Consider the following 72,089-nt stretch of genomic DNA (forward strand, 5'->3'; position numbering starts at 1 on the left):
AGCTGATCCTGATCCTGATGTCCAGCAGCTGTTCATGCAGGTGTAGACCAGCACCGTCCCAAACTCCAGCTCGGCCTCACCACCACCCGTCCTCCTCAGCAGACTGACCAGAGCCGGCATCAGCTGCAGCTCGAAGGTCCTGGTTCCTCCACAGGAGGCGCACGGCGTCCTCCTCGTCGCCGTCGCCACGTCGACCGGCGGCTCGGAGACGAAGAGCGGCCTCCCGCCGCGACAGTAGCGCAGGATCTGCCGAGGACAGAGCGAGATCTTCTTCATGAACCTGGAGAAGACGGCGTCTCCGTGTCTGGCTCTCGTCTTCTCGTACTTCTCCTCCCCCCCTCCTCCTCCTCCGTCCTCCAGCTCTCCCACCTCCACGCCCTCCCTCCTCTCGTACTCCTTCAGCAGCCGCTGGGCGTGCCGCAGGTCGCCGTCGTCTTCCTCTCCGCACAGATCCGACTCGTCCACCACGCTGATGAAGAACGCCCGGAGGACGGGCACCTCCTCCTCCTCCTCCTCCTCCTCCTCCTCCTCCTCCTCCAGACGGAGATCCTGAAGCTGGCTGCTGACGTCGACCTCATCGGCTGCTGAGGAGACAAAATAAATGAGTGAAACGAAGTTCACCTGACAGAAACTGTGACAAATTTAGTTAATTATCAGAACAGATTTATGGGAAAGAGCTTTGATTTTTACTTTTACTACTAATATAAAGAACTATAAATATATATAAATATATATATATATATAAATATATATATATATATATATATATATATATATATATATAAATATATATAAATATATATATATATAAATATATATATATATATATATATATAAAAATATATATATATATATATATATATATATATATATATATATATATATATATATATATATATACTCACATATATACACTCACATGCAGCTTTAAGTACATGTTATTAACATATATGGAGTATTCATATCGCTCACCTTCTGTCTCAGGAGCTGCTGCCTCCTCAGGAACCCGAGTGTCCTTCACACCTCCTCCCCATCCCTCCTCCTCCTCCTCCTCCTCCTCCTCCTCCTCCATCACCCCCCAGTCATCAGCGGCGTCACACCAGTCAGTGGCCGACAGAGGAGCCTGCTGAGCCGGGTCGGGTCTGCTGGATGTCTCCTCCTCCTCCTCCTCCTCCTCCTCCTCCGGACACTGAGACCGCAGCACCTTCCAACAGTCCGACCTGCCGCTGCACTCGGCTCCCGTGCACGCGAACACGTGGAGGTTTCGGTGGTAGCGCGAGGCCCCCAGAGGGCAGTACACCTGCACCACGTGCGCTAGCGGGGCTCCGCAGCGGCCGCAGCGGGGAGACCGGCGGGAGGTGCCCGGAGACCAGTCCGGACGACCGCCGACTTTGTTGGTCAGAAAGGAGCACGCGTGTCGTTTAGAGTCGATCTCTACGTCACACAGACCGATCAGAGTTAACTCCTCAGCGCGTGACGCCATCTCTCTCACATGTTGGGGGAAAAAAAACACCGACCGGAAGTCAAAGTCTGTGGTCCGTTACCAAAATATGATCGTCAGCTGGGTGACCGTTTACGGTGTAAAACGATCTATCTGTTGATTTAGTAGAAGCTATTAGCTACACATACAACATAATACATGACTATATAAACGCAGCAAGGTGGTAAAATGTGAGGTTTACTGATTTAATTCGTGACATTTTTTAGCTAAATTGAGAAAAGTCCATACCGGAAGTCCACATTCGAGGTAAGGGGGGGGAAGAACAGTGATGTCATATCCGTTGAAGTGATTTTGCCTTCAAAATAAAAAAAGACAAATATGTATGTCGAGCTACTTTTTTTGTAGTTAAGCTTATTTAAATAACTCAGTTCCGGAGCTACAATGTTACAAAGTGATTTATTGTAAAAGAATAAAGCAACACACGTCAAATAAACACTTTAGTTAAATAATACAATAATAAAAGTGTCCTACTGCTTATGAAGTTCATTATGTACATTCACGTGTGTACATGCACTAATAGACACTAACATGCACGCTCACATGCACTAATAGACACTAAAATGCACACTCACATGCACTAATAGACACTAACATGCACGCTCACATGCACTAATAGACACTAAAATGCACACTCACATGCACTAATAGACACTAACATGCACGCTCACATGCACTAATAGACACTAAAATGCACACTCACATGCACTAATAGACACTAACGTGTACTAAAAGGCACACTCACATGCACTAATAGACACTGTCGTGCACTAAACGGCACGCTCAGGTACTTGACTTACTTAATTACGTACTTACACTGTACAGCACAACACATTACCGATACAATCGAATGCATGAATACTCAACAAAAGTATGAGATATGTAAAGACTATGCTGAGAGAAAGCTCAGGCAGCTGTTGTGTTCAGTCTTTAAACATTAAAGTCACTTTAAACAGACGTGACGTTCAGAAACATAAGCATCACAATAAACGTCTGCTCTGTGTGACGGAGTAACTGAACATTAATGAACATTTCACGGCAGCTTATCTATTATCTATTATATATTATATATTATATATTATTGTCTGCTGGCAAACTGTGTTTTTAAATCTTCCCTCAAAATCCATTTTTATAGATGTGCTGTCCTGCTCAGCCCTTCTCTCTTTATTCGGTTCATTCCATTCACTATGGCGGCTCCTTTTACGGCTTTGTTTCTCGATATTTGTCGTAGTATTACTTTACTTTATTCGTTTTATTCTTCTGTATTGTTATTTTTATGGTTTTCCATAAACCGACTTTACCGTTTTATCTCCTTTCCCTTGAAACTTCTTGTTTAGAAGGTGCTGTAGACAAACTCAATTGTTTTATTTGAGTTTTTACTGTGACATGGAGTCAGTGAAGCGGAGCAGACTGTTTACAAAGAACCTCTCAGACTTTAATGCAGCTGAGGAACATCACTGTTAATGTACAGGATTCATATGTAGGATTAATGTACAGGATTCATATGTAGGATTAATGTACAGGATTCATATGTAGGATTAATGTACAGGATTCATATGTAGGATTAATGTACAGGATTCATATGTAGGATTAATGTATAGGATTAATGTACAGGATTCATATGTAGGATTAATGTACAGGATTCATATGTAGGATTAATGTATAGGATTAATGTACAGGATTCATATGTAGGATTAATGTACAGGATTCATATGTAGGATTAATGTACAGGATTCATATGTAGGATTAATGTACAGGATTCATATGTAGGATTAATGTACAGGATTCATATGTAGGATTAATGTATAGGATTAATGTACAGGATTCATATGTAGGATTAATGTACAGGATTCATATGTAGGATTAAAGTACAGGATTCATATGTAGGATTAATGTACAGGATTCATATGTAGGATTAATGTATAGGATTAATGTACAGGATTCATATGTAGGATTAATGTACAGGATTCATATGTAGGATTAATGTATAGGATTAATGTACAGGATTCATATGTAGGATTAATGTACAGGATTCATATGTAGGATTAATGTACAGGATTCATATGTAGGATTAATGTACAGGATTCATATGTAGGATTAATGTATAGGATTAATGTACAGGATTCATATGTAGGATTAATGTACAGGATTCATATGTAGGGTTAAAGTACAGGATTCATATGTAGGGTTAGTGTACTGGATTCATATGTAGGATTAATATACAGGATTCATATGTAGGGTTAAAGTACAGGATTCATATGTAGGGTTAGTGTACTGGATTCATATGTAGGATTAATATACAGGATTCATATGTAGGGTTAAAGTACAGGATTCATATGTAGGATTAATGTACAGGATTCATATGTAGGATTAATATACAGGATTCATATGTAGGATTAATGTACAGGATTCATATGTAGGATTAATGTACAGGATTCATATGTAGGATTAATGTACAGGATTTATGTGTAGGATTAATATACAGGATTCATATGTAGGATTAATGTACAGGATTCATATGTAGGATTAATATACAGGATTCATATGTAGGATTAATATACAGGATTCATATGTAGGATTAATGTACAGGATTCATATGTAGGATTAATGTACAGGATTCATATGTAGGATTAATATACAGGATTCATATGTAGGATTAATGTACAGGATTCATATGTAGGGTTAATGTACAGGATTCATATGTAGGATTAATGTACAGGATTCATATGTAGGATTAATATATAGGATTCATATGTAGGATTAATGTACAGGATTCATATGTAGGATTAATGTACAGGATTCATATGTAGGGTTAATGTATAGGGTTACTATATAGGGTTACTATATAGGATTAATATATAGGATTAATGTATAGGATTAATGTATAGGGTTAATATATAGGGTTACTATATAGGATTAATATATAGGATTAATGTATAGGGTTACTATATAGATTAATGTATAGGATTAATATATAGGATTAATGTATAGGATTAATGTATAGGGTTACTATATAGGATTAATGTATAGGATTAATGTATAGGGTTACTATATAGGATTAATGTATAGGATTAATGTATAGGGTTACTATATAGGATTAATGTATAGGATTAATGTATAGGGTTACTATATAGGATTAATGTATAGGATTAATGTATAGGGTTACTATATAGGATTAATGTATAGGATTAATGTATAGGGTTACTATATAGGATTAATGTATAGGATTAATGTATAGGGTTACTATATAGGATTAATGTATAGGAATAATGTATCAGCGTCAAACTTAACTGACTGTACTTTTGAACTAAACACAACTAGAATCAAAAGCTATCAAGAGTTCAAACTTGTCCTGAATGTTTCGTCCTACGCAGCAGATTAGTTTCATAAAGTTGTTTCACCACATAAACTCTTCAAAACAGAACTTTTAAATTGATCTCTCTGCGTCGTCTGTGATGACGGATTATCAATATGTTATTGATCAGCTGAGCTTCAACTGTTAATAGAGTTTTGTTTTCTACCCTGCAGGTGTTTTTTAATGTTTGTGTTGATGCTTCCAAAATAAAAGAATAGAACATTTAATTATTTATGTTTTTAACTGAGTCTTTTTATTTGTGTTCATTTTGTATAATCCAATATTCCATCTTTTTTGTCATCTATTTAAAAAACGTACTAAACACGTGTTCACAGTGACAGTTTGTCAGAAATATATCAGGTATTTGAAGGTGGATTAATGAATTATAATAATACGCTATTATGATCTATGAAGTGTTTATGCTTCAGTTGATTGTGTTTATTAGTATGTTATTGTTGGAATAACTTTTGCAAGAAAAGTCTCTTTTCAAACGTTCCTACTGTTTTGACTGGTTTTTTTTTACTGTTTTTACTGTGTTTTTTTTTACTGTTTTTACTGGTTGTTTGTTTTACTGGTTGTTTTTACTGTTTTGACAGTTTTTGTGTTTTTACTGTTTTTGACTGTTTTGACTGTTTTTACAGTTTTGACTTTTACTGTTTTTTGTGTTTTGACTGTTTTCTGTGTTTTTTAGTGTTTTGACAGTTTTTTGTGTTTTTTTTTTTTTTACAGTTTTTACTGTTTTGACTTTTACTGTTTGACTTTTACTGTTTTGACTGTTTTTGACTGTTTTGACTGTTTTGACTGTTTTGACTGTTTTTGATTGTTTTGACTGTTTTGACTGTTACTGTTTTTACAGTTTTTTTGTGTTTTGACTGTTTTTTTTTTGTGTTTGACTGTTTTGTTTTGTTTTTTACAGTTTTTGACTGTTTTGACTGGTTTGACTTTTTTGACTTTTACTGTTTTTGACTGTTTCGGCTGTTTTGACTGTTACTGTTTTTACAGTTTTTTGTGTTTTGACTGTTTTTTAGTGTTGTGACTATATTTTGTATTATTTAATTTTTTTTTACAGTTTTTTAGTGTTTTTTATTGTTTTTAGTGGGGTTTTTTTTAGTGTTTTTAGTGTTTTGACTGTTTTTGACTGTTTTGACTGTTTTGACTTTTACTGTTTTGACTGTTTTTTTTTGTTTTTGTTTTTACAGTTTTTACTGTATTTACAGTTTTTTTGTGTTTTGTGTTTTTTAGTGTTTTGACTATTTTGACTTTTTTTTTTTTTTTTTTACTGTTTTGACTGTTTGTTTGTTTTTTTACAGTTTTTACTGTATTTACAGTTTTTTAGCGTTTTGACTGTTTTTTGTGTTTTTTTGTGTTTTGACTATTTTGACTATTTTTTTTTTTTTTTTTTTACAGTTTTTTAGTGGTTTGACTGTTTTGACTGTTTTTACCGGTTTTTTTTTTTTTTTTACCGGTTTTACTGTCTTTTGTTTTTTGCAGGCTTCAGAGTTTCATCTCTTGTAGTTTACAAATTGTATAAATACGTTTGCATTTTCTTTTACCTGTATGTTCTTTCTGCTGGATTTTAACATTTGGGATGCAGGTATAGTGCAACACTCACGTTCCCATATTATCTATATTAAAATAATAACTGTATGTGTTCCTCTGGATTACACTGAGAAAAGTGAAAAACATGACTTCACTGTAAAGAAGACTTTTTAAAACTATACTACGACTTTATTCGACTGTACGTCTACTGCAACAGCGTCCTGTACGGCTCCTCCACCAACATCATCAACTCAGTACAGAACTTCCAGGTCTGCTCTCCCACCAGAGACCACATCCCCCCAGTCCTTCAGAACCTCCACCGGCTCTTCATACAGCAGAGAATCAGCGTTCTTCTCATCACTTACAATTTTAGTTTTTACCACGAAAAGTGCCTTTGAGAACCTTTTAAAGCGCGATACAAATAAAATGTATTCTCTCTTTTCGACATACTTTGACTTTTTATATGACATTTCATGACACACTATAATCTTACTTCTTATGAAATAATATACTATTTCTTTTTGACATACTATACTTGAACTCTTCCTATGGGTCATCATGAAGGTGAATAAATGTCCTCCGGCCAGCAGGGGGCAGTCACACTTCACTTTGGTTTCCTGAGTGACGTTTTTCTCTTTCAGCGTCACACAGACGCTCCATGTTATGATTTCTGATTACTGTGATTATTATTAGAGACGTCTCCTGTTGTATCTCAAACAATCATAAAACCACAGAACGTTCGGTACAAAGTGTCTTTATATCAGATTTAACATCAATGAACACATTGAACCAGCACAACACCAGTGGTGGAATGTAACTGAGTACATTTACTCAAGTACTGAATAAATATGAACTCATGCTACTTGTACTTTACTTGAGTATTTCCATGTTCTGCTACTTTCTACTTCTCCTCCTGAGGTACATATTGTACTTTTTTATTGTACTACACCTCAGAGGTACATAATGTATTTTTTACTGTACTACATCTCAGAGGTACATAATGTACTTTTTACTGTACTACACCTCAGAGGTACATAATGTACTTTTTACTGTACTACACCTCAGAGGTACATATTGTACTTTTTACTGTACTACACCTCAGAGGTACATAATTTACTTTTTACTGTACTACACCTCAGAGGTACATATTGTACTTTTTACTGGACTACACCTCAGAGGTACATATGGTACTTTTTACTCTACTACATCTCAGAGGTACATATTGTACTTTTTACTCTACTACATCTCAGAGGTACATATTGTACTTTTTTATTGTACTACACCTCAGAGGTACATATTGTACTTTATACTGTACTACACCTCAGAGGTACATATTGTACTTTTTACTGTACTACACCTCAGAGGTACATAATTTACTTTTTACTGTACTACACCTCAGAGGTACATATTGTACTTTTTACTGGACTACACCTCAGAGGTACATATGGTACTTTTTACTCTACTACATCTCAGAGGTACATATTGTACTTTTTACTCTACTACATCTCAGAGGTACATATTGTACTTTTTACTCTACTACACCTCAGAGGTACATATTGTACTTTTTACTGTACTACACCTCAGAGGTACATATGGTACTTTTTACTCTACTACATCTCAGAGGTACATATTGTACTTTTTACTGTACTGCACCTCAGAGGTACATATTGTACTTTTTACTGTACTGCACCTCAGAGATACATATTGTACTTTTTACTCTACTACACCTCAGAGGTACATATTGTACTCTTTACTGTACTACACCTCAGAGGTACATATGGTACTTCCTCCTCAGCTGTATTTGTGTGTTGGTTGTCTGATTGGAGTGCTTCACGTCTCTGTATGATGGACGTCAGTGTTTGAGGTCGTGGAGGCTTCAGGTTGGAATGTTCCTGCGCTCACTGACGAGGAACCTTCCCCGACCAGCGAGTCCAGACCTCTGCAGGTTTATCAGACTCCAGGTAGCAAACTTCAGAGGTGCAAACGGTGAAGGTGGAGGATCACGGACTCCTGGATCCGCGTTAGTCGGGGAGACTAGAGGCGAGCCGGAGAGTTCAGACATGAAACGGTCCATAAAACGCAGTTTGTTGTCTGGGATTCTAGCCTGACGGGGGGGGGCAGCGAGTGTTTGAAGTACTCTGAGGACATTTAGACACAAGTATTCTCTAAAGCAGCACAGAGACACAGGCTGAATACATGCGGGGTTATTTCACAGAGAACGTTTGCTTGCAGCTGAACTGACCCAGTTCTGTGAACGTGGTTCTGTTTGACAAAGTGAAGCTTATCTTTAAGCTTTAATTAAATGACTCAAAGGATTATAATATATATATATATATATATATATATATATATATATATATATATATATATATATATATATATATATATATATATATATGTATATATGTAAAGAATCCACAGTGTGACGTTAGAATGAAGTTTGTCCTTGTGTTAACAATATTCATCTGCTTTGAGGAAAGAGTTTTAAAAAGTAGTTTCAAAGTTTCAGCACAGAATATTCTACACTGTTTTATATTATAGAGACAAACATGTACACAGATGTGTACAGACACACATAAATACACGAGACGATAAGGAAGGTAAATATTACAAAATGTCCAGACATTGACCCGTGCATGAAAACAATATATTCACATAATAAGAGTAAAATCTGAAGTTTTAGAAACACTAGAAATAATGTATAAGAACAAAACACTGAGAACAAAATCTTTTAGAGAAGAAGAGGAACAGAGAGATTCCAGATGTGGAGGAGTGTTGTACTACCAGTACTCATAGAAGTATATTCAGTAGTAATACTACCATATGACTCAGTAGAGATAGTAGTAGTCCTACTGTAGACCGAAGTATAGTAGTATATATATATATATAGTATATATGAAACGTGTCCGCCGACACATCTGTTAATCCCTCCATCACCCTCCACAGAGAGCCTGTTGTTGCCCCGGTGCTGGAGGTAGCCCGGGCCGACCCGGGCCGACCCGGGTCGGCCCGGGTCGTGTCGTTGTAATTCATAGCGCCGTCCGTCTCTCAGCGGGACTCTGAGTCTTTATGTTGTTTAATTGGTTTCTGCGGCGCTCGGCGGCCATGTTGACTTCACTTCTGAGAAGAACCGACGGTGACACTGTTCACACCCAGAGAGAGGTTCACTCCGTCAGCAGCGGGTCAGCTAAGTGGACGAGCCGGGTTTAGTTATTACCCGGTGATCAATATGAATAATTCAAAGCTCTGGATTTTAACATCCTACAACCCGTAGTACTTCTGATTAAAATGATAATACTTCTACAAAGCTTCGTCCATTAAAGACCCAAAACCCTTTATAGGTGTTTAAAGAACTGTAAAGAGGCTCCGATGACATCATTAAGAATAACTAACAGACCATCTTCTCTCTGATGGTCTCTGTACTGATGGAGGTCTGATAGAGGACCAGGACTACACTGAGACTGGTCCATATAGAGGACCAGGACTACACTGAGACTGATTCATATGGAGGATCAGGACTACACTGAGACTGGTTCATGTAGAGGATCAGGACTACACTGAGACTGGTTCATGTAGAGGATCAGGACTAAACTGAGACTGGTTCATGTAGAGGATCAGGACTACACTGAGACTGGTTCATGTAGAGGATCACGACTACACTGAGACTGGTTCATGTAGAGGATCAGGACTACACTGAGACTGGTTCATGTAGAGGATCAGGACTACACTGAGACCGGTTCATATAGAGGATCAGGACTACACTGAGACCGGTTCATATAGAGGATCAGGACTACACTGAGACCGGTTCATATGGAGGATCAGGACTACACTGAGACCGGTTCATGTAGAGGATCAGGACTACACTGAGACCGGTTCATATAGAGGATCAGGACTACACTGAGACCGGTTCATATAGAGGATCAGGACTACACTGAGACCGGTTCATGTAGAGGATCAGGACTACACTGAGACCGGTTCATGTAGAGGATCAGGACTACACTGAGACCGGTTCATGTAGAGGATCAGGACTACACTGAGACCGGTTCATGTAGAGGATCAGGACTACACTGAGACCGGTTCATGTAGAGGATCAGGACTACACTGAGACCGGTTCATGTAGAGGATCAGGACTACACTGAGACCGGTTCATGTAGAGGATCAGGACTACACTGAGACCGGTTCATGTAGAGGATCAGGACTACACTGAGACCGGTTCATATAGAGGATCAGGACTACACTGAGACCGGTTCATATAGAGGATCAGGACTACACTGAGACCGGTTCATGTAGAGGATCAGGACTACACTGAGACTGGTTCATGTAGAGGATCAGGACTACACTGAGACTGGTTCATGTTGAGGATCAGGACTACATTGAGACCGGTTCATGTAGAGGATCAGGACTACACTGAGACTGGTTCATGTAGAGAATCAGGACTAAACTGAGACTGGTTCATGTAGAGGATCAGGACTACACTGAGACTGGTTCATGTAGAGGATCAGGACTACACTGAGACCGGTTCATGTAGAGGATCAGGACTACACTGAGACCGGTTCATATAGAGGATCAGGACTAAACTGAGACCGGTTCATATAGAGGATCAGGACTACACTGAGACCGGTTCATGTAGAGGATCAGGACTACACTGAGACCGGTTCATGTAGAGGATCAGGACTACACTGAGACCGGTTCATGTAGAGGATCAGGACTACACTGAGACCGGTTCACAACAGTACTACTAGTACTCTTTTGAGCTACTTGTACTTTATATACTTTTGCTTCTTTATACTTCTACTTTACGACGTCTCACAGATTACTAATAGAAAAATGTAATCAACAAAACAATGACATCATCCAATAATAGTGATGAACACATTAATGAATCAAAGACTAAAATACTAAAATACAACGTGTATAATTCTGCATGAGTACTTTCTTTACCTCTAATTAAATGCAAATACTTTTACTACTAAGTAGAGTTTTAAATGCCGCTACATACAACAGAGTACTTTGTACTGTGGTACTGCGTACTTCTCGGTCAATACTCCGACCCTGAGCTCTCTCAACATGAATTAAAACCAGTAAACATCTCCACAGTAGAAACAGCAGCATGAAATACATCAAACGCGTTTAACAGTAAATCAATAGAAACTCATTTTCAGATGAGGAAGATTCTGACGGTAAAAGCCCGTTTTTTAAACTTCTAACAAATCCAACAAAGTGCTGCTTACTTTTGAACTCCTCCAGCGACCTCCAGCTTTACTCCTCTTCCTCATCCCTCCTCATCCTCCGGAGGGCTCGGCTGAGGGGCCCGGGGCCAAACACACTTCCTCTGTGTGTGTGTGTGTGTGTGTGTGTGTGTGTGTGTGTCTCACTTGTCAGATGATGGTAGATATCAGAATCCATAATGAAGACGGAGGATGCCTCCCAGAGGACGAGTCGGGTTCAAGAGCCGCTGACCTGCATCTCTAAGCAGCAGCTCGGCCGCTGAGCGATGACACTTCATGAATTGGTAATCTCTGAGGGGGCCGGGGGGCCAGGGGGCGGGGGGGCCGGGGGGGCCAGGGGGGGCCCCACGGGGAAACTCTGAAGCCCGGGAACAAACAAACACAAAGTCTCCTTCTGGCAGACAGACAACATGTGGTCCATTACTTGTGATAAATCACATCCATTTATGAAGAAAGGTCTTTGAAAATGATTCTGTTTATTTCTGCTTGAGATAATTATTATTATTACTATTGTATGTTGAAGGTGGAGTGATTCTCTGTGTCCCCAGGGGGTCCTGATGGGGGTTCTGTGGTAATACGGGGTACAGAAGTCATAGCAAACAGGCGTCAACCTCCGGTTCTTTAAGTGAAGTCAAAGCTTCATGTGTCAAACCTGCATTCTCTCTAGTGTCCACCAGGGGGCGACTCCTCTGGTTGTATAGAAGTCTAATCTAAAATGACTCTACTTCTCTCTTGATTTATTCCCTCAGTAAACATTGTAAACATGAGTTTATGGTCTCAATCTCTAGTTTACAGTCTTCTTCAATACAGCATGATGTTCATTTAGTACATTATGCTCCATTTAGAGTCAAACACACCATAAAGAGGGGATGATTTAGGGGCGGGGCTACACAGTGATTGACAGGTCTCTACCAGAGACGTATACGGCGTCTCTACGTCACTCCTCCTCAGTCCAGATGTGGTCACTTCCTGTTCACTGGTTGCAACAAAAACCCAAGATGGCGACGACCTAAACGTCGAACTCTTCGGCTTCAAGACGTCAGTCACGACGACTACGTCCACTTCTTCCTGTGTTTGTTTGACAAACAGCTGTGTTCGGATCGAGCCCCTTTTGTTCTCCACACGGACTGTTTACCTGCACTCAGCCAAAGCCTGCTCACACGTGATTGGTCAATACTACTTCTGAGCTCAAAATCGTGTCTTATTTAAAGAGATCAACCTTCAAACCGCGGTGGAGGCAGACCAGCAAACGCATTGTGTTTGTAGATCGTCTTCTTCTCTACATTCACTCTCGTCGTGTGAGGAAAAGGCTGGGCGTTAAAGCGTTGGACTGCAGCCACTGTACCATTTAAGTGTGGGGTCTTTCTCTTGCACATGTCATTCATTAATCATCATCAGACGGGGGGGAGTCACATTCTCCTGACGGCGTAGAGAGGAGGTCAAAATGACTCCTCATCTATAGGACCCCGAGGCGCTCCTCCCCACAGCGAGGGGAGACAAATGAGAGTAACTTGGCCTTTTTATTCCCCAGACAGTTTGCTCAAGGGCAGCAGCAGCTCAGAGACACCTTGGATGTGATCAGGGCTGTTTCATGGTGAGGAGGAGGAGGAGGAGGAGGAGGAGGAGGAGGAGGAGGAGGAGGAGAGGACTGAACCGCCGTACAAACTGGAAACATCACTTCACCTGTAAATGTCAGATTGTCCCATTCAGGAAACAAATACCGAACATTTGTGAGCCGCTCATAATATATATCTTCATGAAGCTAAGATGTGTATTTCATTATCTCCCTGTGATATTATATTATAACTCATGAAGGCTGTAAGAAGCCTTTATGTGATTAGAGGAGATTCTAGACGAGCTGAAGTGGATCTGTGGATGGTCAGACCTCACTGTGGTGCTATTACTAGAGGCTGTGATGTCCACTGAGGGGCAGTGCTTCTCTCTTTCACTTGCTTTATTCAACCAGACGGTGAAATCTGAAGACAATCAACTTTAACTTCTGTCACAAAAAAAAAAAAAAAAAACTTTATCGCATAACTTCTAAATCTAAATATTCGATTTTTCAACACAACTTTGACATTATTCAAGGAGAGCTCATCAGTTGTTTTCACTGTCGGGAGCAGGATGTGATCCGCTGGAGAAAGAATTGGCCGCGGTGCCGTCTGAGGAGCTCACGGGATGAAACGCATCAAAGCAGCTCAGAATGAGCCGGAAGCTCACGCAGCGACCACGCGGCGCTTTAATCTCTCTAATTCACTCGGTTACATCATCCCACCGCTGCTGCCGGGTGTGGGAACCTCTCGACCTCCTCCTTAACTCAGCTGTGGTAAACTGGAAGCGCAGGCGTTTTGCAACCCGTTCTTATTTCAAGGCCGTCAAATAACGACGCTTTTCACGCACCTCGGCATCATCTTTAGCGTTGCTACAATGTAAACCTTGTTGCATCAATGTTAGAGAAATTGCTGCAGGAGGCTGGGCAACAGGCGACGTATCCTCATGCAAGTCGCTCCTCATTTTTCGTGCGTTTTCCTACAAAAGTCCAGCAACACGTGTCAACTTCAGCTTGTGACATGAATACAGTCTTTTCAAAATAAACTTCTGTCCTCACAGGAAACAACTTTGTTCGGTTTGGGGAAAGATCGTCGTTTGGGTTAAATCTCCTGGCTGAAAGATCACTGTTTGTTGGACCCATCCACCTCCCCGCCCTGTGTGCGCTTTTGTTGTCTTCATACTTCCATCGTTCATCATTACTTGGACAACAGACGGCGTACATACAAATTACGCCGCATTATTTTTCGTAGGTATTGCTACAAGACCAGCCTGCAGTGAAGTCATTTCAAGCCAAACCACAAAGCTAACGTAACGTAACGTAACGTAACGTAAGTAAAGTAATGTAAAGTAATGTAAAGTAATGTAAAGTAACGTAAAGTAGCGTAACGTAAAGTAGCATAACGTAAAGTAGCGTAACGTAAAGTAGCGTAACGTAAAGTAGCGTAACGTAAAGTAGCGTAACGTAAAGTAGCGTAACGTAAAGTAACGTAAAGTAGCGTAACGTAAAGTAGCGTAACGTAAAGTAGCGTAACGTAAAGTAGCGTAACGTAAAGTAGCGTAACGTAAAGTAGCGTAACGTAAAGTAACGTAAAGTAGCGTAACGCAAAGTAATGTAAAGTAATGTAAAGTAGCATAACGTAAAATAGCGTAACGTAAAGTTACGTAAAGTAACGTAAAGTAGCGTAATGCAAAGTAATGTAAAGTAATGTAAAGTAGCGTAACGCAAAGTAATGTAAAGTAACGTAACGTAAAGGGCTGCGACAAAGCGGTTTATGACAAATTGGGAAAAGGACGGGTTGTCGTTTGTTAAACTGTATGTTCATCAGAAGTTAGCCAAAGCTTGTTGATATCATATTTAGGGTTCAAGATTTTGGCCAAAGAACTTCAAAAGGATGCGACTCAGCAATAAACTAGACCAAAGTCAACCATCAGGCCAATCATCACAAAAGTTGCCAGAAGAGTATGAAACATACCACGAGAGTTTCATTTAAATAAATCACTCGGAGTGCATCGCAAAATCAGAAACTGGAAACAGGTCATGAATGTTACGTCACAATGACTCAACAACACTTTCAGACAAGAACACCGGTCTCCTGGTTGAAAGTCCTACTCCCCCTCCCGACCACCAGACGTCTTCCTCACTGTTTATACTTCGTCACCAGCGTTACATATTGTTTAATGTGTGTGTCCACCTAATTCACCTTCATTTGCATTGTTTCTTTGGTGCCAACACAACCACCACATACATGCCCCGTTAAGAAGTCGTGGTCATTTCACAGATAGTCATAAAGGTGGATCTTCTTTACAGAAGAATTGTGGAATATCTGTGAAGAAGGCCACTGAGACCGGATTCTACCACTTCAGAAGCAGCACAGAGACCAGAATGACATAAAGTGAAGTCAGGCTGGAGCAGCTCTCACTGATCCGACACCACTTAAACTGTTTGTTTTACTGTCTCACAGACTCACACATGAATCCACCATGTTTACTCTCTCTGGTAGAAGCACTGAACCTGAAGACGAGGCCAGCTGAGGAGAAGAAGAAGTGGTCTAAATGTTTTCAATCATTTCCAGTCAGAGACCTCCTGGAGGAAACACAATTATAAAACTTCAATCGTTAAGAACTGAACAAAAACTTTGTGCGACACGCAACTCGTGATAACGTATTGTTCTAATCTTGCTTGGGTTTTTGGTAATTTAAGGGTCTTCTTAAATCTGCTGTGTCAGCCTGAATAATCGGCTTTAATTAGTAAAGAGTGGAAATCTTCTCTTTATTGTAGCTGATGGTTTGTTAAGTTGCTTTTGTTTTTTAAGCATTTCTTAAGTGCTAAGCAATTATTGTAACCATTAAGAAGGTAATGACATCGCACTGCAATTTAAAACAGCAGCAGCGTCACCCTTCAGAGGAGGGAGAGTTCATCTGATCCGGACCTCTGAACACCCTCACCCTGACACCCAACTAATGAGTCACTGCAGAGAGCTGCTCATCCGAGAACACTGAAGCTCTGTCTGGCTGACGTGGCACCAGGATGAAGTAAATAATGAAGCACACGTTCATTTACTTAAAAAGAAAAGGACATTTTAAAACAGTATTAATGCCTCGTTCAAGCCGTCAGTCGCTGGTACACCTCGGCTGAGGATGACGTTCTGAAGGCTCTGCTTTATTTCGAGGTAAATACAGATACAGTAGATCTGTACATTCATCGCTGACATCACACAGGCTGGGTTGTTTGTTCTCTTTTGTTCCCGTTACTCGTGTCGGGTCGGGTTCGGGTCAGGCAGCCTTTGTTTCAGATGTGATTTATTGAAACATTTCTTCCTCTGACCTTCTGCATTTATGTAAGTCAAGTTTTACAAGCTATGAAATATCCACTGGAGAGCGAGGAGAGAGCAGAACCAGGAGGGTTCAGGTCGGTACACAGTCTGAAAGGTGCGGGATGGTTCTTAGACCTGACTAGAATTAAAATATGTCACCGAGGTCTGCGGACAGAATTCACTTCATGATGCCAATTTTTTTTCCCGGTTTCAAAGCATCTGTCTTTGTTCTTCCGGTTTAACGTTGCAGACAATGAATTATATTTCAGCAGCTACACTGATCACATGGTTCTACAACAACACACCCATCAGTGACTGGAGGGACCACATGTGACCATGAACTGGAATCACATGCGAGGACATTTTGAATTACTTTGTAGTGTCTCCACTATGAAGAACTACAAAAGTACCAAAGTATATCAGTACACCTGCTGGTTGGACTCGGAAATGGTTTCCGTCTCGCCTGAAAAATCTTTAAAACTTAATAACAGCTTTTTATTTTAAGCTTAAAAACTTTTTTGGCAAGTGAAGGACGATAAAGCTGGCGGAGGATGAGTCTAACAAACACAGGACTTGCAGTAGAACGCTGTTCGTGTCCCAAAGCGTACCTGGGTTTCTTTTGGAAGTCACGTTGTTCTCTGTACTTGTGTTACGTTGTTGATGTACGTACTTTACGTAGCTCACCACGATGTCTTTCCTAAATCTAAGCTGCTGCCGTTACCGTCGTTTGGTTCTCTAAACTTAACCTGCGACTCTTCCACTTTAACAACGAGGCATTAAGTGAAACGACAACATTGCCGTTTCACAACATCAACCTTATCAAACTTATAAATGACACGTGAGACGGCTAAAATGTGTTCCGACACGAAGGGAAAAGGTCGGGAAATGTTGCGCTACCTACAGGCCTTCCCATGAGATTGGGTTGTCAAATACGTGTGTTATGCAATTCGGTTGACGTCAACTTCTTTCTAATTTCAAAGCAGCAGGAAAAGGACGATTTATCCACCAACGGTGACGGAGCCGCCATGCAAGGCGGACGTCTATGTTACAGAAACGCCAACCCAATGATGGGCGGTGACCCGCTCCACAGCTGCATCGACCAGTTCTTACAGACTTTATATCACGTAAATATTCGTGGAATTGAGCCGCTGCCCTCTGGACGCATTAATTAAGACAATGTGCTTCTTTTGACGTCAGCAGGTTCTGAGTCGGAGTCGGACAAAGCATCGAGTTTCCTCCCGGGTCGGCCTGAGGCGACCTCGGACCAGTGGAGGTTAATTCACATCGCTCTCCTACACGCATCGGCCGAGCTCTGTTTAATATCTATTACAGGGTGCTGGATCAAACACATTCAGCCGACAGGGCTCCGGGGCTCAGCTATTCACAGGACTGACCCCCGCACGGAGCTGCCATTAGCATAATTGCATTTCAAACTGGTCAAGACTGCGTCTGAGAGGAGCAATCAAATAGTCAAATGAGCCGTGGAGTGTTTAGAGACGGCTCCTGAGATCTCATTAGGGATCCAGAATGGTGCAGGGCAGTAATGGGGGCGAACTGCTGTAAAATGCATGACCATGTGACATTGATACGGGGATAAATCTACGATCGGCTTGATTCATTCTCTCCAATGACACGCGAGCAGCCATCATATGTTGCTTTAGAAGGTATCTTCAGACTAATCGGGGCAGACAAAAGGCTGTCACATTAATATTGATTAAGGGAGATGATGCATCGGTGAAAAAAGGGCCGCATCGGCAATACGAGAATCAGAATGAGGTGGCTTGTCCTTGAGCATGAACGTCATATTGACGTGTGGTTTGAATTTATGATCTCATTATCTGAGAATTCATCGCTCGGACAGAAGTAGAAGAAGATTTAACGCGCAGAACGGATGCAGCGAGACAACAAGTCTCCGTCGGGGACGGGCGATAAATTATGAATAAAACCTAATTCCCTCTTTATCATTAAAGGATTTATGAATCCATGAATGAGTTGGACCTTCATCAGGCTTCTGTTCTCTAGCGTCAGATGGAGAGTTTCAACGATAACGCATCAGATTTAAAATCATAGTCATTTTTGAATTAAGGGATATTTGATTTTAAAAGAATTGTTGCTGGGAAGTTAATTAAGTGAAATTTAGCAAACGGTGACAAAATGTCCTGGTCTGTCGTTAACTAGCGTTAGCACGTCTATGCTACGCTAGCTGCTGAAGGTATACTGAATGTATTTTAATGTATATTGATGATTGTAACAGTGATGTGGTGCTTCACTTTTACACTTTAGCTTCTATCTTTTTGTTTTAGTTAGCTAGCTAGCTAGCATGACAAGCTAACAGCCATGTTGGTGGCGCACTTTGTGAGAGACGTAGTTTTCACAAAACTAAACGATACTACGACAAATTTGTGATGAACTGATGAGACTTTCTTGACGTGAAAAATTATATTTGAAATATAAAAACATCATTTGTGTAATTCGTGCCCCGTTTTAAACACATTTATTGTTCATATGTTTTCTGGAATGAGGTCTTCAGGGTCTGTGAATGTTCACAGTGCTGCTGCTTTAACGCGTCAGAAAGCTAAACGCTGTACTCGTGCATGTGATTGAAAGAAGTTAGGATTTATTCAGAACTATGATGAGTCATTAATGTAGCTGCTGTGGTCGTCCATCATGTTATCATTTCATATTTAATGAGCTCTTTCTCCTGAATGAAGGGAGCCAATGAAGATGCTTGGATTTAAAAACAACAAACAAACAGACAAACAGACAAACATGTCAGCAGGTCTGCTCACTGACTGAAGCTCAGCTCTAACATGCTCACGTCTACACCTCACCACGGCAACGCCGGTATCCTAGCAGCTGCAGCGCTATAGTTGGCACGGTAACGGAGCTCTGCGACACACACACACACACACACACACACACACACACACACACACACACACACACACACACACAGGCACTGATGAATCTTTCTAGCTCTCAACATGTAAAGTAGAAGAGATGTTCAAACGCAATATTTAGATGTTTCAGTCAGAATACTTTCATTAATTCAACAGAGTGTGTGTGTGTGTGTGTGTGTGTGAGTGGGGGTGTGTGTGAGTGGGGGTGTGTGTGTGTGTGAGTGGGGGTGTGTGTGTGTGGTGTGTGTGTGTGTGTGTGTGTGTGTGTGACACAGCTGTTCATCAGCGTCTCTCTAAAGACAAACACTTGATGGAGATCAGGAGTCAGCTGCTGTTTTCATCTTTTGTGATTTTCTCTAATTAAGACGTCTGATAACCTGTTGAGGGCTAAACGCTCGCTTCTCCTCTCAGAGCCTTTAATGACACACACACACACACACACACACAGGTGACAGCATCACAAACTAAAGCTCAGTGAAGAGAGATTTTTATTTTTAGATAATGACATTTGTTTTTGGCTCGTCACACTGACAAATAACTGAATCCTGAAGAGCAAGAGATCACTAACATGAGGGCTGAGGTCTGACAGCAACAGAAATGAAAGGAACATGAATCCATGAAGAGGAACATGAATCCATGAAGAGGAACATGAATCCATGAAGAGGAACATGAATCCGTGAAGAGGAACATGAATCCGTGAAGAGGAACATGAATCCGTGAAGAAGAACATGAATCCGTGAAGAGGAACATGAATCCATGAAGAGGAACATGAATCCGTGAAGAGGAACATGAATCCATGAAGAGGAACATGAATCCATGAAGAGGAACATGAATCCATGAAGAGGAACATGAATCCATGAAGAAGAACGTGAATCCATGAAGAGGAACGTGAATCCATGAAGAGGAACATGAATCCATGAAGAGGAACATGAATCCATGAAGAAGAACATGAATCCATGAAGAGGAACATGAATCCATGAAGAGGAACGTAGTTTTCTAGAAATGTTTTCAGGATCTAAAGGTGCAGCTGGAGCGTGAAGACGTCTCCAGTCTCCGGTTTGTGAAGTTAAAGTTGTTCATGTCACTGGTAACAACTATAAAAAAACAATAAATCAGTTTAGACAACAATAGTTTCAACAGTTTAGATACAATATCTCATGACTCATCGTTTGGCTAACCCAAACAGTTTGGTTTGAAAGTTCTCCAACGAGCTCAGTTCAGCTGAGATGACACGAACAGTTATAGAAAGAAAACGATGATGGTTTCATCCCTCCTCTTCCTCCCTCCTCTTCCTCCTTCATCCCTCCTCTTCCTCCCTCCTCTTCCTCCTTCATCCCTCCTCTTCCTCCCTCCTCTTCCTCCTTCATCCCTCCTCTTCCTCCTCCTCTTCCTCCTTCATCCCTCCTCTTCCTCCCTCCTCTTCCTCCTTCATCCCTCCTCTTCCTCCGTGTCCAGCGGTCCTCTGTTTGCCGGTAGAGACGCTTTGATTCGCTGCCAACGATCCGGAGGCCAGATGATGTGAGAAGCTCGACCGTGAAGCAGCCCCACAGACACCTGGGTAAAAATAAATAAAATAAATAAATGACTGTAATAACTGAGGGTCAGAGCTGCAGGTTCTGAATATGAAAAGAAACACCTTGTGATCCACGTTCTTCATGTAGAGGAGCAGACATTGAATTGGTTAATAATAAGGAGGGTTAGACAGCTTGTCTCTTTATTACAGTATCATTTATCATTCATCTTCCATATTGTTATGTAGTTTGGGCTAAAAATGTTGTCCTCCAGAAACGTTTTGGGATTACAACCCGATCAGAGTCACACATCTACTGTTTATGACATCAATATTTCTCAAATATGTGTTTTTATTTATGAGATACTTTCAGGTGAAGGAATATTCCAGATCATTTAAATCAAATTCACAGGTTCACTCTTACTCAACTCGTCTTCTTCACATCTTCATCCTCCTAAATTACTGACTAGCAGAGGTCAACTTCTGATAAGCTTTAGAGGAACCAAAATATGAATGACTTTTCCCACCGAGCAAAAAATGTTTCAAAAGATGCTTAAAATACAATTTGAATCCTCTTGAACCCTTTGTTTGAGGCCTCTACATACCCATACTAAAAAGAGTGTATCTGTGCAACCACAAGGTCTATTTGAATAATGTTGGTGTTATAATAAAGGGAGCACTTGTGAGATTTCTTCAGATGTGTAAATATCAATATATATATTACTGGTTAAAAGTAAATGAAGATGGCACACAGTGCAAATTGAAAAGTTTCAGGTTCACCTAAAAAATAGAAAAAAGCATTTTCAGGATGATTATTTCTTTGTAATGATGCAGCTGAAGGTTTAAACATCTCCCAGATCATAACACAATATGTGAACAGTCTCTCTGCAAAGTCTGACTTTGATAAAGTGAAGCAGAACAGAATTAGAGAGGTTTTAGTACACAGAGTTCAGGCGAGGTCTACAAAATGGTCATTTTTGCACCATGTGTTCCATTTTAATTTTCTCATGTACCAAACTATATATTTCATTAATAAATATCTATTTATTTAAAAGACAATTTAAGTTATGTAATTGAAGAAAGATTGAGAAAATGTCTGTTGGCAATATTAAACTCTAATAAGTCAACAAAGTGAAACAAGAATATTAAACCTGTCTTCATCCAACGTTCACATTGCAAATTAGCACATATTTAATAAGTTAAATTTAATTTAATAATTCCTTATTACATACATTTACTAAAAATATTTGTCTTAACGTAAATAATCAACTGGAGAAGTTTTCATGGTGATGATTTATTACACTTTTTACTCAACAAACTAACAAGTGGTCAGATTTTCTTATATTTTTTCTGGTTTGGATCCAAATATCAGAATATTGACGCATCTCTTCTATCAGTTAAAAATATCACAGATTGAGTTTTGTTTTTTTCGTACAACTTGTAAAATGAGTAAAGTGTTTTAAAGTAATGAGCCCATCTGCTCTGCATGATATCTAAACATGTGATGAAGAGCAGAGGAGAGCTTCTTCTGAGGATTTAAGACGCTTTGATTCACATTCAGAGTCTCACCGACATCAACAGAGATGATTAGAACTGTGGAGCTGACAGCTGAAGATCACACACACACACACACACACACACACACACACACACACAGCATATCAAACACTTCTAATGACTCCTGTTATCTCCAAAAATAAAGCCGGCGTCTCTATTTAGGAAACCATCTTCAGACCGGCTGCAGACGGACGAGGAGGCGTTTGATTCGACCTCCCGGGGCGTCCCGACGGCTGAGGGTGGAGACGAGAGCTCAGCGAACCTCACGAACTCTCGACAGCTGCAGGTCAAGAGGCGGTTTAATAACGTGAAGAAATGAAGAAGACGATTAATATTCATCTGCTGGGAGGTGAGGAGCAGGTCAGCAGACAGATATTATTATTATTATATTTCATTATGAACGTTTCATATAAACTGATGACGGACGTCTGGGTCAGCACACTTTCTGATTTATCTTATTCTTTAAAACATCTTAATGTAAGAAACATGATACGAGTTGGTTATTGGTTCCTTATGTTTACCGGTTCTACAGTTCACTGGTTACCTTTCCTGTTCCCTGCTTCCTTCTTTGTTGCTATTGTTCCTTCTTTGGCTCCTTGGTTCATTCTTGGACTCTTTCTTTGGTTTTCCAGTTTCTCTCTTAATTCATCAAATATCATTTGTTATTTCTTCTGTTTGGTTCTTTTCCTGATCATTTTGTTCCCAACTTGTTCCCTATTTGCTTGTCATCACTTTTCTTTGATTTCTTCTTGATCATCTTCTGAGTTTGGTTAAAATAGGAAACAGTATCTGCTCCTTAAATGTAAACACTGTCTTTATTACGTTAATCTTCCAACATATCATCACAACTACTTGGTTATGTTTATGCAACTACAGTACGTAGAAAAGATCGTTGTTTACTAAACTATATATATTTATACTCAGCAGTTTCTCTGAACATCTAATACTGAAGCAGAAGGGTTTACACTGCAGTGGTTACTCGTCTTGTTCTTTGGTTCCTTCAGTGGTTGATTCTCAGACTTTTTAGTTCCCTGTTTCTTTCTTTGGTTCTATTGTTTGACATTTTGTTGGATCCTTCCTTGGTTTATTCTCTGGCAGTTCGTTGGTTCTCTCTTGATCGGTTGGTTCCTTCTTTAGTGGTTACTCGTCTCCTTCTTTAGATCCCTCAATGGTTTATCCTTTTGCTCTTTAGTTCCCTGGATCTTTCCTTCGTTCTTTCTTTGGTTTCATTTTTTCCTCCTCTTCCTTCCATTCTTTGGCTCCTTGGTCCATTCTTCCTTTTCATTTGGTCTTGGGCTCCTTCAATTCCTTAGTTTCCTCATTTTCACATATCTCAGCTCTTGCTTTGGTTCCTTCTTTTGTTCTTTTGGTTCATTGGTTAACTGGTTTCTCTTGAGCTTCACTGGTTCTTTGGTTCATCCTTTAGTTCCTAGTTTTTCTCTTCAGCACTTTCACTGGTTCATTGGTTCCTTCCTTCCTGTGTTAACGTGCACACATCAGAGTATTGAGCTCTGAGAAGCAGAAACCTCAGAATCACTGGTATCGATCAACCCCCCCCATCAGCCAGCACAGATGTATTATGGTCATTTAGCGCTTTGGGCTCAGTAAGAATCATATTTATTGCACCTTTACACTCTTTAATAGGCCATAAACTTCACACAGCGTGAGATCGACCGACATGAGATCTTATCTGTTTATTGCATTCAGAGTTTTCCTCCATTTCACATATTTTCATAAAGTTTAGGAGTTTTTGTTTTAACCTCTCAACAATACAAACTTTGAGGAAAGACAAAGTCCCCAGAGTTCCCCTCCATGCTGTATGTAGAGATGGTGGGTGTTTGTTTTGGGCTATTTGTGATCGAGCCACAGAGCATCATCTGTGACAGCCGATGAGGTTCTTGTGTGGTGGGTGGCAGCAAACACTGCAGGCCACATTCAAGAGAGAAGGCATTATTGGAATGAGACCTGCTCCTCGCGGGGTGGATCCACGCTGAACACTCCCCACCGACTTAACCTTTCTTTTGGTCCTGCTCGTCCCGGTGTCGCTGTTTGCTGGTGACATCAAACTGTGTCGATAGTTCTGCTCCGTCTTTAAAGTGTTCAGATCTTTAGATCCTTGGTCCAGGCCTCCACGTGTTTGAGATATTTGTAACCTGAAGGCGAACCTTGTTAGATGAGCCGTTAGTAGAGTTAAGTAGTTGATGCTTTATTATCTTTACAAACCGTGCTACGTTAAGCTGAATAAGCAATAATGTGAACCCAACATTCAGTCCGATCGTATGTTATCTCAGTTATTTTTACTCTTTACTTATTCATTATACATTTACTTTATAAACCACAACAACAATCTATAAACACTTTTTTACTTGGTGGTAAACTCAGACTGCAGTATTACTGTTTGTAAGTCATTGTATGAACCGTCTCAGGAGGAAGCTGTGCAGCCGGAGATCTTCTCTCCGTCCAGCTTCACAGAACTACAACCCGAGAGAGTCGAACTACAAACGGCTCGCGGAGAGGAGACGGAAACCTCCGGATCGGTTATCGAACTCGTCTTCTACACCGACTTCAGCTGAAACACTGAGAGGCAACACACACACACCAAACATCACCTGTCACCTGTTTCCTTCAGAGTCCAGTTTGCACCAGATCGGACAGATGAAACCCTGACCACACATTATCTATCTGTGTGTTCATGTTGTTTTCCATCAGAGTTTAGGTTTGATGCCTTGCTCATAGTGACGGTAGTTATAGTGCTTTTCTTCCCGATCAAACTATAAAATAAGCTTCATCCATTTTTTATGTTTTGGACAAAATTATACAAAAACTTTAAATGTAGAAGTTAAATATTTCAGATTTTGGACAACGAGATGTCTTTAGAGTTACGCTGTGTTGTTGGGCGATAAACGGTCCGTTGTATTCGTTAAACGATATACTTTGAGTGTACAGTCTGCTTGGTGGTGCAACAGCAGCGGGTTCAGTTCTCACCGGTCCGAAGCTGTTGCTGTCCAGACTGTGTCCGTGATGATCCCCCTCGATCCAGAAGTGACCGTCGGGAACTCGAACGTACCGGTTCTTGTAGCCCAGAGTTCTGTAGAGACGAGAAAACAAACAAATATATGAATATATAAAAGTGAAGCCACAGCAGAAGTTCCTTAAAGCTGCATTCTCTCTAGTGTCCACCAGGGGGCGACTCCTCTGGTTGTATAGAAGTCTAGTCTAAAATGACTCTACTTCTCTCTTGATTTATTCCCTCAGTAAACATTGTAAACATGAGTTTATGGTCTCAATCTCTAGTTTACAGTCTTCTTCAATACAGCATGATGTTCATTTAGTACATTATGGAACATTTAGAGTCACACAGACCATGAAGCAGGGTGCGAAAACGTGACTTATACAAACTGCAGTTATGGTAAAATCCCGAAAGACCTACTGAGTCTGCTGGTAAAATCACACTTAAACATTTATGTTGAAGGCAAAATCAGACTCATGGAGTATGCAGTAGCTACGTTAGCATACGTTAGCATGCTGTGTGATCACTTGTGGCCTCTATAAACGAGCACACCCAAAATATTACGCAGTCTGGTGCAGCAGTATGCAAGATTGGCCGTGGACAGACACAGATATGCACACTCACTCATTAGCATACGCTTAATGTCCACAACGTTAAACCAGCACTATGAATAAAAAGAAATAAAAGAGAGGTGATGCATTGTGGGTAGGGAATGCATCTTTTTTTTACAAACAGGTGAAACCGAAGCTTCACTGCTTCACTACCTTTGATAAAAGAAAAGAAATTTAAGATTCAGTGAGAAAGAATTGCGTAGAAGGTCCTCGGATCAAATCTCCGGGACAATTACATCTTTCATTTCATTATCGTTAATCACCCCCCCCCCCCCCGCCAGAGGCGTCACATCGCGCCGCCGCCTTATCGCTCAAACAGAGATCCGATCCGAGGACACATTCAGACTAATGAGGGTGGAGGAGGTGGTGGTGGTGGTGGTGGTGGTGGGGGGGGGGGCTGCTTCAATCAGGTCGTCATGTTTATGAGAAGAAGGTCCAACGCCCTTCATCATCGCTCTGCACCGTTATGGGCCTGTTCCAGCTCTGATTTATCATTTAAGCAGGGGAACATTGTGAGTTATGGCCTCGCTGACTTTTTAAATGGAAATTTCGTCTGCGATTCCTAACGTGTGTGTGTGTGTGTGTGTGTGTGTGTGTGTGTTTGTCGTTCTGACTGAAGAAGACCTTGGATACATAAATATTGATTTAGCCACAGCAGCTGAATTTACTGACTCACCAAAATAAAAACAAGCTGGGACCTTTACGCAGGAATAATACAAAATAAATAAATAATAAAGAAAGGTTACAGAACTATATGACACCGATTCTCTGCTATGTTTAAGAAGGAACGGCTGTGAAGTCTCTACAGAACCAACCGACGATCGACTTCGCTGTATTCAGACCCTTTGTTAGTCGAGGAGGAGAATCCTCCCGGGTACAGTTAAATAAATCAATCTGTGGTTCTTAAATTCATCTCAGAAACATTCGGTTTCTCCGTTAACTCGCCTGATTTATTATAATTATGGATCGAACCACTTTCTCCGTCTTCACTGGAATTATGTCGGAGCAGAATCTGCGTCTGGATTCTTCTTGTTTTGATCTCAGTGCTGCTTCACAGCGTTTAAACCTGAACTGAACGACCTCAGAGATGCTTCAGAGCAGCAACACAAGGAAAGAAGAAGATCACTTCACACTCACTTAAACGAACAAAAGGCCGATGATCCATCCACTTTGATCTGTGACCTGTTTGTACTCACATCTTTTTACTTCATGTATATATGTATATACATATGTATATATGTATATATACATATATATGTATATGTATATATATATATATATATATTAGTGCTGGGCAAGTTAACGCGTTATTATCGCGTTAACGCATTCATTAATTAACGCTACGTTACGGTGCATTATATTGATGAACAGTGCGAGCTGCGTTCACATGCTCTGACTGTATGAAGACAGAAGACACACATTTTGAAACAATGTTGAAACAACCTAACGTGACTTTGAATGACAGAATCTGTTAGCTAATGAGAAAATAAAAACTACCCGAGTGTCAAATTTCTCAAATCCGATTTGCTGAGACGTATAACCCCGCCCCTTCCTCTAGCAGGTACACGAGGCACACGACGGCAGCGCCAGCTTTGAATCCAGACAGAGACGGATATGAGCTGCGCTGTTAGACAGTAAACATGAACGGATTCATTTTTTTTTTTTTGCTGCAGAACATCTCAAAGTAAGGAGCTGGGTTATGATGTGGTTTATGATTATGAGGCTTTGTTTAGGAAGTAAAACTGCGAGGCTGTGTCGTAGCGGAATGTGAACAACATGGCTGCCGTCTGGTCGCTAGCGATCTCCTGAGCTAACGGCTGTTAGTATTGAATGAGTTTTTCAAAACGTTTTTGTCATAAATGTGTGGAGTGGGTCTGCCTAGGGGGCGCTGTGTGGATCGTGGTTCTTGGTTTTAGACGTAGCTTTGTCACATGTTGTGTTTGGAGTTTGTACAAACAGCTGAGATGACTTTGTAGCGCAGGAGCTGCAGTTTGAGCAGCTATGCGACATCATTATACTCCTTACTGATGAGTGCACGTTATGAGTGGATGAATTTTTGGATGCATGCTCCGCCCCCGCCGGTGGGGGCGCTCAGGCCGGACTGGTTTTAACACATGAAGCATTGACTTCACTTCTCGTCCTCCACGGACGCTTCAAAGAGCTTCCAGATGCTACAAGTGGCCTCATCAAGAAGTGCGTTTCTACTGAATCTGGACACACACACACACACACACACACACACACACACACACACACACACACACACACACACACACACACACATCTTCTTTCATCAGTGTTAACAGCAGCTGATGAATGTTTCAGAGGTAGAAAGGTGTTTAATGAGGCAGAGGTGGACAGCTGCTGACGGCTCCACACACTGGATTAAGACGCTCTGACCTGCTCTGACCCGTGTGTGTGTGTGTGTGTGTGTGTGTGTGTGTGTGTGTGTGTGTGTGCATGTGACTGACGTGCTTCCGAAGGCCGATGCTGATCATCATATCTTTTGGATTGAAGCTGTCAATCCCGTCACTCTTTATTATCTCTGAATTTGTCCATTTTCATGCAGAGAGTTTGAGTTTTTCTTCTAGATTTTCCTCCCGACAGGTTGACGACGTGTCTGAACGATCCTCTGACATCAGCTGACGTCCACAACACACATATATACATATACACATATATATATATATATATGTATATATATATATATATATATATATATATATATATATACAGTATATATTTACTGGTGAGTGGATTTCATCATGCATGAAGTCCAGGGTTGATGTAAAGTACCAACACTAATGGGTCGAGGGTTCAGTTCAGTCTGGAATCACTTTTATGAAAAATATATGAAGGATTGCCGGCCGACTGAATACTAAAATGATTTATTTCACAGTTATTTTAAATAATCAATTAATCATTTATCACATTCGTTTCTTCCTTTTCTCTGTTTTTCATCACAGTAAATTGAACATTTTTGGACCGTTTTGAGACAAAATGAGGCATTTGAAGGCATCACTTTGTGCATTTTATTCACATCGTTTTGCAACAGCCTAATCAATAATATAAAGAATATGGATCTACGAGTTACGGTGCATTACTTTTTGTAGGTTTAGTTCTGAATGCTGGATGAGAACAGCCTCATTTAGTTCAGTCTTGTTTTTGTTGAATGCACTGAAGTTGTATTGAACATAGTTTTTTGGAGGAGAAAGGGCTGCAATGGCGTCTTTGTCTTTTGTTTTGTTTTTCCTGCTGAATGTCTTGTGGCGATGCAACGAGTAGATTTTGAGATATTTCACAGGATGAGTGTAAACGTTGACCTCCTGGAGGGGTTAAACAAAAAACTCATCCAGATACATCGTTTGGACAAAGAATATCTGCACCAGCCTCGACCAAAATAAGCAGAATACAGACTTCGTTGATATGTGCGACCATTTGCGGATGACGCTGTGTTGTATCACTGAATGACAGCGTGTGAACTTTGGGTTGCCAGGTTTTATTTGTCAGGATTTTGATGAAGTACATTTAAAAAATAAACCTTCCTTCACTGTACTGTGAGTGAAGTTGAGATCTTGACTTTCCTCCAGTTTGTGTGTTGTTGTGTGTTGTTGTGTCCGTCACTTGAGTGACTTTTCCTGCTAGAAGGAGACTCGTGTAACGGCTCAACGGACAAATAAACTTTATTTACGAGTTTCCATTAGTTCATTGAACATTCTGCTGCTCAGTGACACGACGTCGTGAGATTTACGTTTGGAGATGAATCTGTAAAACAATCCTCTCTCTCTCTCTCTCTCTTTCTCTCTCTCTCTCTCCCTCCCTCCCTCTCATTCTGTCTGTCTCTCTCCCTCTCTCTCTGTCTCTCTCTCTCTCTGTCTCTGTCTCTCTTTGTCTCTCTCTCTCGTTCTCACTCTCTCTCTTTCTGTCTCTCTCTCTCTCTTTGTCTTTGTCTCTGTCTCTCTCGCTCTCTTGTTTTGTCTCTCTCTCTCTCTCTCATTCTGTCTCTCTCTCTCTCGTTCTCACTCTCTCTCTCTTTCTGTCTCTCTCTCTCTCTCTCTTTGTCTCTGTCTCTCTCTCTCTCTCTCTCTTGTTCTGTCTCTCTCTCTCACTCTCTATCTCTGTCTCTCTCGCTCTCTCTTTGTCTCTCTCTGTCTCTCTCTGTGTCTCTCTCTGTCTCTCTCTCTCGCTCTCTCTCTGTCTCTCTCTCTCTCTCTCTCTCTCTCTGAAATTAAAAGCGGAGCTGTGATTTATGGCGGCCGGCGTTGTCAGCTCCGCCTCCGCCAGACAGCCCATCACGGGCCTGTTAATTATGAACCCCCCCCACAGAGCCGGTGACCTGTGGACACCAGACGCTGCCGGGATGAATCGCACGATGACGGCGTGTTTTCATGAAACTGTGAACAGTTACTTCCTCTCTCAGCATCCTCCATGAGGTCTCATGTTCTGATCTGATGCTTCATATTGTACCTGAAGCGTAGTTTATAACTTATTTATGACATATTGTATATGATATCTTTTTAAAAAGTTCTGTGAAAAACAACAGAAATGTGTTCGGCCAAAAGTTAGTGACCTGTAACTAATGATCACATAATCTAAATTATATATATTTAAATTATATATATTTATATAAATATATATATATTATATACAAATATATATATATATATATATTTATATAAATATATATATATTTATATAAAAATATATATATATATATATTTATATAAATATATATAAAGCTCCTGCATTTAATAACAAACAATGACTGATTGGACAGAGAGACAGACTGGAGACACGTTGGTCTTTGTATCAATAATAAAAAATAAAATAACCACCTGTCCAACAATCAGATGGTGAGTTTGAGGCTCGCTCATGTCCTCCTGCTGAGTCTCATTATCTGAACTGTGGAGCTCATTTCCTCCAGAAAACAGTGTAACAGGGCTGACACACACACACACACACACACACACACACACACACACACACACACACACACCCACGGAATAAAAATAGCTATCTGCTCCCTGACCTTAATGTGCTCTTAATGCTTGTTCAAATGTAATTTTCAAGCCAACATTAAGCTCTGAAGAGTTGAAAATGCTCCAGTGAAGTCGGCTTCACAGCACTGATCTCACACGGGGGAAATCACAAAAGAACATTCATTTTTAGAAACACTTTCAGAGCTGGAAACCTTTATAAAAACCAAGTCTGGAATCAGATGTTACGATAAAGACGTCTGAGTCAGTCAGTATGTGACGAGAACATGTCGGTGTTTCATGAATTCATTTTGCACTTAACAGTTACTACGTTTACATTGAATTCATCAGAATATTGTAAATTGGATTTTCGGGTCATTCAGAATGAGGATGATTAAGACTTGTGAATTATGTTGATATTATTTTTTGGGCATGTAAACAGCCAAAGTATCCTCACACAACGGTTCTTATGATATCTTATGAAATTATAATCATTTTTTGTACGTTTTCCTACAAAAGTCCAGCAATTTTTGTTTGTTACACGAATACGGTCTTTTCAAAATAAACTTCCTCATTACACAAATACGGTCTTTTCAAAATAAACTTCCTCGTTAGACGAATACGGTCTTTTCAAAATAAACTTCCTCGTTACACGAATACGGTCTTTTCAAAATAAACTTCCTCGTTACACGAATACGGTCTTTTCAAAATAAACTTCCTCGTTACACAAATACGGTCTTTTCAAAATAAACTTCCTCGTTACACAAATACGGTCTTTTCAAAATAAACTTCCTCGTTACACGAATACGGTCTTTTCAAAATAAACTTCCTCGTTACACAAATACGTTTTTTTCAAAATAAACTTCCGTCTTCACAGGAAACTCAGTTCGGTTTCGGAAACAAAAATATTTAGTTAGGGTAAGGAACAGATCGTGGTTTGCGTTAACATAACTACAGAATTGTTGTTTCTGAAATACACAAGTTACGTGACTAAAGCTTCAACGTTGACTTCACATTTCACGCGGTGAACAAACAGCGGTCAAATTAACTACGTGGATAAGTTCCGAAAACATTTTAGTGGAATATCTATGGATGAGACCAGCCTGATGCAGCAGAGTCTGAATAAGCGTCTCAAAAAACAACAAGCCAACAATTCTACAAGGCTGAGGTCTGCATCCCAAAAGAGAAGGAGAAACACGTCTACTGTTAAACATCAACAACAACAACAACAACAGATCTCCTTTAGATATGGGCAAACATCACGGGTCAAACAAGTCCTCCACCACTGGATTACTGAGAAACATATGCTGCCTGTAAACACTTTGAACTACTTGAGCTGCAATAATTACTAGAGAATGTTTAGTTGATAAGGTAAAAACAATCCCCCCCCCCGCCGGCTCAGAAGGAATATTGTCTTTTTTTGGAATGAGGGCAAAAACCTGAATGTTTTTGAGCACGTAAACGTCGTCAGTGTTTCCCATTTTCAGAGCGGCTGAAGCGTTTCAGGCCACCCGGCATCACCTCTGATTAGTTTTCTGTGAGATTCCTTTCTTGTAATTCCGTCTGTGTTTTTCGGGTCTAGCTGCATTCAAAGTTGTTTCTGATTTGGAGCTAAAAATAAATAAAAAAAGACTTCTACAGAGCTCTCAGACGTTTTCTGACATGTTGGTTTCATGGTGCGCTGCACCAAAAAATCCTTTTCTGTAATTTGTTCACCCGCCTGACAAACACGACCGTCGGCCAACTTTAAAATCTGCTTTTGTCATCAGCGGGAGTCTGTTGGTTCAGCCGTGCAGAGGAAACCGGCGTTATTAACGGGACAACGTCTCGCTTCTTGTACACGACAAACTGCTGAAAGTCACCTCAAAAAACTAGAAACGAAAAGAGAAGAACGGCTGACGGCATTGAACTGTGTGTGGCAATAAACGTTTAATTCTTAAGAATATTCAGACATTAGAGTTGGAAGGTGAATTAATTCTGGCAGTGTTTTGATTAAAATATCGGTGACATTAATGTGAACAAACACGTATGTAAACACAACGGACAATATCGAGGCCAAATATCGTACGATAAGACGATAACTTAATAATGATTTAGGTCATGTCTATATGTCACATGACAAGTCAATAACGTAAAAATGATCGAGGTCTTGTCTATATATATCGTACAATAAGTCGATAACGTAAAAATGATCGAGGTCTTGTCTATATATATCGTACAATAAGTCGATAACGTAAAAATGATCGAGGTCTTGTCTATATATATCGTACAATAAGTCGATAATGTAAAAATGGTCGAGGTCTTGTCTATATATCGTACAATAAGTCGATAATGTAAAAATTATCGAGGTCTTGTCTATATATATCGTACAATAAGTCGATAATGTAAAAATGGTCGAGGTCTTGTCTATATATCGTACAATAAGTCGATAATGTAAAAACGATCGAGGTCTTGTCTATATATATCGTACAATAAGTCGATAACGTAAAAATGATCGAGCTCTTGTCTATATATATATCGTACAATAAGTCGATAACGTAAAAATGGTCGAGGTCTTGTCTATATATCGTACAATAAGTCGATAACGTAAAAATGATCGAGGTCTTGTCTATATATATCGTACAATAAGTCGATAATGTAAAAATGGTCGAGGTCTTGTCTATATATATCGTACAATAAGTCGATAATGTAAAAATGGTCGAGGTCTTGTCTATATATATCGTACAATAAGTCGATAATGTAAAAATGATCGAGGTCTTGTCTATATATATCGTACAATAAGTCGATAATGTAAAAATGGTCGAGGTCTTGTCTATATATCGTACAATAAGTCGATAATGTAAAAATGATCGAGGTCTTGTCTATATATATCGTACAATAAGTCGATAATGTAAAAATGGTCGAGGTCTTGTCTATATATCGTACAATAAGTCGATAATGTAAAAATGATCGAGGTCTTGTCTATATATATCGTACAATAAGTCGATAATGTAAAAATGGTCGAGGTCTTGTCTATATATCGTACAATAAGTCGATAATGTAAAAATGATCGAGGTCTTGTCTATATATATCGTACAATAAGTCGATAACTCGATAACGTAAAAATGATCGAGCTCTTGTCTATATATATATCGTACAATAAGTCGATAACGTAAAAATGGTCGAGGTCTTGTCTATATATCGTACAATAAGTCGATAACGTAAAAATGGTCGAGGTCCCGCCATTTGCGCTAGACGTGCCGGAGATGTTTATTAATGTCCGCCGTCGACCATGGCAAAGATAACTCTATATCTGCTTAGAACCTGACCGTCTTGTCTGGTTCCTCACCTGGTCCTGAGGAGCTCCGTGTATCTCATCGAGGAGTCTTCACTGTGTCTAGCTGCTTCACTACAGCTGTATGAACACTAAATACACACATTTAGCTGTGATTTAACGGCAGTAAACGGACATAAAGTGACGGTGAAATAACTACGTAACGATTTGTAAAAAGTCAGACTTGATGTTTTCTTAGTTTTCTCCTCAATAACTTTTAAAATACTTTTGTGAATGGAGCCAGGATCGATCGGTGCTATGCTAAGCTAACATTGTAGCAGCTCCATCAACACAATAACTTCAACTGGACGTAAATACGGCAGAGTCTTCTTCATCGTTTCTGCCGTCTGGTTTACACACACATATATATATATTTATATATGTATTTATATATATATATATATATATATTTATATATATTTATACACAGTTTGGTCTCTGGTACGAGCTGTCGCAGAGCTCCGGGTGAACACTGACGTCTCCTCCTCTTCTGACCCTCAGGTGAGTTAATCTGATCCTCTGGACTGAAGACTGGAACCATTAGACGACTAACAGCTGTTATTGTTATTGTTATTGTCTTTATTAATAACATCAACATCAGGAAGCTTTCAGTTTATTACAACATGAAGGTGATGTTAAAGAGATCTGCTCCTCTCATCAGACTGAGTGAGTCATTCTGCTGCTGCTGCAGGAGGAGAGAGGAGGAGATGAAGGAGGAGGAGAGAGGAGGAGGAGGAGAAGAAGAGAGGAGGGAAGAGGAGAGAAGAGTGAGTGGGAGGAAGAGGAGGGAGGAGGAGAAAGGAGGAGGAGGAGGAGCTTCCTACCTGATGAAGTCTCCCTCCAGGCCGATGACCCTCTTGATGATCTTCTGCTGAGGGTTCTTGGGGGACCTGAGGAACCATATGAAACACATCATATACATATGTTTGGGTTCTGTTTATTGCCTCATATATAAATACATGAATATATGTATATTTATATTTATATATATATGTATATAATCTAATCAACATGTGTTTGTTTTGCTGTTACTGTATTTTGTAATTAAATAACAACAACAATATTAATAATAATAATAATAATAATAATAACATTAAAAATAATCGTCTTTATTCCTTTAGAACTTGTTGAAACAAAGTTATAAAGTGATTCACACAGCAAGAACATATAAAACAATATAATACACTTAAATATGAACATCGTCTTCCTCTTCTTCCTCTTCAACCCCCCCCCCCCCCCCGTTGCCGTGGGGATACAGGGGATCATGACTGACAGCTCACTAAGCCAATTGGATTCTCCCCTCAGCTGTAGAGCTGATCACTCATTGGCCGGTCTCTGGGGAACTGGAACGTATCAGTGTGTGTGTGTGTGTGTGTGTGTGTGTGTGTGTGTGTGTGTGTGTGAGTGTGTGTGTGAGTGTGAGTGTGTGTGTGAGTGTGAGTGTGTGTGAGTGTGAGTGTGTGTGTGAGTGTGTGTGTGTGTGTGTGAGTGTGTGTGTGAGTGTGAGTGTGTGTGTGAGTGTGTGTGTGTAATAGAGTGATGGATGATCTCCTCTCCAACAGCAGAGGAGAAGAAGGATGGAGGAACGACAAACACATCACATCATTCACTCCTAGTGTCTCTCTCTCTCTCTCTCTTCTATTAATTCCTGATCTCTCTCTCTCTCTCTCTCCTCCCTCCCTCTCTCTCCTCCTCCCTCCCTCTCTCTCCTCTCCATCTCTCTCCTCCTCCCTCCCTCTCTCTCCTCCTCCCTCCTCTCCCTCCTCCCTCTCTCCTCCTCCCTTCCTCCCTCCCTCCTCTCTCTCTCTCTCTCTCCCTCCTCTCCCTCTCTCTCTCTCTCCTCCCTCCCTCTCTCTCTCGCCTCCCTCCCTCTCTCTCGTCCTCCCTCTCTCTCGTCCTCCCTCTCTCTCTCTCTCCTCCCTCCCTCTCTCTCTCGCCTCCCTCCCTCTCTCTCGTCCTCCCTCTCTCTCGTCCTCCCTCTCTCTCTCTCCTACCTCTCTCTCCTCCCTCCCTCCCTCCTCTTCCTCCCTCTCTCTCCTCTCCTCCCTCCCTCCCTCCTCTTCCTCCCTCTCTCTCCTCTCCTCCCTCCCTCCCTCTCAGTCTCTACCAGAGTGTCTCTCTCTCCTCGTCTCTGTCTCTGTTCAGAGGGAAAGAGAGCTTCTTGGAGATACTCAAGGAAAACGGGAAAATAGCTGCTGCTGGATGTTAACATGCAGCGCTGCACGCCTTAACCCACACACACACACACACACACACTCACTCACTCACACACACACACACACACACACATACACACACTCACTCACACACACACACACACATACACACACTCACTCACACACACACACTGCTGCAGCCATGCCAGGAATACCTGCTGAATATCTGCTGCATGGGACGTGATGGAGAGAGCTTCTACTGGTGAGTGTTCCAGCTGTACGGCTGTGTGTGTGTGTGTGTGTGTGTGTGTGTGGGGGGGGGGGGGGGGGAGGACTGCGGTAGTCCTTCAGCCTGCGGTTCTGACAGCTGAGGGGAAAAAGAATAACAGGAGGCTTTGGTTGGGGGGGGGGATTATTCTGTCGCAGGTTTTTGAGATGCGTTGGAGGACGCTGCAGCTCCGTTCAGCTGAGAGGAGATCGGTGTCGCTCCACAGGTTCACCCTCTGAAGTCAGAGACAGAGGCAGCAACAGACCCAGAGACGGGGGGGGGGGGGGGGGGTGGGGGGGGGGTAAAGACCCATGTCCTAAACCCGGAGACATCTCATTAACAGGCTCCGTGTCCCCCAGGAAGCCGGAGCCACCGGTGACGCTTCCGGAGCGCTAACGAGGTGAAAGAGAGAAGACGAGGATAAACAGGAGTCAGGACGGGTCACTACCGCAAACACCTCCCTCTGCTCCTCTGCTCCTCTGCTCCTCCTGCTGTGTTAAACACTCGTCGCTAACACTGAAGGCGTCTCTTTAAGTGCGCACGTTGGAGGTTTCCACCCCGACTGAGCGCTCAGCTCCTGGAGTCACACGGCAGCGTTCAGCCGGTCATTCAGTCGCGTGACTTCTCAGTCTCACGGCTCCTTTATTGTCTTCACGTCACGGACGAGGACGGGACGGTTCCTGGTGACAGAATGAACGGGTCTGCTTCGGTCAGCTTCCTGGTTCTCCAGACTAACTTCTGCTGGTCTCTCGTCGCCTCTCTTCTCCTCTGCTGGGGTTCTCAGAGTGTTCATGAGAGAAGCTTCAGGAAGCAGCAGCAGCAGAGAGGGACACCAACATGAACTCATGGACGACGTATGAACGACACCTCGTCTTGAGGACGTTTCAATTTGACGAGAAAGTGCAAAAAAACCCCGATACCCTACATTGGGTTTAGGAAGAACATCGAGGTTGGACTTAAAATAAGTACTTAAACTAAGCAGAACAAGTTTTATATTACCTCAGTTCACGAGTTAAAGCTGCATTCTCTCTAGTGTCCACCTCCTCTGGTTGTATAGAAGTCTAGTCTAAAATGACTCTACTTCTCTCTTGATTTATTCCCTCAGTAAACATTGTAAACATGAGTTTATGGTCTCAATCTCTAGTTTACAGTCTTCTTCAATACAGCATGATGTTCATTTAGTACATTATGCTCCATTTAGAGTCAAACACACCATAAAGAGGGGATGATTTAGGGGCGGGGCTACACGCTGATTGACAGGTCTCTACGTCACTCCTCCTCAGTCCAGATGTGGTCACTTCCTGTTCACTGGTTGATAAAATAAGATGACGACACTACAACACTAAAGTAGCGCTCATGTTAAAGTTAACACTGTTCTTCATAGTTAATACTTTAAATACCTACAGTACTAGTAGTAGTATTACTAGTTATTATAGAATAAGTATTTTACCGTCACTCCATTTAATTATCTGACAACCAGCCCCCCCGATCGTTTTGAAAAATGATGTCATAATTTGCATTGATATAAATTTCCATTTTCCTCTGGCAGGAATAAAGTCAATAACATGTAATTAAAACTAGATCACATCTAGAATCAGATCTTGCCCTAAACGTTTCAAACCTCTTAAAAAGCCACTAACTTTGAATTATAAAACGTAAACTGCACTTATTAGTTTCTCGGTGATAAAATGGTGAGACATGTCCATCAGTGTTTCCCAATGGTGTCTTCAAATGTCCAAAAACCAGAACATTCTCACATTTAAGAAGCTGCAACCAGAGAATTTGGTCTCAATTAAACGTACTCAAACCAATTAATCTATTTACTAAATAATTGACAGCTAATTGATTTAATCTTCACAGCTCTAATATTAAAGCTAAAGCTCGGTACTAGAGCAAACACAAACTTCTTCAAGTGTCGACCACGTCTCAGGGCTAAGCATGACTTCTGTCCTCTTTATTAAGAACTGTGTGATGAGTTTTACTCAAACATCTTTTCTCTTAAACGTCGATATTTCCTCTCTTTGTTTGATGGATGCGTCATGGGAAACAAACACCGTCTGTAATAAATGTTGACAGAAACTCATTTGTCACATAAATCATGATGCAGATGCTCGGATCGTCTCATTGTGGGAGTGCTCACAAATGGATTGAGACTAACAAAGACTATTAATCTGAAACTGTTGCTGCGGTCTGAACCTCCTCCAGAAGAAATAGAGAAGTCTGCATCGAGTGAGCTTTGGATCAGAACATCGTCAATAAGTACCAACGTCATGGGCTTCGGTTTGTCATTTAAATTCAAAGCCGGTGATTTGCTTTGGTTATAGATTCTTATAGATTCTGACGGATCAATAATCAGACTCTGTTTCTCTTCAGATGCAGATTTTGATTCAGAAAGAAGTGGAAAATAATTATTATAATGATTATTTCAAAAATATTTTTCATTACCTAATTTAGTATTTAACGATATTTTCCTGAACTTAATTTTGTATTTTACGACCTTTTCCTGAACTTAATTTTGTATTTTACGATCTTTTCCTAAACTTAATTTAGTATTTAACGATCTTTTCCTGAACTTAATTTAGTATTTTACGATCTTTTCCTAAACTTAATTTAGTATTTTACGATCTTTTCCTAAACTTAATTTAGTATTTTACGACCTTTTCCTAAACTTAATTTAGTATTTTACGATCTTTTCCTAAACTTCATTTTGTATTTAACGATCTTTTCCTAAACTTAATTTAGTATTTTACGATCTTTTCCTGAACTTAATTTAGTATTTTACGATCTTTTCCTAAACTTAATTTAGTATTTTACGATCTTTTCCTGAACTTAATTTAGTATTTTACGATCTTTTCCTGAACTTAATTTAGTATTTTACGATATTTTTCTAAACTTAATTTAGTATTTTACGATATTTTCCTAAACCTAATTTAGTATTTTACGATCTTTTCCTGAACTTAATTTAGTATTTTACGATCTTTTCCTAAACTTAATTTAGTATTTTACGATCTTTTCCTAAACTTAATTTAGTATTTTACGATCTTTTCCTAAACTTAATTTAGTGTTTTACGATCTTTTCCTAAACTTAATTTAGTATTTTACGATCTTTTCCTAAACTTAATTTAGTATTTTACGATCTTTTCCTAAACTTAATTTAGTGTTTTACGATCTTTTCCTAAACTTAATTTAGTATTTTACGATCTTTTCCTAAACTTAATTTAGTATTTTACGATCTTTTCCTAAACTTAATTTAGTATTTTACGATCTTTTCCTAAACTTAATTTAGCGTTTAACGATCTTTTCCTGAATCTAACTAGGTTGTGAAGATGGACGTCTATTCTGTGTTGTTGAACTTTAGTAGAAAAACATACAAAAAACGTGTAACTTTTTCATAAGATATCGTTGTATGAGGATACGTTGTTTCATGACAAAAGAAAAAGTATAGAATAACACCGACCTCATCTTTCAAAGTCCGTTCATGAGATTCATGAGGTTTTGATACGATCATCTAAAATACGAAACTCGTGGTTCATACCAAAGACTTCGTACCTCTCAGAGTCGATACACAAACCCAGCTACACATGTACAGTCACAAAGCAACAAACAGAGGTCACGCTGTGAAACTGTGTGTGTGTGTGTGTGTGTGTGTGTGTGTGTGTGTGTGTGTGTGTGTGTGTCAGGGTAATTAACAGTAGACCGGCTGCTGATTAAAGAGAGAAATGTGACTCGTGGGAGTGGAAGCTAAGTGCAAATCCTGATGCTGGCGATGCTAACAAGGGGAGGAGGGAACAGAGTCACATGGGACTGGTTTAATGGTAAATCGATGGCGGATGGAGGGAGGAGAGAAGGAGGGATTTAGTGCAGAGCCGGTGATGTTATCTGGATGTTTTTAGGGATCTCGTCCTTTTTAGTTTCACGCCAGTGAAATCAGTTAAAGAGAGAACACGTTGTTCTGTCTCGGCTCTGTGCTGCAGACCTGAGCCTCATCGATGCTTTGATTTAAAATATCATGTGGTCGTATTGATCCAGAGTCTAATCCACATTAGTCACATTCATTGAACCCTTTGAACCGTTTAGATTTTTCTCTCCTTCATTGTTCTCTATTCTGTCACTTGCTTTTTAGATATTTGTATTTTTGAGTATTTTTATTTCTGCTACTTTACACTTCTACAGCTTTCAAACAAGGTTTATTTTGATTATCAACGACCACACTTCTGTTTTTTAAATAACATCTCTTAAGTCACGAAGATGACAGAAATCATGAACGATGTCTTCACAACTTTCTTTCCTCTTTCTCGATGTAAAGAAAGCCAACAGCTCCCAGTCAGACCAGTGAACACACCGCTGAGCAGACGGACTAGATTTAACATCTAAAGTGTAAACCGTTGAATCAGACGAGACAGAAACAAAGACATCCCAGAACAAACAGCACAGATGGAAGATAGAACTCCTCAACCTGCTCCAGTTTAAGTCCAGATTGCATCCAGACCTAGTTATTCAGAAGTTATTATTAATCAGAGTTTTCGCGAGTCACACCTGTCATCATGACCTCAAAGGTGAACACAGCAATGTTGTTATATAATATATAAAAACAATCCCTTTATCATCAGCAGTTATTCTCTTAACACCTTCTGGACCCGAGAGCCCCCACCGGTGGGGGCTCTCGGGTCCAAAAATTCACCCACTCATAAAGCAAACAAGTCCACTCATCAGTAACGAATGCAATGATGTCGCATAGCTGCTCAAACTGCAGCTCCTGCGCTACAAAGTCATCAGCTGTTTGTACAAACGCCAAACACAACTCAGACAAACCTATATATATATTACCAAATATCAAAATCCATGTAGCGCCCCCTAGGCAGACCCACTCGCCACATTTATGCCAATAACTTTTTGATAATTCATTCAATGCTAACACTCTCTCAAACTGATGCCAAACTGCTGTATTTGGATAGATTGAACACTATTAGTGATAAAAGAAGTGAAATATATAATTATATAGTATATAAAATTACAATGGAACAGCTGGAACAAAATTACATTTTGGTTGACCTCGCCTGACCTCTCTGTACTAAAATCTCTCTAATTTTTGAATGCTTCACTTTATCAAAGTACAATTTTGCAGAGAGACTCTTAACATATTGTGCTATGATCTGGGAGAGGTTTAAAGCTTGCAGCTACATCATTCCTAAAAAAATATATTCTGAAATTGCTTTTTTGTTTAGGCGAAATTAAAATTTTTCAATTTGTGCTGTGTGCCATCTTAATTTAGTCTTAACCAGTAACATACATACTGATAATTACACATCTGAACAAATCTCACAAGTGCTCACTTTTTTATAACACCAAAACTATAAAAATACACCTCTTAGTTGCAAAACTATGCTCATTTTGGTATGGCTATGCAATTTTTGAGCAGAGAAAAAGGATTTTCAATGGATCAGCAGATAATTCCTCCTCTCTTCATCAACATAACAGATGTTCAAGAGCATCTTGCCGTTAATCTCACCTGCATTTAAACTATTAAAACCTAAAGAGTTGAACTGACTCATCCTGCAGATATACACTGTAAAAAAATGTGTGTAATATACGCAAAAATACTGCAAACATACATTTCACAGTTGTTTTTACAAATAAATGCAAAAAATACAGGGCTGGCTGTTAAATGTATAATATGTTATCTTTCCGTTGTCAGCACAATGGTCCGTAAATTTAACATTAACAAATTAAATCTAATAAATGCAAAGATTACGGTATTAATTGTTTATATTACGGTGTATTTCCGTTATCAGTACAATGTCTAGTACAATTAACAGTGACAAAATGTTATTTTTTTTTACAAGAAATAAATACACAAATTATTGTTTGGGCTGATATATATGTGTATATATATTAACGGTGTTTCACTGTCTTATAAACAGAATTAACGGTCTCTTACTGTCGTGGTTTAACAGTTTTTCACTGTAAGATCTACAGACATTTTTTACAGTGTATGAAGGAACATAAAACACATCTCCACTGGTCCGTGTTGCTCATGAGTTCACACAGTAAAGTACTCAGTAATGTGTGTGCAGACAGGAAAAGCATCTGCTTTATATATATATATATATTATATATATATATATATATATATATATATATATATATATATATATAAAGCAACTGCCTCCTGATGACCGAGCTTTGACGTCACCCAGCTCTTAATTGAGTCTCACGCTGAGGTTTTACTGCAGCTGTCGGCGCTGCTGGAGGAAATAATCCTCCTCTGCTCCGTCTTTATTTAGTTTTTTAATCAGCACTTCCTCTTTCTGTAAAGCAGAAGATTAACGTGTTCCATCAGACTGGCAACTAAAAAATGTCGGCAAAGAGAGAAGAGGTGTTTTCCTACAAATGATTTATGTAAGTACGGAAGACCAAAGATGTTCAAATGAAATGAATACGTGGAAGTGTTGAGATCAGCTCAGTTCAACCAATCCACACTGAGCCGGTTCCTCTCTAAGCTCAACATGTTAGAGTACGTATTAAATGAAAGTGCTTTACACATCACTGTGTCGTATAAACGTCATAACAATCAGCAATACAAATATTATATATCTAGGGCTTTTATTGTGAAAGGTAAGATCTGGTCTGCGTTAGTGTACGTTTGAATGTTTATTGAATGTTTATTCTCTGTGTGAAAGAAAAAATCGACTTTGTTCAGGAACAAAAGAATGTGAGTTTTTCACTGGGTAATACTAGTTCTGTGTGAAAGTATTTCTAATAAAACATCGGGTCAAAAAATACGTTGACGTTGAATTAATCAAAAAACAACAAAAAATGCCCGAAATATTACATATATATATTATTGTATTTTGTAGTCAAATCAGTGATATTTGATCCTCACTTCTGCACTATGTTAGGAACAAGATTCTCATTTTCCTTTTTTTTATTCTTTTTCCTTTGATTGTTATTAAAAGGAAGCAACAACTAACTAAAAAAAGAGAAATACGTTAATACATATTTGTATAAAGAACAGGATTCGGGCCACATGACAAAATATAATTTGAGTTCTGAGGTTTAAGTCAGAATTAGTGTTTCAAGAAAAAAACAACTAATTTATAAGTTTATATATATATATATATATACATATATCTAATCAAACACACACAAAGAAACTAAAGAGAGATAACATTAAATGCGTCAAAGACGGATGCTTTGTGTTCACAACATCTCACTATTTCCACCTTTGTTCATGACGGACGTGAATCATAATTCACACAATGAGTGTGTCGGGTAAACACAGGTGGGTTCAGGCTCTTGTGAGGACGTCTCTCAGGTAACGGAGAGTCTCCTCGCTGTGAAAGCAGACGTCTGACATCTAAACGTCGTCTGGAGCGGCTTTACAAATACATTGAGCGAGATGTCCTTGAGAGGTCAAAAGCACTTTTTTTGTAATTCTTCCTCAAAAGGAAATAATCCAGTATTCTCTCTCCCACGGGGAGGTCAGAGTGAGTGTTGGGTATCTTCTGGTGTTTGGGTAGGTGGAGGAGGTGGAGGAGGTGAAGGAGGTGGAGGAGGTGGACAGCAGCCTGCTGACTAAGGCTTAAAGGCTTAAACTAACATTTACAGCTGATGCCAAAATAAAAAACCTCTCTGATGGTCAAAACACCGTCAGTCTGCAGAGAGGAGAGATATTAATAACTCACATACGTTTTAATTACAGACAGTTTAGTATGAAGCATCAGAAAACAGTTATTGACGAGCTCATGTTTTTGGATTTGGGCTGCAGCTCTGACATTCAGAGCTTCTTTCAATGAAACTTTGTTTGTCATGTTTTACGATGAGGGCCATGACATGTTTGAACAGGAATGACATCACATCAATGCAACGAAGAGAACAAGCTCTAATCTCGTCCTGAGAGGATCCTAAATCGATAAATCAAGTTAATTGTTTTATGAATGAAGCGGTGAACGAGTTGAAGCAGCGGCTCTGTGTGTTTCGTAAGAAGTGGGCGGAGTCGTCGTGACGTCTCTCGTTGGTTTGTGGACGTTTTGAAGCCTTGACTTCGGCAATTTGGCCGTCGCCATCTTGTTTTTTTGCAACCAGTGAACAGGAAGTGACCATATTAGGACTGAGGAGGAGTGACGTAGAGACGCCGTATACGTCTCTGGTAGAGACCTGTCAATCAGCGTGTAGCCTCGCCCCTAAATCATCCCCTCTTTATGGTGTGTGTGACTCTAAATGGAGCATAATGTAGTAAATGAACATCATGCTGTATTGAAGAAGACTGTAAACTAGAGATTGAGACCATAAACTCATGTTTACAATGTTTACTGAGGGAATAAATCAAGAGAGAAGTAGAGTCATTTTAGACTAGACTTCTATACAACCAGAGGAGTCGCCCCCTGGTGGACACTAGAGAGAATGCAGCTCTAAGGAACTTCCTACAAGGCAGAACTGAAGGTTGCTGCCTGGTTTGCCTGGTTTGACCGATCATCCCTGTAAACCCCGCCCCTGAAGTTCCTCTACTTACCAGAAGTATCTACCTCCTGACGGGGGTCTTTGTCGGGGGGTAAAATGTCCCAGTAACTAATCGTAGAACCTGGTTCCTGCTGTCAAAACGCGGCTGTTGACACCGTTTGGTGGAACCTTTACCATCGTGTCTCCTCAGAAACCGTTGTCGGCGTTGATAAAAGATTCGCTGTGACACTTCTATCATCTCCAGTGGTTAGACGGCGGTCTTCATTTGTGATCCATCAGTTAAAAGAAATGGAAAGTGTGTTAGTTTGTAACGTGACGTGATAGCGGCAGGCTGCCTGTAGCTGTGAGTGCTGAATAAAACATGGCGGAGTGGGATCACTTTATGAGACGTCTGCCACATTAAGACCGAAGAGCCCTCGGCCTCTCCCTCTCTCTGCTGTATCAGAATATACATCCATATTTCACATTTAATCCATTCACAGAATGTCAATACTCTGCACTTAAAGTGCCTGAGCTGGCGGTCCTGCCCGGTTACAGAGAGCTGCTCTCTGGTCTGCTCATTGAATGCATCACTAAATACTCCTAACAACAACAACAACAACAACGGGAGATTCTCTCTCTCTTTCTGTGCGAATGGGTGGAGCTGAGACCGGTTCTTCTTCAGGCAACGAGATGAACGCAGACTACGTCCTTAGACCTCTGAGGTCCTGACGTTTTGTGAGGAGAGAATCCTGTGGGCCAATCCCAGCGTAGCGTGGTCCAGCCGGTGTAGTGGATCTCAGGAGTCAACCTCCGGTCCTGAAGAGCGAATCCAAAACTTCACGTGTTAAAGCTGCATTCTCTCTAGTAACCACCAGGGGGCGACTCCTCTGCTTGTATAGAATTCAGAGCAGAGAGAACTGATGGATCACAAATGAAGACCGCCGTCTAACCACTGGAGATGATAGAAGTGTCACAGCGAATCTTTTATCAACGCCGACAACGGTTTCTGAGGAGACACGATGGTAAAGGTTCCACCAAACGGTGTCAACAGCCGCGTTTTGACAGCAGGAACCAGGTTCTACGATTAGTTACTGGGACATTTTACCCCCCGACAAAGACCCCCGTCAGGAGGTAGATACTTCTGGTAAGTAGAGGAACTTCAGGGGCGGGGTTTACAGGGATGATCGGTCAAACCAGGCAAACCAGGCAGCAACCTTCAGTTCTGCCTTGTAGGAAGTTCCTTAGAGCTGCATTCTCTCTAGTGTCCACCAGGGGGCGACTCCTCTGGTTGTATAGAAGTCTAGTCTAAAATGACTCTACTTGTTGTCATGACGTTGTTGTGGCAAACAACTTGAAGGAGATGTTTTCACAATATGAAAAGGATATTCGAGATGGAGTTAGGTTTATCTTTTCTATATATATATATATATATATATATATATATATATATATATATATGATAGTAGTTGAAATGAACTCATGTTGCCTTCAGGACATATTGTTCCTCCTGCCGTTCTGCACATGAATCACTGCTGCCAATTACGTTACAGTCGTCACATTTCAGTGTACAAGGAGAAGCTGTTATCCTGAAACGTAGAAACAACTCTGGATCTCATTTACATAAAATTGGCTTTCAAGCAAAGAAAAAAAAGCACACTTCAACATTTGAAACCTGGAAAATTGGACAGAGAATCAGCATATTCTGCACAGATACACCCATAAATCTATATTCATGGAATCATGAAAGGCAGCCACCACTCTATGCAACCGCGTGTGTGTGTGTGTGTGTGTGTGTGTGTGTGTGTGTGAGGGAAGTCATTGCAGACTCTTTGTAATAAGAGGGAAGCATCTCGTAACTAAACAGGAGAAATTAAATGAGTGCACAGCAGCGTCTCATGAGAGCACACTTTCCAACCAAAAGAAGGAGAAAAACATCCACCATTTAACGCTCCGTTTAACATCCAAACCACGCTCGCTTCATTAGCATACACGTTGTTTTTGTTGTAGCCTAAATACTGTACACAAACGTGTTGTTTCCATCTCTGCGGAGGGGCAATTACATAATCCTAGAACGTTAGATACAGTAGACTTCCTGCTCTCTCGGGGTGAAGGAGACGGACGCCTGCGAGCGTTTTTAATGAGCTACATGAGAGCGAAAAGAAAAGAGAGCGGGCCGAGAGGAACGCTGGGGATTGAAGCGACCGCGTAAGAAACAAACGGCAGATCGGTGTGTTCTAACGTTGTTGTCGTGGAGCGGCTGAGATGTGCTTGAGTTGCTTCACTCAGATGATTGCAGAGAGATCTTTAAGGGAATTCTTTTGAACCGTCGCTAAAGACAAAGTACACAAGGCGCGTTTCCATCAACTGCTTTTGAGCCAATAGACTTGGCTGAGTGAAGTGTAGTTTCATCACGTTAGCTACTCTGTATCCATGGCGGCAATCTGCCAGTAAACACACACATGTACACACACACACACATATATATATACGTATATACAGTATATATATATATATATATATATATCTGTCATGTGAGTTAAAGGTCAGAATTCATTCCACAAAGGCGTTTCCATAATCCACTCTTTTTGAAAAGAGACTACAAAAAAAACATAATTTTTGAAGTTTTATCAAATTTTTGCTGTTTCCATACAGCTTCTTTAATGCGGTACTTCAAAAAGAGCATAAAGTACATTGATGGAAACACGGTGGAACACAGGTAAAATGCTCCATTTCAAGTGCCGCGTTAGATATTATATTTAAGTAAAAGTTAAACTGTCAGAAGAGAAGTTTTGAGTGAAAGTAGAGTTTCTTGCTGTACTTTCTCGCAGTCCTCCAAACTAAATGAAAGTGACCAATATGAGTATTTTCTGACCAGACAAACAAACACTACTTTGGTTTGGGGAAGTACTGTGGTTGTACTACTCAAAGAGTATTTGCTGCACTATAACAATACCAGGCTACTTCTTCACTGTGGTCTCACTACACCGATTCTTCCACCTTTAAGCACAGCTACCTCAAAAATATAGTTTTTGTATCAAAGCCTGATATCTCTTCTTCTTCTCTGCCTCTGTTGTTGACCAAAGAAATAACTATTTAAAGACCACATCAATGAGCCTCACTGTTGTTCCTTCACCACCACAAGTAAAAACGACATGTATAATACAGGCCTTTTCTATTGAATATGTATATTGAAGTACTTGAACGGTATTAGTAAAAGTAGTTTTAGGGAAACAGTTGGGTCAAAGCTTTAGTAAAAGTTCTTGTACTTTGAGGATGAAGTGCCAGAGGAACTCTCTCAGTTTTGCAAACAGACCATAAACAAGCTGATATATGCAGGAAGTGTCTCAGCTCGTCCTCATCAGCTGCTCCCAACTTCCCCGACAGCTTCATCTACTGTCGCACACTCAGCGGTGGCTTCTGCACTCAAGGTCACGAATTAATCAAAACATCAATATGTGCAGTCGACATAAGCAAAAAAAAAAAAAAAAAAGAGCCCCCGCCGCCGTAGACCTGTCACCTGTACCAACAACATTGATTCGGCGCCTCATGAATTATGCAGTCAAATAAATAAATAAATTAAAAAAAGCAGCTCGAGACCCGCGGTGAGCTCACTTCCACAGATATTTTGGGAGCCTCTACAAATCCTCGAGGTTGTGTGCATCGGGCTGCTTTTTTGTGTGGGTGCATTGATAAGTGTGCACAGGTGCATCGATAAGTGTGCACAGGTGCAACGATAAGTGTGCACAGGTGCAACGATAAGTGTGCACAGGTGCAACGATAAGTGTGCACAGGTGCAACGATAAGTGTGCACAGGTGCATCGATAAGTGTGCACAGGTGCATCGATAAGTGTGCACAGGTGCAACGATAAGTGTGCACAGGTGCAACGATAAGTGTGCACAGGTGCAACGATAAGTGTGCACAGGTGCAACGATAAGTGTGCACAGGTGCATCGTTCACAGCAGGAGAGAGGTTGGTTAATTACAACACGTGATGTTTTGCCTCTTGAATCAACAAACTTTGGAGCATCATCTCGGAGCTCCTTGTTTTCGAGGACACTTTACATTTTACTGCTTTGACTGAAATAGCAATACAAAAACACCAGTCCGCTCTCTCGCCCTTCAGCCGTACAAAGAGACTCAAACGTACCGTTGTCTTTGCTTCAAACCTGTCAGGAAACACACATAAAGTCATGTTAATCATGACTTACAATTCCGGCGGTGCGAGGAAAGCGATAAAATCAAATGAGGCTGAAAAAGGCTTAATAATTTTCAATATTCGCAAATGTCAATATGCCTTCATAGCTCTTCCGCAAGGTGTTAAATTGGACTTTTCTTTCTCTCCTGTCCCCGCAGATGGAAACTGACACAGGGTGACAGCGACGGAGGATAATAATGATGGAAGGCAGAGCGATTCGTCCCGCAGCCGGAGCCACAGCATTCCTCAACCGCCCCTCTGCCGCACAGCGCCGCTCCCTGAAGGATACGCCGACCGTGACATATCGCCGGCGCGCATGACAACCTGGCACGGACCGAACTGAGCAAGGCCGCCTCTCTTTGCCAAGAGCTGGAAAAGGCAACAGGGACCAAAAAGCTTCGGGGGGGACCAGGCGTCGGCGGGAAATCCACTCTTGTCTCGCTGCATTAACAAATGAGCTTTTATTTGTGAAGTTAACGGCGCTAACAGCTGACTCCATAAGGGCCAATTACTGGCTGAAGGGAATACAAGGGGGTGGGGCAAGATGAAGGAGACAGCAGTTGTGGCTTGTTTGCTGGCTGAGCTGTCTCTGGCTGCTTTCGTTCTGGCCTCAGAGGGGGCCGCTCGTTGCCCAGCATTGTGTCGATGTGAGGTACGACCCTGGTTCTCGCCCCGCTCTGTTTACGCCGAGGCTGCCACCGTGGACTGTAACGACCTGGGCCTCTCGGTGCTGCCGGAGACGCTCCCCTCGGAAACACAGGTGCTGCTGCTGCAGACAAACAACATCGTTAAAGTGGAGAAAACCTTGGATTACTTGGCCAACATCACTGAAATCGACTTGTCTCAGAATAACATTTCCTCTGTGAGCGATGTTTGTCTGGGGTCTCTCCCCCGGCTGCTGTCACTCCACATGGAGGAGAACTGGATTCAGGAGCTGTCTGACAGCTGCCTCGCTTCCTTGCCCAACCTCCAGGAGTTCTACATTAACCACAACCTGATTTTCTCCATTAACCCCGCAGCATTTCGGGGCCTGAGTCGGCTGCTGAGGCTCCATCTCAATTCCAATCGACTGACAAGCATCAACAGCCAGTGGTTCCAGCATCTGCCCAACCTGGAGATATTGATGTTGGGAGAAAACCCCGTCATTGAGCTGTCAGACATGAACTTCAAACCCCTGGCGAACCTCCGGAGCCTCGTGCTTGCCAAGATGAATTTGACTGAAATGCCGGACAACGCTCTAGATGGCCTGGAGAATTTGGAGAGCATCTCATTCTTTGACAACTTGCTCAGTCGAGTCCCACGAGCTGCGTTGACGAGAGTGCGGAATTTAAAGTTTCTGGATTTGAATAAGAACCCCATCGAGAGGATCCAGAGAGGCGACTTCATGGACATGATGCACCTCAAGGAGCTCGGCATCAACAGCATGCCGGAGCTCGTGTCCATCGACAGCTTTGCCCTGAACAACCTGCCGGAGCTGACCAAAGTCGAGGCCACCAACAATCCCCGGCTGTCCTACATCCACCCCAGGGCCTTCCACAAGCTCCCCAGGCTGGAGACTCTGATGCTGAACAGCAACGCTTTGAGCGCGCTCCACCGCGGCACCGTGGACTCCCTGCCCAACCTGCGAGAGGTTAGCCTGCACAGCAACCCCATCCGCTGCGACTGCGTCATCCGCTGGGTCAACATGAACCGGACCGCCGTTCGGTTCATGGAGCCCGATTCCCTGTTCTGCGTGGAGCCTCCTGAGTACCAAGGCCAGCACGTCCGACAGGTGCACTTCAGGGAGATGACGGAGATCTGCCTTCCCCTGATCTCACCCGGGAGCCTCCCGGATCGGGTCGACGTCAGCAAAGGGAGGTCTGTGTCGCTGCACTGCCGGGCGTTCGGAGAACCAGAGCCTGAGATCTTCTGGGTGACGCCGTCGGGTGACAGGGTGCTACCCGGGAGCGTGTCCGACAAGTACTACATGCACCCCGAGGGAACCTTTGACATCTACGATGCCACGGAGCAGGAAGCAGGATCGTACACCTGCATCGCCCACAATCTGGTCGGGGCGGACCTCAAATCTGTGATGGTCGCTGTGGACGGATACGCCGCCCAGCGCTCAAATCAACCTTTACAGGTGTACGTCACATCGGTCCAGTCTCACTCTGTGAGGGTTTCCTGGGAGAGCGCCGGGGGTTTGGTATCACGTCTAAATTGGTCAATTTTAGCCCACGAAAGCAGCGGCCTCTTCATGCCATTCACCGCCAGGCTCCCCGCTGATGTCAAAGAGTACCACATCAAACAGCTGAAGCCCTCCACTTGCTACCGGGTCTGCGTTCAGGTCACTGCAGCACAGCCTGGATACAGCAGGGACTGTGTCAATGTGACCACGAAGGAGGCAGCAGCGACCCCGGGAGGGAACACCGAGAACTGGGACGGCCTCGTGATGGCTTCTTGCGCTGTGTTTTTCATCGTGGTTGCCGTGGCTTGCTCCGTCATCTACACGTCTCTGTACAGCCAAGTGTTTTACAGGAAACTGACAGCAGACCCGGCTGAGGCGCTGCTGATTCCCAGCACTCATTGCTCCTCCTCATCATCTTCTTCTTCTTCTTCTTTCCTGGAATTCGGTGTGTCTGGGATCAAGGTGAGGGCCACCGTGATAGACTTACGGGATGACTCCATGTAAAAAATGTCCTTGTCTGTAAGAGCAATTTGGGATTAAGCGAAGATGGAGAGTGATGGACGCTGGACAATGTAATTTACGAGCCCTCTGTTCAAAGACTTTTGATGGGACACTTTGCACTGGAACTGAAGCTGGGCGGCATCAGAGGAACATTCCCAAACATTTACATAAATGGCGAAAAGCAGAGACTATTTTGTATTTCAAACTGTCATTATAACGAGCTTAATCAGGCAGATACCTTGACTATAATCTACATGGCTACTGGTCATTCATGCAGTGCTACCAGAGTGAAGCACAGCACAGGAACTCTTCTGTCTTAAGGACTTTGTTGAAGACGGCTTTGATGTCTGCAAAAAAAAAAAAGAAAAAGAAAAAAAAAAGCATTTTCTTTGCTGTGTTACATTAAAACGGTGCCAAGCGAAGATAGTTTACAAAAAAATATATTGTTAGTCTAGTGTACAATCAAGTCGACTATAATGTAAACAATTTTATGAACGAATACATTTTTCATTAAACCTGTGTGGTGTCTTATAACTACAATCTGTTCTCGTTAAATTTGGACGTTCTTTTACAACGAAACATTGTCTGAAACAAACTGAACTCTTTGAAATGCAAAAATACTAATTCGTATGGATGCGGTTCATAAATCTCGTTGTGTCCCTGTCCGAATCACACGGCAGCAGAATGTGTGAGGTCTGCTGTAGACAAACACAATTACAGCAGCTGCCCTTCAAGGCAGGTGCTCTAACACTGTTAGGGAAATGCAATGCAATCTCAAACTGTGTGTGTGTGTGTGTGTGTGTGTGTGTGTGTGTGTGTGTGTGTGTGTGTGTGTGTGTAAAGAGCGAGGACATTGGCAAACCCATTGACTTTGAATTGCATTATATTCCCTTTCATTAAAAATCCAATATGGATTCCCAACACAAACCTCAGCGGTGGGTGATGAATCGGCGTCACGCGCAAACTGATGGGAGGCATTTATCAGCGGGACTCAGTCGTAGATCAACCGGGTTTCAGCACCTTGGACGGGGGCTTTTAGAGCGCGGCCATTTGTCACCGCCGACGGGAGCTAAAATATGACCCATTAGAGGCGGGTAGTGAATAGGTCAGCAAGAACCGCAGCAACCCGAGCCATCCTCTCTTCCCCCGGTGTGACCCTGGAGAGACGCCGCCCGCCCGCCGCCGCCGCCATCGCAGGGAACAGCTCAGCAACTATTGGGCTCGTTTGTTAAGCGCCTCGCGTCAATATGGATGGGGGGGGAAGGGGGGGGGAAGGGGAGAGACAAATGGACCACAAAAACCAGGAGAGAGTAGTTTGGGTCCCAAAAAAGGACAGTGAACGAGAGCGGCCGACGTTACTGATGCGCTGTCCTCTCCCCGTTCATTAGAGAGTCTTCTGCTGCTACGCTGAAGAGCATTCTGGGTATTTAGGAGAGGAAAGAAAGGATTATATATATAAAAAAAGGAGAAGCCTCACCTCTGCTTCTGGGTTCAACTCTGGTTCATCGAATGAAATGACGAGTAGGAAGTAGTCTTCACAGCAGACACTAAATGAAAATAGGAGAATCTCATCTGCTTTTCAAACTTCAAAAAATAAGAGACGATAGAAGGAAAAGCGGCTCACTGCTGAGGGCGCACACACAATGTGTTGTGGCAGATCCAGTGTGTGTGTGTGTGTGTGTGTGTGTGTGTGTGTGTGTGTGTGTGTGTGTGTGTGTGTGTGGTGTTGGGGGGTAAATTAAATCCACACGGTGAAATTGAAACTGGGACTGAAATCTGCCTCGTCAGGAAAACCAATAACAGGAAAAGAACAAAAAGCATCGGGATCGCAAAGTTCAGTGAACCACAGAAGAGCTGAACGTAAACATCTGCATCATGATAATTCTCTCAGAGGCTCAGCAGTGATAGGAATGAATGAGTGACGTGTGTCCAGAGAATCACACGGAACACAACAGGGTTTAAAATCAAAAAGGCATGAATGATCTCTGCATGTTTCTCTGCCTCGTCTCGTGTGGAAAGTTTAGATCTTGGTCTGAAGGTGATGATGCTCCAGGAGGTTCAGGGCTCATGGGAACATGTTTGTTTTAATCATCTGGGCACCATGAATATCCAAAACAGTTTTGGTGGGAAATCAGCGAAGCAGATTTTTTCAAATTTCGTAATTTTTAAATATGTTGGTGTGAGTGTGGTGCAAGTGAAAAGCTCATGTTGTGTTGAAAATGGAAAGGTTCATCCTCTAGGGAGCATGAATGCGCTCAGATAACTCAATGGCGGTCTGCAGCTACAGCGAAGGTCAGGAACTAACATTTTGAAGCCACGAGTTCAGCGATTTGGCCGTCGCCATCTTGTTTTTTTTGCAACCAGTGAACAGGAAGTGACCATATCTGGACTGAGGAGGAGTGACGTAAAGACACCGTATACGTCTCTGGTAGAGACCTGTCAATCAGTGTGTAGCCCCGCCCCTGAATCATCCCCTGCTTTATGGTTTGTTTGACTCTAAATGGAGCATAATGTACTAAATGAACATCATGCTGTATTGAAGAAGACTGTAAACTAGAGATTGAGACCATAAACTCATGTTTACAATGTTTACTGAGGGAATAAATCAAGAGAGAAGTAGAGTCATTTTAGACTAGACTTCTATACAACCAGAGGAGTCGCCCCCTGGTGGACACTAGAGAGAATGCAGCTTTTACACGTGAAGCGTTGAAGAACTTTAAAGAACCAGAGGTTGTCTCCTGGTCCGAACCAAGAGGGCAAACTTTACCTCGACAAAGGCAGCGCAGACCAGATCCACTCCTTCTGTTCTTAACCTTCACAATAAAAGCCCTAGACTCCTGTTGAGTGAAGGCCTTTAGACTTCATCAACAGCTAGTGGAGGTATCTCAGTCAGAGGACCCACCGCACCACGACCTCTACTGCTAGGATCAGGGCAGCAGGGCTAAAAACAAATATCAGCACATTACTGGCTCTCATCTGCTGATGGCGCCACATAGCGGCCGTGTTTAGAGTAAAGCCACATTTCAAAGACGTGTAAACGATGTAATTGACCTCCAGAGCATCCCGTCTCTCGTCTAATTAACGTTAAAATTTTAAAAAAAGTCGTTCTCACATCCGCGCAGGAAGCCGGTAATATCCCCACCGCACACCCCCATTCATCACCGAGCGCCGCGCAGCAAACGAGATGCTGCTTCCTCACAGCGATGAGATCATAAAGGCGCTGGGCGTCACGGTGGGGGTCCTTCGTGTCAGCGACAGCCAATCAGAGGCGGGCAGACGTGATTAACTCGCAGATGATGAAGCACGCCCGCTCATTAATGCCGAGCACGGAGTTTACCATCAGCTGGATGATGATGATGATGATGATGATGATGATGATGATGAGTGTGTCTGACCGTCACTCACAGGATGATTAGTCGATCCTCTCGGCTCACTCACGGATTTGCAGGTTTTTCTTTCTCCACATTTGAGATGAAGTGTTAGTCACAGAGGCGCTGACGTCGCTACGCTGACGATTTGGGGCTTTTTGAACTGTGTTACATTTAAAAACGAGTATTTTAAGGTCACTTCCTGTCCTTTTAGACAGCGATTTTAAATTGGACTGTTTTTAGATTTGGTGGTCGGGATTCAACCTGCAGCATAAAAACATCTTTCCTTTCTTCCTACCTCCCTGCGGTGCTTCCTTGACACCTTTCCTTTCTTGTATCCTTTGTTTCACCCTCCTGACCTCATTCCTCTTCCTCCTTTATTCTTTCCCTTTGTGTTTTCAAACGATTATACCTCTGATACTGAGCACATGTGTACTGCAGCTACTTAATGTGTTCAGCCGGCTGAGCACCAGACTGGAGTTCTTGTGATTGATCCGTTAATTAAATCCATTTGCTTTGCAGCTGAATGATGACATCTTCATCCAGCCCAGCTCCACATACAACCAGTGGTCTTCCTCTGATGTCTGACAGTCGGCTGAGTGAACACGCGCAATTAAAAACATCCTAAAAAAATATCAAAGTGACAATTTCCACGCAGAGCGTCAGAAGAAGTGCAGCAGCGAGATGCTCTGTGGGGAGGAAAGAAGAAGAGCTTCACACGCGCTGGAATGTTTCTACCGTCAGCCGCCGCTCTTCAAGGCTGTGCATTAATGAGCTCACTCAATGGGCTCTTATGTAGCAGCAGGATCCAGACCCCCGAGGTTCTGGATCCGCCGATGTGAGGGCGTCTTCGGCTACTCGACCAACGGTGGAAAATGAAAAAGAAGAAGAAGAAGAAGAAGAAGAAGAAGAAGAAGAAGAAGAAGAAGAAGCGTCCTCGTCTGCTGCAGAAAGACTCCTCTCTGAGAAACACAAAGGTGATGATGAGGCGGCGACGGACTCATCAAAGAAAACGGCAAAAAAAACAAAACCCGCACGCCGAGCTTAACGAGCTTAACGAGCTTCAGTTAACGAGCTTAACGAGCTCCGGCTGCACGTTGGGTCCCAGAGGAGTCGCGTCTGTAGTCCTTTTAGATATACGATGACATTACCGGTGTTTACCCGCCACAATTCCTCCTCTTTTTTCATTTCCCGCTAGTAATCTGTGAAAACAGGCCTAACGATCTCGGCCGAAGTGAACTAATACCTCTCATTAGGACGCTTCCTGCTCTTAAAATGAATATATATATATATGTATATATATATATATATATATATATATACATATATTTACACGTCCCATTTCTCTGCTCCACGTTAGCGGGTAAAATGAACTCAGCGGGAGAGCGAAACTATTTTGCTCGTGAATCATTACCCCCATTACAAACATTTGGAATTCAGGCCAGGCCCCGCGGCTCGCTGCTCGCTGCTCGCTGCTCACGGTGAGTAAAAAGCAGAAGCACATTTATCGAGCTCTCCTCGGTGCGGATCCTCCCGAGCGTCGGAGGTAATTATTCTCCCGCTCACCGGCCCATTAGACTAAAACAACACCGCTGACTTTGGGTGATCTTGGCGCCACGCGGCCTCTCCTGAGCGTCTTATTGTTGGTCCGATGATGGAGAGGCGCAGACGGCGAGCGCTCGCTGCAGCGGACACTCACTGCAGGAACCGCTCGACTTCCTGCAGATATTTCTTTGTTCTCCGTTACGGTTTGAATCTTCTTCTTTTCTTTTTGCAGGAAACACCGACTCAGGAGACAAACGGTCAATTCAGACATCGAGTCTGAGATGAAGCGGTGCTCAGGGACACGCCGACGTGGATCGGAGGAGCCGGGAATCAAACTGCCGATCCTTTGATCGAAGGGCAACACGCTTTACCTCCAGTGCTCTTTTCCTATGGTTAGAATCACTCCTTTGTCCAGACTAGAGAACTTCTTTAGAAGCATTACTCATCGCGTCCTCAAACGTGTCAAGTTCCGCTCGTTACATGAATCCAGTCTTTTCAAAATAAACTTTGTCTTCACAGGAAACTCAGTTTTAGGTTTAGACAACTAAACTACTCAGTTAAGTTCAGGAAAAGATGGTCGTTCCCTCCGTGAGTGAGATCCAGCTGGAAGCCCCAGAGAGAGACCTTGAACCATTCTAACATCTGGTCCACTACTGTCTCCACTGTAGGAGGAACCCAACGGCTGGATTTGCATCTTTACTAAAAAGCAGCTCTGTCCTTGACCGTACGTTTGTTCATGATACATTCCAACCCCCTTCTTCAGACCAAACCAGGGACACGATTATGTTTGATCCTAAATAAAATGTTAACATCTGTATGAGGATTTTATTCAAATCTAACGTAGTTCGATTCGTTTACGAGTAAATATTTAAACGTGTTTTTACACAGAACTGTAAGACTAAAGGGGGTTGGTTTGGTTTGAAATTGGACCACTTGTCTCCAGGACCACATGTCTCCAGGACCACGTGTCTCCAGGACCAATGTGTCTCCAGGACCACATGTCTCCAGGACCACGTGTCTCCAGGACCATGTGTCTCCAGGACCACATGTCTCCAGGACCAATGTGTCTCCAGGACCATGTGTCTCCAGGACCACATGTCTCCAGGACCACATGTCTCCAGGACCACGTGTCTCCAGGACCACGTGTTGTCGTGATGACTCAAAAACTCAAACTCACAAGGTGAAAACAACGGCGGACTAGGACCAGGCTAGAATCAGGCTGGATTTCACACGTGGTTCTGTAAACGGGTGGAATCAGCGCTCCACTGGACGCAGACACCAGAGTATCAGACTGTTCTGGTCCGATAGCAGCGTCCACGCTGCGCTGACCTCTCGTGTAAAACAAACCAACATAAAAACATCCTCAGGTCTGAAAAACATCAAAGGAAATGTCCCGTGACCCAGACAGCAACGACGGAACCGCCCGCAGGGGTTCTGACCACAGCTTTCAGGAAGAGAACGTAGAGCTGCTGGGATCAGATGTTTCCACCGCCGTGCAGACGTGAAAGCGTGACGCCTCGTTGGTTTGCATCGTTACAGTAGCAGAAGCCTCCTGATGCGAGGCGGAGCCTGTGCTTCACTACCTGAGGATCTGCACGCCTCCCTGACCTCTCCAAGGCTGCTTTCACCTCTCCGGTTCCTCCCGGCTGCCGTCGACGGCCGAGGGGAGTTCTGGGTCTCGCTCCGGGAGAGCGGGACCCGGAACTCCCCTCGGCCTCCGACCTGACAGGTCTCGCTCTACGACATTCTGTAATGAATAATTCAACTTCTCCTAATCACCCAGTAAGCTGCTTCATTTCAAACACGCTGGCTTCCTCCTCGTGCAGCGATTAGAGCTGGGAGCCGAGGTCCAGGGAGGAAGATTAGAGGGAGATTAAGAGGCCGAGGTTCTGTCGTTGTGAGCGGCGCCGCTCGTCACCGCGATGCTGTGTTCCGAACGGGGAAAGCGATTACATACGAAGACGTGAATGAAGTGAAATAATTCAACTGGAGCGAAAAATGTGATATTTTTGTATATATTGAGCTCTATGACGCCTCATATTAGTAGAGAGACTATGTGTAAAATGTACGTGTAAAAACCATAACCACACTGCCGTATTTACACCGAGATGACGTTATGTTGAGTGTTGATGGAGATGCTACAATGCTAGCTTAGCATAGCATCGATCGATCCAGACTCCATTCAGGAAACAAGCATTTTAAAAGTTATCAGCTCGTCGTCTTGAGGAGAGAACTAACAAAACAGGAATTCAGACTTTTTAGAAATCAGCATCTATTATGTGGTGATTTCTGCGTCCTTTCAACCTGTTTATTGGGGATAAATCACGGGTCATGCAGCTGTAGTAAACAAGAGGTTCTAGAGATCAAACTTCAACCTTCTGCTCGTCTTTTCGCTCTTTCAGAAGGTGACGTCAGATGAAAAGCTCTCGTGGCTCTAAAGGAGCCTCTTCCTCTGAGAACAGCAGCTTCTCCGATGGATCTATTTGCGTCTGGAGCACAGCTTTTACGAGTGCCTTCAGCTGTGGGTGGATTCGGCTCTGCGGGACCGTGTGCACATGCGTCTGGGCCGTGAAAGCTTTTTTTAAAAGCACAGATCTACCGACTGGCAACACTTATCTCAGCCAGTCCGCTCAACCTGCCGAGGCTCGGAGGAGAACTTCAGTCGAAACGAGTCCTCATACTGGGAGGGCTTCGGCGGACCAATGACAGAAGGCGGCGGTCGCGAACGGGAATCGGGAAGCCGAGCCGAAAGAGAGTCTCTCAGGCGGAACGATAACTGTTTTAAAAATACACAAGAGTCTGTAGGTTGTTGAGAAGTGACACGAATAGTTGTGTAACAAGAGAGAGCGAGAGAGAGAGAGAGAGAGAGAGAGAAAGAGCGAGAGAGAGAGAGAGAGGTTCAAACTGTGCTTACTTCCTCTGAAAATAATACACATTCCACTGGAACGTTGAAATTGCTGCTGAATTCAGGTTGAAAGTAAACCATGATATTTGAAAGGTTGTTCTCACACAGCGTTCACAGCAACACGTATACAAAACAATGCTCTGTAATCCGTAGATACCTACGTATGATATCTACATAATCATGAACAAGGAAATATAAAACGAGGAGGTGGATGAGTCCAAAACCGTTGATCGAGGATACTCCTACAGGTTTCTCCAACCTTCTCCTGAAAGTTCTCGATGTTCTTCAACCGTCGTCGTCCGCGTAGTAAGACAATATGGATCTGCAAAACCCCCACAAACCCACCAGTCTAATGGAGAGACTTCCCAGCCCTCACAGATGCAGCGAGCATGAACCGAGCTTCACTGTAATCTATTCAGGATTCAGCTTCTGTTCACTGCGACGCTGTAGATCTGTAATAACAAAGCTCATCGCAAGAGCAATGACTCCAATCAATGACGCCGAGACGAGCATCCCGACGATGGCGTCTGAGAGATCAAACTGTTCATTTATATCCTCTAAAAGCCCCACAAGTTATTTGGTAAGAATCCGGCTCAATATAGACAAAAGTCAAAGCGACCGTTCTCCCTTTGTGTTCAAACAGAAGCGTCTCTGAACACGAGTCGTTGTGCGGCCTCAGTGGGGGGGGGGGGGGGGGGGGGGGGGCTGATGAGAGAGACCTCTACAGAGACCAAGCAGCATCTCTGATATTTGTGTCAAACTACAGACGAAATAAAATCAATCCTTTAATGATAAACCAAAAAAGACGACTAGGAAGCAGCGCTGAGAGCCCAGAAAATGTTAGCTGTTTTGACAGCGAAACAGGAACCCGGACGGCGCAGACAGGGAAGAAGGGCTGGATTGATCAACACGCCGGAGGCTGCTCTGAGCACGACAACAGAGTCGGGTTGAACATTTCAAAAAGCACAGAGAAAAATCTGCAGGCGTTCATTACACACCAGAAGAGAAACCATCGGTTAGATGAAAATCTCCACCAGTGGGACAAAAGGAAAGAAACAGAAGTCCTCTGGTTGTATAGAAGTCTAGTCTAAAATGACTCTACTTCTCTCTAGTGTCCACCAGGGGGCGACTCCTCTGGTTGTATAGAAGTCTAGTCTAAAATGACTCTACTTCTCTCTTGATTTATTCCCTCAGTAAACATTGTAAACATGAGTTTATGGTCTCAATCTCTAGTTTACAGTCTTCTTCAATACAGCATGATGTTCATTTAGTACATTATGCTCCATTTAGAGTCAAACACACCATAAAGCAGGGGATGCTTTAGGGGCGGGGCTACACGCTGATTGACAGGTCTCTACCAGAGACGTATACGGCGTCTCTACGCCACTCCTCCTCAGTCCAGATATGGTCACTTCCTGTTCACTGGTTGCAAAAAAAAACCAAGATGGCGACGGCCAAATCGCCAAACTCGTGGCTTTAAAATGTTAGTCCACAAACCAATGATGACATGATGACTACGTCTAATTTACGGTCTTTGGTTCAGACTTTGGGGCATCTGTGTATTTGTTTTATAAGTATATTGCAGCCATGTGACATTACACCTGCCAGTGATGATGAAAAAAATATACATTATAAATGTTCAAAATCCCAATTTACTGGATTTAGGGACACAGTTGTTGTCCTCTAACACAAAGACAAGGGGGTGAACTCCAACATCTGTTTGAGCTGATGTCTGGGTTGAAATGCAATAACCCTAACCCCAGACCCTCCCTGCTGAATGCTTTTCTATACTGATGACTGTCGGTTGTTTGTTTCTAAGTCGTCATTGGACTTGATCCGATACGTTTTTCTTCCATCAATCTGAATCCCCCCCTCTGTTCTCTGACGTCCACGCATGAGAAGAGAAGCAGCCCGAATGTCCGTCCACCCGTCCAGACCGGAGGACGCCTCGGTCGCTCTATTTGTCACCTCATGTAACCGCGGGCCGGAGTGATCAATGGGACAGTCTGGAGCGTAGTGAGTTCTGCCCGCTGGTTAAATGCTCCGGGGATCAATGACATAATGGCTTGCCTGAGTTCATCTGTACTTTTTGGAGGCCAGACGGTCGTTTCCCCTCCCCTCCTATTGAGTGCAGTGTACTGTGCCGGGGAGTCACTCCCCCGACAGATAGTCTTTGCGCTTACAAGACGGGGCGACTCAGAGAGAAAATAGATCCATCAATCTCCCCTTAACGCCGACAAAAAAAAAAAACCCAGATGAGAAAACATTGGGCGGACATCGAGCTGGAATGTAACCGTCTCCGTCCTGCGGTGAAAATGACCCGAATTCATCACCGGACGAATCTACTCACAGAGAAAACACTGCAGCACGCCAAGTCGAGCCGGGTCACTATTGTCAATAGATGTTTAAAGCTACGCGGTGAGAGTTTTAGAGAGGAAAAAAAGAAGCTCATTTAAAGCTATACAGAGTCCAGGAGAGGGTGATTTATCTTTAGCGGTGAGCTGGTGGAGTGTTCAGAGAGCTCCCGGAGATATAAACTGAGCATCTCTTCTACCTCCTCATCATAAAACCTCCCCACCTCAGCTACCCCACCGTGTCCAAACGCTTGTTGTGTTCTGCAATGAGACAAATGATTCATCGTATGCATTGACAAACTGTTGATTTCTAAAGGATTGGAAAACAAACTGCAAATGTGTAGCGGCGTTTTATGGTTGGTTTCAGGATCTTAACAGCGACTGCAGAGCCCTGATTTGTAATTAATGGCGGTAATATAAACGTCCTGTCAGTTGGAGTGTGACGTTAATGACACGTTTGTCTGAATCATTGGCTATTAGCTGTTCTGCCATTGTCTCACATCTATTTAAAACCTCTTTCCACTTCCTCTCCACCATGTTTTAAGGGGGGGAAGACGGGATCTTTAGGGGGAGATAACAGGAAGTGTTGTACATCATCCAAAAGATGAGAACCTGAAGAATAATTTGAGATGCATCTCAACAGCGTGTCAAGTTTTCTCCTCATAAATATGGGCATTTGGTTAGGCGCCTATTCAAATGTTTGAAGAAGTTTCAGAGTGGAGTCGTTGGAAGCGAGACTCTCTGCTGATAAAAACTAGCTGAGAACGACCTGAATGATTCTCTTTTGGTCTTCTTTTTCAGGGTCAAACCCCCGCTGGCTGCTGTCAGGATCGCTGTCAGATTTCCGTCTTGGTGAGCGGCGGGCGCCTCTCATTGGATGAGCTCCAACGAGCTCAGCGTGATGAAATCAAACATGGTTAAATCATGCCGGCGGAGGAGACGGTGTGCACTCTTAAAAACCTACCTGTGCTTTCTTTTACTGTAATTTAATGGATTGAAAGTGATTCAGGTATAACTTTCAGTGATTTAAGTTTTCATCAGGAAGTTGTGTACATCAAATGATGAGATCATAATGAAGGGATGTTTGTTCATCTATGTTTCACACGTGAAACCAAGATTCAGTCAAACAAACAGGACCGGTAGGATTCACTAGTGATAACACAGCTGAGTGCATCTCCGACACCAAGTTTAACAGTTTGACAAGTGTTTGGCTAACGGCTAACAGAGCTACCAGTACACACTGCTGAGTACCTCTTAACTGCTGCTCTCTGGCTCACCTATGTTGTTTTGGATGGTGTGTTTGGCTAACCGCTACCAGCTAACAGAACTTACAGAGCAGACATCTTCTGAGTACCTCTCGGCAGCTGCTCATCGGTTCTCTTCTATGTTTCTGTGTTTGGCTAACGGCTAACAGAGCTACCGCTACACCCACTGCTCAGTACCTCGGCGCCACTCAGCCGCTGCTACGCGGGCAGACATTTGGGTGAGTTTAGTGCGTTTTTTGGTTTTGGCGAGATGGTGTGACGTGTATTATACGACTTTGAGCTGATTGCCTGTGTACATCGCTGCTTGTTTATTTAAATCACTACGATACAGCAGTGGTCGCTGCAGACACACCTGGCAGAGATCTGCACTCCACATTTCTAGTTTGGTGCGTAACTGTTTTGATTCATTCATTCTTTCAGGAGTGATATTATGATAAATGATATTAAATTCAGTATTTGTTGACATCTAACTTCTGTGACCACATGTGCTTTGAATTCCAGTGGTTGTTGCTGTTTTATTGAAGGTCCAGCGCTCGGCCCTCCTGCGGGATGCGGAGAGACGGACTGAAATATTAAGAGGCTCTTATTAAAAATGGAAGTGGCCTCTGAAGAACAGGAGGGAGGAGGCCAACCAATAAACACAGCGAGGTAATCGAGAGACGAGCAGAATAGGAGTCAGAGGGCAGACGTCCCCCACAGGAGAATAAATAACCAGCTGGAGATAAATCACCACTGGCTAGAAGACGGACAGCGGCCGTCCCTTCCAGATGGCCACCTCCAACAAACTATTCATCTTCAGAGAAAGACAAACAGACGCACGCAACGTTCAGGACACAACCTCCAAGAGATCCAAAACACCTCCAAAACTTCTGCCGTGTTTTGAGCAAAGAGAGCTTTTATCAGAGAAAAAGGCCTCGGGCCAACCAGTAAGTAGGCTGCTGGGAGCGCAGCCAGTTCTGCCGGCGGCGCTTCCAAGTTGTGACATGCTAATAAAATATTGATCCACATGACTTTACCATGTGTCCCTTGAATTATGCAGTACATAATGCACCTGATTAATATTGAACATGCTGTGCTTTCATTTCAAACACTTAAAGGTTCTTTCTGCTGATCAAAAGATATTTAAAGGCTTTATCAGTGTTTTTTCACATTTTGCCATTTGTACTTTACAGTACAGTGCATTATAGATACTAAATGAATCAGTAATGCTCTCTCTTATACTGTTCACTCACTCTGCACACGTTTATGATGAAGGGGAACGATGTGCATCAGCTGGATCAGGAGCTGAAGACCTTACACATAATAATGGAGGTCCAGTCTGGCTTCCATCGCGAGTCCTTCAACATTGAGTCTTTTGGAGATACCGAGTCTAGTTCAATGCTTAGATTGACTGAAATGTTGATTTAATATGTATCTGACACAAAGCCTCTTCATCCAAACACTGAAAGTCCTGATCCAAACGTATTAATATACATTTAGGAGCTTCATTCATTAATGAGAACACTTTTAACTGGAAGAATGGGGCTCTGTTTGACCAACTGAAACACTTAAGATCGTACGGTTTCCACACGGTGGAGCTTCTTCCCTCACAAACGATCTTTGGCCGAGGACATCGCCGGTGGCCGAAAGCACTTCAACCAGTTTAGAACATTAATTAGCTGGTGTGAGCTGCAGAGGGACGTTTGTCATTGTAACCAATGAGAGTCAGCGCCGACTGAAAATAAGAAGCCACCTGAATTATTATTCACACTGACGGGTGAATTCATAAAGTTTGGCATCTGACTGCAACTATCCATACATGTGGCAAAGTATAAATGTTTTTGTTGCGTTTGGAATTTAATATCCCAGTCTGCCAGTTCAGCAACTCTCTAAAGTTGCCAATAATTACTCTTTCATTGGCACAAAAAAAAGGTCAAATTTTGTCTCTAAAATCTACAAACTACCCAATTTGAATATGTGCAAATAGCACAGGAGCATCCAGAGGTTAAAGGGGCATTTGACTACTGTTGTCTTTGTCCTGTTTGTGCAGGTTTAGAGCAGGAAAGACCCGAGCTCTGCTCATCAGAAGTCAGGCTGAGAGAAGAAGAAACATCATGGTGTAGCTTAAAATAAGTACGTAAACGAAGTGAGTACGGAAAACACACAAACATCGCTAACCAAATGAGGACACTTTGACCCGTTACTGGATGAAGAAGAAGAGCGTCGTAGTATTCATCTTTTTGTGATGAATACTACGACTGGATGTACTATGCTATATACACATGTACTAGAGCTTCAAATAAAAACGCCTCAGACAGAGACTCTGCCTCAGCTTCATATTGTGACGCTCGCCATCGTCTCCATCTGCATACAGTGAGGAAATGAAAGAGCGTCCCAAATATTGCGTGCGAGCGTGATTGACAGGTGGCAGAGAAATGAGATCTCGCCGTTATTAACGGCATCAGGCTGAGAATAATGAGCCCATCAGCAGCAGACCGTGACATGTGGATGTGTGCCAGAGAGCTGCTTCCTGGTCGAGACGCCGCGTTCTGCCTCTGGACGGAGTCCGTATTCGCGTGTTGAAGAGATGTGACCTCTGATAGCGACCTCCGTCATTATCTCCGCGGCCATTCAGAGCGCCCTTCAGGAACATCAGATAACCGTAACAATTAACTCCGACGATCGATGGTTCAGAGCGGCCTCGATGCCGCGGGTCGCCGAGGTGAAAACACAACACCGGCGTCCTTTACTTTAGGCAGAGAAAACACATCTCAGCTGTCGAAGCGGCGTAATGAACTCACATCAAAGCCTCTCTGTGTTTTCATCTGGAGACTCTCGTTACGTCTCCTTTTCTGCTGCTGGCCTCCTGGAACACAGTCATCCCCTGATATTCTAGTAAACAATGTGTGGACGGCGTTTGGCTTCTCTCCAGTTAAAGAAAACAAGGCGTGTTAAGGTTTCTCTTTCTATAACGTGATGTTTAAGAATTGTCGTATAAACGCTAGCATTATCATAATCATAATTCAATTAATCAGTTCATTTCTGGGGCAGCTGACGGCTCCATGTGTCAGAGAACTTGAATATTTGAGTTAATACAACACAAAACTACAGAAGATGTACTTTTAGGAGGTCAAATACACACTAGGATTAATATCAGGATACGAACATTAAAAGAAAGTGAGTACAACGCTGAACTTTATGTTGCAGTATGAAGTATGAAGTATTTCAATAAAAAATACAAAATCTGCTACTTTACTGTTTTGGTTGAGTCTCACGGCTCTCATCTCAGAGACTAGCTGGTGAACATGGCGGAGGACTGAGCAGCTAAAGAGACGGATGTTTGCCTCAGGAGCTGGTGGAGACCCACAACGGAGCTAAAAGAGAGAGAATAGTGGACTAACGTCTGCAGTGAGGGACAGGAAGTAACCACGGCTCCGCTAGCGGTCGCGGCGCACCTCTGGATCTGTGTAACTTGCCGTGTGCGATCACGTGACAAATAGCTCACTGATAAAATAATGATTTATGTCTGAGGAATTAGTTTTCAGATGTTTTAGAAACAGGAAGTGTTAAAAATCTACATTTGAGTAAATATTCATCAGCCAAATCAAAGACAGGATGTTAAACCTTTGATTCTTTATGAAACATTGAATACTTGACTTGTTTCTTTACAGGGTTTGTATGAAGACATTAAAGTAGCTTATGAATATGAGATCAGATAATTAACAGGCCTCCTCATCACTGTGGTTGGTTGATGGCGTCTTTTTGATTCTTCAAAGTTCATTTTGTTTTTTCCCCCTCCGGCGTATTTAGAGAATATTAATACAACGCCTCCGTTCACAGGGAGGAAACGAACAGCTCGACAAAAGAGCGCTGATGTTGCTCCGTGTCTGCTGGAGAACACATCAACCATCACAAGGTGTTCCCCCTTTCTACTGAACGTTTGACATCATTTCCTCTAACGTCAAAGCACAAACACGACTCAAAGAGAAAAAGATCCACACAACGTTCTCCTCCGTTAGAACCAGGCGATGGTGGTTCCCTCCAGAGGAATATCTCTTAAAGAGATCTCATTGTAGAACCTCTCCTCTTCAGACCATCTGTCTCTCTCAGATGCCGGCCTCCAACCACTGCTCTGATGTTTACATCAAACACATAAGGAGAAATTCCTCCCAAAATAAAGCGGTTAAAGTTGGAGCCGACCACCGAGGACCAACTTTCTCTTTCTGGCTCCGTTTAGCGGCTTTGAACGTTTGTGTTCGTTCCTCCTGTGGAGAACTGGAGAACGTAGATGATATGTTTGTTGCATCCAGGTATTCTTCTGCAGCTCTTGTGGAGTTTTTAAAAAAAGAGAAAATGTGTCAGTAAATGTCAGGTTCTCCGTCAGATCATCACAACCAAAGAGAGCAGAGGACTTCTATCAGAGAGCGGTCTCTACGCCCACTGGAGCCGTGAAAAAAGACCAGAATGCATTGCAGCTACAAGACAGGCTGTGGTTTGAATAAAGCATGTTTTTTTTCTTCTGTCAACTGGGAAATCTGCGGCGAGAGGAACAAGTTCACACCCCTTTGGTGCCCGCAGAATGGCATTCTGGGAAAAAAATGCATGAAAGCACATCGTGAGAGTCCAATGAGACGAAGTGATGAGATCCAACATGAGAGGATATCTCACTTTTAGGAAAAACAAGAGCAGGAGCTGTGTAGACGGTGAAGACGAGAGTCAGAGGAAGAGTCCCGGGAGCTTCATTAGGAAATCTGTAGCCTACTTTAAGAACCTTGTTAAAAGAAATCACGGAGAGGAAGCTCGTTCCGATCCCCGGTGGGGGGAAAAAAACAGCCGCCACCGTCAACATCCATCTTCAAGTCCAATGAAAACGTCCCGCACTTAGCCAATCAGAGAGCAGACGTGATGTCACGAAGACAATGAAGAAGAGGGTCATGAAGAAATATTGAGCGGAGCGATCGTTAAACTGTAACCAGTGATGCTGCAGGTTGTAGTCTGGCAAAAACAATGTGATGATGGGAGAACCGGAGCGCCTCAAACACAAGATGCATCAAACAAAGCTGTCGGAGAACTTTTACTGTTGTAACTGTTGTACCTCCATAATTATTTAAACCTAACTAAGTTGTTTCCTGTGAAGTCAGAACTTTATTTTGACTGTATATTATTCTGCTGTAACGAGCAGAAGTTGACGCATGTCGGTGGACGGAGGAAGTAACATTGTATAAAACATAAGACCCTACTTATAACAAACAGGACTTTCACCCAGGAGACCGGTGTTCGGGTCCCTAAGTGTTGTTGAGTCATTTTCGTTAAGTTGAGTAAGTTACGTTGGTGATGTTTGCGTAGTTATTTCACGCCCAACCAGGACGGTTTTCGTTGTATTCATGTAACGAGCAGGAACCGTTGCTTTACTTTTGTAGGAAACCGCACAAAAGATTTGTAGTAACGTCTTCAGGTACATGAACCGTTGTATGAGGATACGTTGTATTGTACAGGACTTTTTAAGTTACATTAACTTACGTCACAAAAGCCTATTCAACTACACAAACATATTAATCTGAACAGGAACCGTGATGTGAAAAGTACCTTTGGTGCCTGAACTAAACCAAATTGTTTCCTGTGAACACAGAACGTTCTAATAGTTCCACAGGCGTCGATGCGTCTTCACCTCTATTTGCACCACATGGGGCAGATTTATGTCCACTCAAGAGATTCAAGTTGAGACTTGGACGTACGGACGGACAGCCAGAGATCAACAGTTCCAACAAAGCGAAGTCTGGCAGCGATGAATAATAAGCAGACGACCGGAATCCCGATTCGGGGTCAATCTGCTACAATTACGTGATCGGACTTTGGGATCTGCGTTGTCTGAAAGCAACATCTGTTATCGGACCTTCTGACAGAAAGCTGAATCCTCCAGAAGTCTCGGAGGAGTTCTCTGGGTTTGTTTTTTCCCCGTCAGCAGAGAGCTGATGGCGTCTGATGTCCTGATCAAAGCCGTCGGTGCTGATTCTGACCTCGCGGGGGATGAAAGCTTTGGGAGGATTTGTCGCCTCCCGTTTGAACATCACAGTCTAATCTCCTCTGGAGAACTCGGACTCTGACGAACGCTCACACAAACCTCACAGGCGCTCTAATCAAATTACCCAGGATCCTCTCTTTAAACATCGGACCTCTGTGTTCTGGCTGTGGCTGAGCTGCAGCTGGTGACAGTTTGGTGTGAAGCCTGCAGTGGTTTTTGGATTCAAGCTGCTAAAACAAACCAACCAGCAGAGAATATTAAAGAGGAAGTCACGGTCAAACTGAAAGAGTGACATGACCAGCAGGAGCCTCAGATTCTAAGGTTGTGAAAACCTGATCGATCTGCAGCATTGAAACAGGTCTGAGACCTCCTGATCGACACTTCAGACCCCCTGAAAGTCTGAATTACACATTTTCAGAGGGTCTCTAAAAGCACGAGACAGCTATTTGAGTGTGAGAGTCGGTCCGGTTGTGCAAAGCGAGTCTGTCCTCACGTCTGTTTGTGGATCTAAACGAACCCCCTTTGGTCACACCATCAGGTCTGAAGAGTCCTGATGGGTGAACTACCTCCTCCCCTTCAGGAGGATACAACGCCGCTCGTACCGGTTCATCTCGACTGAAGGGAATCTGAAGGGCCGGGATTAAAAGTGACGAAGAGGAAGTGAGACAGGATGCAATTTGCCTTCTTCGCCAACCCGACTGTCGTACAGAAGAGACTCTGCTGGACTGCTTTCGTCTTCACCGTCGGCCCACAGATGAGGGGGAACGTTGAAATTGATTCGCTGTAGGATTTGCAGAAACACGGTGTGTTTCCGTAGGCGGCGTGGTCGACCTCTCATACGAGACGTTCGAGCGCTACGTTGAAGAGCGAGCTTGTTATCGAGGGTTTCTTCACAGCGAGCGCCAGATTCCACCTCTTAGCCCTCAGTAATGATGCTCTGAGTGGGAGGAAGATGGCGTCCGAGGTTTGACTTTTGGAGTTGAATTTTTGACAAATTGAGTTTAAGGAGTTTTTGCAGCGATTTAAGGAGACTGACGATAGCTGAGTCATCAGGATATATATGTACACATGTATACAGAATATATAATGATAGAGGAACACACTCATTCACCGGCTCCCTCTGTTCTGTTGGACAGGAAGTCAAGGATCCCACCGGCCCAGAGCTCGACGCCCACTTTTAAAAGTGACATCAGTCATTTTAGACTAGACTTCTATACAACCAGAGGAGTCGCCCCCTGGTGGACACTAGAGAGAATGCAGCTTTAGCACGTGAAGCTTTGAAGAACTTTTAAAACCGGCGGTTGCTTCCTGGTTTCTCCAAGGTCTTGATGACCAGTGAGTTCAGGGCCTGTAGTCATTCCGGACCTGAGCAGACGGCTCCCGATCTTAACTTGACTTCTGTTCACAGCGTTTAGAAGTGTTCACCGCGGTGAGTTAGAGAGGCTCGCCCTTAGTTCATCGGGTTCATTTGAGAAATCGTAAAACACCAAATTTAAGGTAAAACTCATTAAATTCTTCATCAAAGTGTTTTCTTACTAAAGTCCAGTAACGTGTCAGTTTCTGCTCGTTACCTGAATACAGTCTTTTCAAAATAAACTTCCGTCTTCACAGGAAACTTAAAGCTTAAACAACAGAACCACTCAGTTAAGTTCAGTGAAAGATGGTTGTTTGTGTTAAAATGACCACAGAAGTGACGTTACTGAAGTACTAAAGTGACAAATGAATAAACTTCTACGAGCAACTCTACTATGACATGATATGTCAGGAAGAGAGGAAGAGGAGGATGACAATAAAAAGGAAGAAGAGGAGGAAGAACCCCTCTTCTTCTTCACTGATGATTTCTCTCTGGGTTTAATTACTGGCCACCGTTTTGCACCAAATGCTGAAAAACATTTGGTTCAACTTTAATGAAATTCTCATCTGATAATAAAAAGGCAGCAGGAAGTCGACAGAGACGGAGAGACAGCAGAACAGAAGTAAAGGGGGAACAGATGAAACTTTATTGATCCCTGTTGGGAAATTGAGCGTCTGCTGCAAAACAGCAACAAGAGAAAAGTGATGAGGACAAAAAAAAAGAACTTAAAGAAAGAGACCGAAAACAAAACATCAGAGTGAAATGATGAAAAATGGATTTATATGTTTTCAGATAAGACGGATTATCTTGTTTTAATTTAATGATCCTGTTACATAATGTCAACAACCACGTCGAACATGAATGTTTCTGATTATTATTTTTAGGACTAAAATTAGAATTTTCCTTTTCATGTGAGAAAATATAACAAAGTCTGTATATTTTATTTCCTATTTTTCACAAAAGCAAAATCCTGCTCTTGGACATATTTGTGGAAACTTCTTACGGAGTGTTTTTCTCTTCTTATCGGTTCACGAACAAACTGTGAGTCTAGCCCCGCCCCTCGGTGTCTAGCCCCGCCCCTCTGCGCTGAGAGCAGGCGGCAACCGACTTAAAGCTGTGATTGACAGGTCTCTACCAGAGACGTATACGACGTCTCTACGTCACTCCTCAGTCCAGATACGGTCACTTCCTGTTCACTGGTTGCAA

General features: G+C 42.4%; 3 protein-coding genes across 3 annotated transcripts in view; 1 reads left to right on the forward strand and 2 right to left on the reverse strand.

The window, feature by feature from the left end:
* pdcd2l (programmed cell death 2-like) overlaps positions 1 to 1,822 on the reverse strand; it is a 2,185-nt gene extending 363 nt beyond the window's left edge. Inside the window, exons 1-2 of the mRNA XM_068719231.1 lie at positions 973 to 1,822; positions 1 to 584 (exon numbers count right to left, since the gene is read on the reverse strand). The exon at positions 1 to 584 is cut by the window's left edge and continues 363 nt beyond it. Of these exons, the coding sequence (XP_068575332.1) occupies positions 1 to 584; positions 973 to 1,483 (1,095 nt within the window). The 5' untranslated portion in view covers positions 1,484 to 1,822. The remainder of the gene's footprint in view (positions 585 to 972) is intronic.
* An 18,033-nt stretch (positions 1,823 to 19,855) lies between these two features.
* On the reverse strand, positions 19,856 to 53,582 carry LOC137878802 (mitochondrial inner membrane protease subunit 2-like; the record flags this gene model as incomplete). Its single annotated transcript, XM_068719230.1, has 4 exons — positions 19,856 to 20,939; positions 25,438 to 25,540; positions 35,187 to 35,252; positions 53,569 to 53,582. Coding segments are annotated over 4 exons (309 nt in total), but the record flags the coding sequence as incomplete, so codon positions are not given.
* LOC137878804 (leucine-rich repeat neuronal protein 3-like) lies at positions 36,439 to 52,631 on the forward strand. Its single transcript, XM_068719232.1, has 2 exons — positions 36,439 to 36,780; positions 49,582 to 52,631. Exon 2 carries the CDS (start codon positions 49,968 to 49,970, stop codon positions 52,092 to 52,094), a length of 2,127 nt encoding a protein of 708 aa, XP_068575333.1. The 5' UTR covers positions 36,439 to 36,780; positions 49,582 to 49,967; the 3' UTR covers positions 52,095 to 52,631.
* Positions 53,583 to 72,089: the final 18,507 nt, after the last annotated feature.

The sequence above is a fragment of the Cebidichthys violaceus genome, unplaced genomic scaffold (assembly GCF_023349555.1).
Source record: "Cebidichthys violaceus isolate CVI_PGR_0920_01 unplaced genomic scaffold, fCebVio1.0.p SCAF_234, whole genome shotgun sequence".
In the NCBI taxonomy this organism is placed as follows: domain Eukaryota; kingdom Metazoa; phylum Chordata; class Actinopteri; order Perciformes; family Stichaeidae; genus Cebidichthys; species Cebidichthys violaceus.

What these genes read in the sequence shown, in the direction of transcription:
- LOC137878804 (XM_068719232.1), top strand. Translation starts at nt 49,968, where the DNA reads ATGAAGGAGACAGCAGTTGTGGCTTGTTTGCTGGCTGAGCTGTCTCTG.